We start from the raw sequence: 61,613 nt of genomic DNA, 5'->3' as shown, positions 1-61,613 counted from the left end.
CTTTTTTGTTTTGAAAAAATCAAAAGAAAATGATAAAAACTTCAAAAAATAAAATCCTTCGAGAGGTAGTTATATTACTACATCTACTAGTTAGGAAAATTTAAAAACTTAAATTTGGACATGTTTTGCAAAAAATATAGGGAAAATGTAAAACGGCTATAACTTTTGCATACGATGTCGGGAAAAAACGTATAATATATCAAAATGTTCGGAACGAAAATCCGCATCCGATGGAGACGGCCTATGGCCTGTTTGCAGACGGTCTATGGCCTGTTTGCAAATTTTTAGAATCCTCAAATTCTAAAAGGAAAAAAAGTTATGCTCAAATTTCAGTTTTTTTTAATTTTTGTTAAACTGGTCAAACTATGGTCAAACTACTTATTCAAGAAGTATTAGTGTTACTAAATAACTATTCAAGAATATTAGTGTTACTAAATAATTATTTCAGTTTTTTTGAATTTTGGTCAACTATGGCCAAACTGTGGTCAAACTATGGTCAAACTATGGTCAAACTACTTATTCAAGAAATATTAGTGTTACTAAATAATTATTGATTTTTAGAACAATAGTTTGAAATTCAAACAGTGAAATGTGTGACTTCATGCTCAAGCTAAATTCCTGAGGGTTAATAGGATTGACATCTTACTATTGTTAGGAAAACAACAAGTGCAGACTTGGAAACGACGGAGAATAGAACCTGAAAATTAAGCGTGCTCAGGCTGGAGTAGTGAGAGGATAGATGACCGTTCGGGAAGTTAGATGATTTGGAATGATGAAGGGTGAACCGGGACTAAAAGTGGACCTCCAGGCAGCCTCCATGTGGAGGGCCTTTAGTCCCGGTTCCAGTTAGAACCGGGACTAAAAGGACTAAAGGCCCTTTTTTTACTAGTGTTTGAACTTTTCAGAAAGCTTGCTACTACTCCGAATGGTCCTCGATCGGGCGCCAACCGCATTCATCAGGAGCCCACTCTTCGTTGTTTCTTCCCTAGACATATGTGGCTACCTAGGCTCTGCTAGCCCGGACACCCCGCCTAAACCATGAACGCCCAACGAGAGTGGACTCTGGGCAGGAAGGAATCCAATCACTTATCTTTGCTTGCAGGGTGGAGCAACGAATGTGGAAAAGCGCGCGTCGACGCGGAAAGAACGACGACCTTGTACGTACTCGAACGTTTGCCGTGAGCGCTAAGCAACGTCCGGGCCCGGCACCGGCACCGGCACAGGCACGGCGCCTTTGCTTCCGGTGGCGTAGATGCCGGGAGTAACGAACGGTTCGCTCGAGTTGCTCAGTCCCATGCATGCATGCCTTCCCACAGGAAACCGCATATACAATTGCGGGTGGCTGACCGTCGAGAGATTTGTGTTCTGGCCCGGTGATGACCTCGACTCACCACGCTCCCATGCTAACCTCGTGCAACAGTCTGATACAAATTCACGCCACCACAACACAACACAACACACACGTCTAAGGCTGGATACAAAGACGCTCAAACAGCAACACCACCCCAAGGAACTCCAAGTAAGCATCAGGTGCGCAAGAAGCATTGCTATGAAGTTGTCGAGGCCCTCAACCGTGGACAAGCCACCGCAATGAGAGAAAGTTGAGCATGATGAACCATGGGCTCTAAGGCGGTGCCTTTTAAGAAGGGAACGACGCCGGAACACCGCCACAGCCCAGCCCAAAAATCAGCGTTTCCCTCAGAGCACCACGACGAACAATGAGTAACCACGATGGCGCCTTCAAGAAGGGGACGATGCCAGAATGTCGCCGCTGCCGGCCTGACAAGTCGGAATGGATTTTCTACCCTGCAAGCACTCACCGTCACCAAAATGTGGTACATGCTATAGAACCACCATCACCGAATGTCATACCCCGGCCACAACACTGGCCACAACACCGCCCACACAAACATGGTCACCGCAAGGTGCTGGAGCCACGTGCCCCGCCAACGAGCACCCCGGATAACACCACTAGGGCCACCGCCCCAGCATCTGAGACCTTCCCTTGGCAATTGATACACCATACAAACATGGTCGACCGGAAAGAGGAAGAAGACCCCTCCTACCCAAGCAAACATCTGGGTAGGATCGGTGATCGCTCCAAACAAGGTATGTCGAAAGGGAGCTCTAGCAATCGCAAGATGTAGCCGTTGGACGCACAATATAGTGTCGTCACGGAGGATGAGGTGGCACCCCTGCCTCCCTCCACAAAGAACCCCTTCTGTCTCTGGCCATCCCCTGTTCGGCATGAGCAGAGCCCCCAAATCCACACCAAGCCATTGCCTCTGCCTACCGAAGCCCATACATGTAGCAGCAGAGGAGGGAGAGTGCCCACCCAAGCCAACCGCAAATGACCACCGCAACAAGACACGGTCGACCACCATGGCTGCAGCCACGCCCTTGCAGACCACCACCACGCATCATCCCTGCTAGACTATTGTCACCACACTGCGCCGCCCACAACCACCCGAGGTCAAACTCGAAGGGTCTGGACAGAGATGCTGGAACACGCCGCCGCCTGATCTGCGTCTTTTGCAGCCGCTGCACCGCCAACGCCTCCCATGACGCCAACGCGACGCCACCATGGGCTTCCAGCTTTCCCCTTTCCATTGCTTTACTTCCATAACAGAAATAGTAAAATGTTCGGACATCAAGAGATACAAAGGAGGAAAAGGTAAAAGGGTGAGTTCGATGCATTATCAGGAAATCCGTTGTGCACGCCCGGAAACGGCTCATGCACTACGAAGGTAAATTTCTGATAATACTACACTTAAACTATTGTGCAGGCCAAACTACACAAAACCTAACACTACAACAATTGATGCCTTGATCTTGGGCATCTCTACGTCATTCTTCAGCTCTGACTCCCTTTCTGTTTTTTGAAGACCTGCACAGTAAAAGGACATCGGGAAAGCGGTAAACACAATATCGAAAAGAGATTTGATCAATTTCTTCTCAAAGGTTGGCTTGTTGCGAGCTAGTCAAATGGCCCAACATATAGCAGCCAAGCCCACAATGTAAAGCTTATCACCACCAGGGGAAAAAGCATAACATCAAGCATAAAATTCCAAACATTATTAGGACAACAGTCAATGTCGAAAGTAGATCCCATAGTGCATCAAACCACTCTAGCAACATGACCGATGACAAACAGGTGTTGCACAGTTTTGGGTTGATCACAAGACGAGCACGCAATATTACCAGGCCATGTCTTTCTACTCACCACATCTCTAGTTAACACAACATTTAAAAGAAACTGCCGAAGAAAGATTTGTATCATCAAAGGGACTTTAGCTTTCAAAATCCACTTAAAGTTAGTTCCATGAGCATCATTTTTAGGCCATTGGTACGCACTCCCTCCGTCCGGAAATACTTGTCCTAGGAATGGTTGTATCTAGACTTATTTTAGTTATAGATACATCCATTTTATCCATTTTTAAGACAAGTATTTCCGGACGGAGGAAGTAGATTTGGTAGTCAACCAACCTTTTTTATTCAACAACCAATACACCTAATCAGGTTCATCCTTCCTAGCCAAAGCATCAATCCTATTGACAATCTCATTCATTGAGCAATTAGTGCAAGAGACTGTCTACTTTGAAAGTCAACAACATGGTCTATATTGATGTACTCAACGGTACCGAGTTTCCCACAAATATCGAATAAGTCATGGTAATGTTCACTACTTTTTTTTGTTATCGATATATATCCAGCCAGATTCTAGCTTTATCCCCCATGTCTAAGAATATTTCACGGGCAGTCATATACAACCCCTGAACTTCCATGATGGAATTCCTACCAGGTGAATCTGTGGCTTGAGTTTTGATAGTAAAGCATTTGGCCTTGATAATTTGTTTCCACAACCCCTGTTTATAGGGGAAAGTACTACACAACAACCAAAAATATGCGCACAATTCAATACAAGAACACTATGGAGGTACAAATAACGATTATCTCACCAACAATGCATGCGGCAAAAATTAGAGGAATAAAGAGATGGTGAAGTTTTGCCAATTCCCATAGCTAGGTTATACCTCCCAGACACGAGAATTTGTCCTGGATGATCCGCTAATCTTGTGACAAAATGCACAAAACCTTCAAGGCATCCACGAGCACTGATCTAGATGTATAGCAGCACTGCATGGAATAAGCACGAAGAACTATTGGAAATCTAGAGGAAGAGGTGTAGCGAACCATTCTAGATTGGAGAGAGAGAGAGAGAGGGCGATAGGGGGTTGGTCGGGAGAGGCTTTTTCGGTCCCTCCGGTGCTCCCCCTCGCCCATATATAGGTGGAGGGGCGAGGGGTCAGTCGACCCAAGGAGGTGGAGTCCTACTAGGAGAGTCCTCTGGACCCAGGGATGTGGTGTCATACTAGAAGAGTCCTCTCCCGGGTTGCCTTGCCCGCCAAGGCACCTAGGGACTAGACGGCTTGGGCCATTTGTGGAGCCTTGCTCCCCAAGGCTAGGGAGCCGACCCACTAGAGGCCCTCTAGAATATTCTAAAAGCCTTTGGAACCTTTCGGAAGCTTCCGTGACCTTTCGGTAAGATCCGAGACACTCATAGGTATCAATCGGACACTCTCGGGACCTCCTAAATACTTCTAGGGCCCACCTTCTGATAACACCCCGGACAATCCCGGGCTTCACTTGGACACTCTCAGGACCTCTCGGAGTACTTCTGGGGCCCATACTCTCATTTGTCATTATCTCCGAAATATGGTTCAAATCTTAAAGAAAGTAAAGTGAGGAGATTAAGGTTGTAGGCAATGGGAAAAGATGGACTGGGATCTGCAGGTTCACTAGTGGCTTCTCTTCAAAAGAAATAATAAGGTGTGGTAAATAAATCACAGTTCTGTATCCATCAATTACAGTTTTATGAGTATGATTATATATTGCATAACTAGATATAAACATCACATCTGGACCGTTAATCTAACAACATTAAGACCTCTATCCAGCATGCATCCCAAAGTATTAAGTAAAGAATAGAGTATTTCATTAAGTATGATGACATGATGTTTGATCATGTATAGTCTTCACCTTGTATTTAAAGGACAACTGGGCAATCATCTTTTTATTCTTAGTGACAACAATACAATACAAGCCTTGTCCACCTTTTGTCACCGTGGTAAATTATTTGCAAGATTGAATCCAACCAACATACACAATGTAAGCAAGATAATCCTACCCCCCGGAGACATAATTGCTTTCCCTGGTCCCAAGTTTCTAAATAATTTTTCTTCAATAAAGTCTCAATCTGACACCTTAATGTTGGGGTACGTAGCAGAAATTCAAAATTTTCCTACGTATCACCAAGATCTATCTATGGAGAAACCAGCAACGAGGGGAAGGAGAGTGCATCTACATACCCTTGTAGATCGCTAAGCGGAAGCGTTCAAGTGAACGGGGTTGATGGAGTCGTACTCGTCGTGATTCAAATCACCGATGATCCTAGTGCCGAACGGATGACACCTCCGCGTTCAACACACGTACAGCCCGGTGACGTCTCCCACGCCTTGATCCAGCAAGGAGAGAGGGAGAGGTTGAGGAAGACTCCATCCAACAGCAGCACAACGGCGTGGTGGTGGTGGAGGAGCGTGGCAATCCAGCAGGGCTTCGCCAAGCACCATGGGAGAGGAGGAGTAGGAAGAGAGGTAGGGCTGTGCCAGAACTTCATGTATAGCTCCCATGCGCCTCCCCACTATATATAGGGGTGGAGGGGCTGGTTTCTTGCCCTCCAAGTCCATTGGGGCGTTGGCCAAGGTGGGAGGAAAGAAATCTCATTATTTCCTTCCCCACCGATTGTTATCCCCCCTTTTTAGGGATCTTGATCTTATCCCTTCGGGATATGATCTTATTCCTTCTAAGGGGGGATCTTGGTGCGCCTTGACCAGGGGTGTGGGGCCTTGCCCCCACTACCCACGTCCATGTGGGTCCCCCCATGCAGGTGGGCCCCACTCCGGAACCTTCTAGAACCTTCCCGGTACAATACCGAAAAATCCCGAACATTTTCCGGTGGCCAAAATAGGACTTCCCATATATAAATCTTTACCTCCGGACCATTCCAGAACTCCTCGTGACGTCCGGGATCTCATCCAGGACTCCGAACAACATTCGGTAACCACATACAAACTTCCTTTATAACCCTAGCGTCATCGAACCTTAAGTGTGTAGACCCTACGGGTTCGGGAGACATGTAGACATGACCGAGACGTTCTCCGGTCAATAACCAACAGCGGGATCTGGATACCCATGATGGCTCCCACATGTTCCACGATGATCTCATCGGATGAACCACGATGTCAAGGACTTAATCAATCCCGTATTCAATTCCCTTTGTCTATCGGTATGTTACTTGCCCGAGATTCGATTGTCGGTATCCAATACCTTGTTCAATCTCGTTACCGGCAAGTCACTTTACTCGTTCCGTAACACATCATCCCGTGATCAACTCCTTGGTCACATTGCGCATATGATGATGTCCTACTAAGTGGGCCCAGAGATACCTCTCCGTTTACACGGAGTGACAAATCCCAGTCTCGATCCGCATAAAACAATAGATACTTTCGGAGATACCTGTAGTGCACCTTTATAGTCACCCAGTTACGTTGTGACGTTTGATACACCCAAAGCACTCCTACAGTATCCAGGAGTTACACGCTCTCATGGTCGAAGGAAGAGATACTTGACATTGGCAAAGCTCTAGCAAATGAACTACACGATCTTTTGTGCTAGTCTTAGGATTGGGTCTTGTCCATCACATCATTCTCCTAATGATGTGATCCCGTTATCAACGACATCCAATGTCCATAGCCAGGAAACCATGACTATCTGTTGATCACAACGAGCTAGTCAACTAGAGGCTCACTAGGGACATATTGTGGTCTATGTATTCACACGTGTATTACGATTTCCGGATAATACAGTTATAGCATGAATAAAAGACAATTATCATGAACAAGGAAATATAATAATAATACTTTTATTATTGCCTCTAGGGCATATTTCCAACAGTCTCCCACTTGCACTAGAGTCAATAATCTAGTTCACGTCGCCATGTGATTAACACTCACAGGTCACATCGCCATGTGACTAATACCCAAGAGTTTACTAGAGTCAGTAGTCTAGTTCACATCACTATGTGATTAACACTCAATGAGTTTTATGTTTGATCATGTTGCTTGTGAGAGAGGTTTTAGTCAACGGTTCTGAACCTTTCAGATCCGTGTGTGCTTTACAAATCTCTATGTCATCTCCTAGATGCAGCTACCACGCTCTATTTGGAGCTATTCCAAACAACTGTTCTACTTGGAGCTATTATAAATTATTGCTCCATTATATGTATCCGGTCTCTCTACTCAGAGCTATCCGGATAGGTGTCAAGCTTGCATCGTCGTAACCTTTACGACGAACTCTTTTACCACCTCCATAATCGAGAAAATTCCTTAGTCCACTAGTTACTAAGGATAACTTTGACCGCTGTCCTGTGAGCCATTCTTGGATCACTCTTGTACCCCTTGACTGACTCATGGCAAGGCACACTTCAGGTGCGGTACACAGCATAGCATACTGAAGAGCCTACGTCTTAAGCATAGGGGACGACCTTCGTCCTTTCTCTCTATTCTGCCGTGGTCGAGCTTTAAGTCTTAACTTCGTACCTTACAACTCAGGCAAGAACTCCTTCTTTGACTGGTCCATCTTGAACACCTTCAAGATCATGTCAAGGTATGTGCTCATTTGAAAGTATTATTAAGCATTTTGATCTGTCCTTATAGATCTTGATGCTCAATGTTCAAGTAGCTTAATCCAGGCTTTCCATTGAAAAACACTTTCAAAATAACCCTATATGCTTTCCAGAAATTCTACGTCATTTCTGATCAACAATATGTCAACAACATATACTCATCAGAAATTCTATAGTGCTCCCACTCACTTCTTTGGAAATACAAGTTTCTCATAAACTTTGTACAAACCCAAAAATTTTGATCATCATCAAAGCATACATTCCAACTCCGAGATGCTTACTCCAGTCCTTAGAAGGATTGCTGGAGCTTTGCATACTTATTAGCATCTTTCGGGATTGACAAAACCTTCCGGTTGTATCACATACAACCTTTCCTCATTAAAATCATCGAGGAAACAATGTTTTGACATCCTATCTGCAAGATTTCATAAATAATGCAGTAATCGCTAATATAATTCCAACAGACTCTTAGCATCACTACGAGTGAGAAAATCTCATCGTAGTCAACTCCTTGAACTTGTCGGAAAACATCTTAACGACAAGTCGAGCTTTCTTAGTGGTGACATTTACCATCATTGTCCGTCTTTCTTTTGAAATCCATCTGTACTCATTAGCCTTACGACCATCGAGCCGTTCTGCCAAAGTCTACACTTTGTTTTCATACATGGATCCTCTCTCGGATTTTATGGCCTCAAGCCATTTATCGGAATCCGGGCCCACCATCGCTTCTCCATAGCTCGTAGGTTCATTGTTGTCTAGCAACATGACCTTCAAGACAGGATTACGTACCACTCTAAAGTAGTACGCATCCTTGTCATCCTACGAGGTTTGGGAGTGACTTGATCCGAAGTTTCATGATCAATATCATAAGCTTCCACTTCAATTGGTGTAGGTGCCACAGGAACAACTCCCTGTGCCCTGTCACACACTAGTTGAAAAGACGGTTCAATAACCTCATCAAGTCTCCACCATCCTCCCACTCAATTCTTTCGAGAGAAACTTTTCCTCGAGAAAGGACCCGATTGTAGAAACAATCCATATTGCTTTCGGATCTGAATTAGGAGGTATACCCAACTGTTTTGGGTTTTCTATGAAGATGCATTTTATCCGCTTTGGGTTCGAGCTTATCAACCTGAAACTTTTTCATATAAGCATCGCAGCCCCAAACTTTTAAGAAACGACAACTTAGGTTTCTCTAAACCATAATTCATACGGTGTCATCTCATCGGAATTACGTGGTGCCCTATTTAAAGTGAATGTGGTTGTCTCTAATGCCTAACCCATGAACGATAGTGGTAATTCGATAAGAGACATCATGGTACGCACCATATCCAATAGGGTGCAACTATGATGTTCGGACACACCATCACATTATGGTGTTCCAGGCGGTATTAATTGCAAAACAATTTCCACAATGTCTTAATTGTGTGCCAAAACTCGTAACTCAGATATTCATCTCTATGATCATATCATAGACATTTTATCCTCTTGTCACAATGATCTGCTACTTCACTCTGAAATTACTTGAACCATTCAATAATTCAGACTTGTGTTTCATCAAGTAAATATACTCAACATTTACTCGAATCATCTGTGAAGTAAGAACATAATGATATTCACTGCATGCCTCAGCACTCATTCGACTGCACACATCAAAATGTGTTACTTCCAACAAGTTGCTATCTTGTTCCATCTTACTGAAAATGAGGCTTTTCAGTCATCTTGCCCATGTGGTATGATTTGCATATCTCAAGTGATTCAAAATCAAGTGAGTCCGAACGATTCATTTGCATGGAGTTTCTTCATGCACATACACCAATAGACATGGTTCGCATGTCTCAAACTTTTCAAAAACGAGTGAGTCCAAAGATCCATCAACATGGAGCTTCTTCATGCGTTTTATACCATTATGACTTACATGGCAGTGCCACAAGTAAGTGGTACTATCATTACTATCTTATATCTTTTGGCATGAAAATGTGTATCACTACGACCGAGATTCAATAAACCAATTCCTTTAGGTGCAAGACCATTGAAGGTATTATTCAAAAATAGAGTAACCATTATTCTCCTTAAATGAATAACCGTATTGCGATAGACATAATCCAATCATGTCTATGCTCAACGCAAACACCAATCTCGGTGGTAGAGGGAGCGTGCGATGCTTGATCATATCAACCTTGGAAACACTTCCAACATATATCGTCAGCTCACCTTTAGCTAGTCTCCGTTTATTCTGTAGCTTTTATTTCGAGTTACTAACACTTAGCAACCGAACCGGTATCCAATACCCTGGTGCTACTAGGAGTACTAGTAAAGTACACATTAACATAATGTATATCCAATATACTTCTATCGACCTTGCCAGCCTTCTCATCTACCAAGTATCTAGGGTAATGCTGCTCCAGTGGTTGTTCCCCTTATTACAGAAGCACTTAGTCTCGGGTTTGGGTTCAACCTTGGGTTTCTTCACTAGAGCAGCAGCTGAATTGCCGTTTCATGAAGTATCCCTTTGTTCCCTTGCCCTTCTTGAAACTAGTGGTTTCACCAACCATCAACAATTGATGCTCCTTCTTGATTTCTACTTTCGCGGTGTCAAACATCATGAATATTTCAAGGATCATCATATCTATCCCTGATATGTTATAGTTAATCACGAAGCTCTAGCAGCTTGGTGGCAATGACTTTGGGGAAACATCACTATCTCATCTGGAGGATCAACTCCCACTCGATTCAAGTGATTGTTGTGCTGAGACAATCTGAGCACAAGCTCAACGATTGAGCTTTTCTCCCTTAGTTTGCAGGCTAAGAAAATCGTCGGAGGTCTTATACCTCTTGACGTGGGCACGAGCCTGAAATCCCAATTTCAGCCCTCGAAACATCTCATATGTTCCGCGACGTTTCGAAAACGTCTTTGGTGCCTCTACTTAAACCATTTAATTGAACTATCACGTAGTTATCAAAACGTGTATGTCCGATGTTCGCAACATCGACAAACGACGTTGGGGTTCAGCACACTGAGCGGTGCATTAAGGACATAAGCTTTCTACTGATCGCATAATCGCTACTATCAACTTTCAACTATATTTTCTCTAGGAATATATCTAAACAGTGGAACTAAAGCGCGAGCTTACGACATAATTTGCAAAAGGTCTTTTGACTATGTTTAGGATAATTAAGTTCATCTTATGAACTCCCACTTAGATAGACACCCCTCTGGTCATCTAAGTGATCACATGATCCGAGTCAACTAGGCCGTGTCCGATCATCACGTGAGACGGACTAGTCATCATCGGTGAACATCTTCATGTTGATCGTATCTACCATATGACTCATGCTCGACCTTTCGGTCTCCGTGTTCAGAGGCCATGTCTGCACATGCTAGGCTCGTCAAGTTAACCCTAAGTGTTTTCGCTGTGTAAAACTGTCTTACACCCGTTGTATGTGAACGTAAGAATCCATCACACCCGATCATCACGTGGTGCTTAGAAGCGACGAACTGTAGCAACGGTGCACAGTTAGGGGAGAACACTTCTTGAAATTTTATAAGGGATCATCTTATTTACTACCGTCGTCCTAAGCAAACAAGATGCATAAACATGATAAACATCACATGCAATCAAATAGTGACATGATATGGCCAATATCATTTTGCTCCTTTTGATCTTCATCTTCGGGGCTCCATGATCATCATCGTCACCGGCACGACACCATGATCTCCATCATCGTGTCTTCATGAAGTTGTCACGCCAACGACTACTTCTACTTCTATGACTAACGCGTTTAGCAATAAAGTAAAGTAGTTTACATGGCGTTCTTCAATGACACGCAGGTCATACAATAAATAAAGACAACTCCTATGGCTCCTGCCGGTTGTCATACTCATCGACATGCAAGTCGTGAATCCTATTACAAGAACATGATCAATCTCATACATCACATATCATTCATCACATTCTTCTTGGCCATACATCACATAGCATACCCTGCAAAAACAAGTTAGACGTCCTCTAATTGTTGTTGCATGTTTTACGTGGCTGCTATGGGTTTCTAGCAAGAATGTTTCTTACCTACGCAAGACCACAACGTGATATGCCAATTGCTATTTACCCTTCATAAGGACCCTTTCCATCGAATCCGTTCCGACTGAAGTGGGAGAGACTGGCACCCGCTAGCCACCTTATGCACCAAGTGCATGTCAATCGGTGGAACCTGTCTCACGTAAGAGTACGTGTAAGGTCGGTCCGGGCCGCTTCATCCCACAATACCGTCGAAACAAGATTGGACTAGTAACGGTAAGCATATTGAACAACATCAACGCCCACAACTACTTTGTGTTCTACTCGTGCAAAGAATCTACGCAATAGACCTAGCTCATGATGCCACTGTTGGGGAACGTAGCAGAAATTCAAAATTTTCCTACGTGTCACCAAGATCTATCTATGGAGAGACCAGCAACGAGTAGAAAGAGAGTTAGGGCTGTGCCAGAACTTCGTGTATAGCTCCCATGCACCTCCCCACTATATATAGGGGTGGAGGGGCTGGTTTCTTGCCCTCGAAGTCCATTGGGGCGTTGGCCAAGGTGGGAGGAAAGAAATCTCATTATTTCCTTCCCCACCGATTGTTATCCCCCCTTTTTAGGGATCTTATCTTATCCCTTCGGGATATGATCTTATTCCTTCTAAGGGGGGATCTTGGTGCGCCTTGACCAGGGGTGTGGGGCCTTGCCCCCACTACCCACGTCCATGTGGGTCCCCCCATGCAGGTGGGCCCCACTCCGGAACCTTCTAGAACCTTCCCGGTACAATACCGAAAAATCCCGAACATTTTCCGGTGGCCAAAATAGGACTTCCCATATATAAATCTTTACCTCCGGACCATTCCAGAACTCCTCGTGACGTCCGGGATCTCATCCAGGACTCCGAACAACATTCGGTAACCACATACAAACTTCCTTTATAACCCTAGCGTCATCGAACCTTAAGTGTGTAGACCCTACGGGTTCGGGAGACATGTAGCATGACCGAGACGTTCTCCGGTCAATAACCAACAGCGGGATCTGGATACCCATGATGGCTCCCACATGTTCCACGATGATCTCATCGGATGAACCACGATGTCAAGGACTTAATCAATCCCGTATTCAATTCCCTTTGTCTATCGGTATGTTACTTGCCCGAGATTCGATCATCGGTATCCAATACCTTGTTCAATCTCGTTACCGGCAAGTCACTTTACTCGTTCCGTAACACATCATCCCGTGATCAACTCCTTGGTCACATTGCGCATATGATGATGTCCTATCGAGTGGGCCCAGAGATACCTCTCCGTTTACACGGAGTGACAAATCCCAGTCTCGATCCGCATAAAACAATAGATACTTTTGGAGATACCTGTAGTGCACCTTTATAGTCACCCAGTTACGTTGTGACGTTTGATACACCCAAAGCACTCCTACGGTATCCAGGAGTTACACGCTCTCATGGTCGAAGGAAGAGATACTTGACATTGGCAAAGCTCTAGCAAATGAACTACACGATCTTTTGTGCTAGTCTTAGGATTGGGTCTTGTCCATCACATCATTCTCCTAATGATGTGATCCCGTTATCAACGACATCCAATGTCCATAGCCAGGAAACCATGACTATCTGTTGATCACAACGAGCTAGTCAACTAGAGGCTCACTAGGGACATATTGTGTTCTATGTATTCACACGTGTATTACGATTTCCGGATAATACAGTTATAGCATGAATAAAAGACAATTATCATGAACAAGGAAATATAATAATAATACTTTTATTATTGCCTCTAGGGCATATTTCCAACACTTAATACCAACATAAATGGTAGATGTACCCAAGTATTTCACAGGAAATGTCCCTATAGTTGGCAACTAAAGATATCAACATGCGTTTTGCATTGTCATCATGTCCTCCCATGCACATGATTTCCTTTAAGGAACTATATGTTAAGGCCGGACATCAACTCAAACAAGTGCATGCCAAGTTTTATATCCACAACCTTATCTAGATCATAGGACAAACAAAGAACAGTGGCATCTGCATATTGCAGTATTGCCACACCATTAGGAATTAAATAATCAGAATGACGAGTAATAAGCCCATTTCCAAAGCTCTAAGCACCATCCTAATCAAACAATCAGCTTCAAGATCATAAAGGAAGGATCCCCTTATCTAACTCCTTTTGCACTTTGGAAATATGGTCATGTTTCGTTATATTAAGTTTCACAATGACAGTCCCATCAAAAAACACTTGTTTAACCCATCTCACCATCTATCATCAAAGCCTCTCATCGTATGGAAATCAATCTGGAACTTCCAGACAACTTTGTTGTACGCCTTTTGGAAATCTACTTTTAAAATAATGCACGTCTGTTTCTTAACATGAGCATGATGCATCGCCTCATGAAGTATCATGATCCCAACCATAATATTTCTTTTCTTTATAAAAACTATTTGATGAATGCTAATGAGTTTCCTACTAACAAATTATGGACAACCCTCGGGTCACGAATGTTGTACTACAATCACAAACACATCTATGTTGCTTTACAAAGTTGAACTTCAATCAAAGTTTAAAGCTTCAAATTTTTAATCTGAATTTTGACTATATGAACGACCAATTCGGTCTGAATTCCAACAATCTACTCAAGTAATTGTGTGAAGTTGATTTGATTTTGGCTGTATTAGATTATAATCGCTAATCTGTACTCAGAACATTCGCAACAGTTATGTGTAACGACTTCGAGAGTCCTGACAAGTTTTCAATAAATACAAAGCAAGTAGTGATTATGAGCAATCCTATGCTTAGTTTTCACGATCTGATGTAACCTACTCTTTTTAGACTTGTCAAACAAGCTATGGGCAATGTTCTGGTTACAGTAAACGTATACTATGACCACAAATACATTCAGTATTTTCTAGAAACAGATACGCTCTGAATCTTCAAACTTGAAAACTGAATGTTGACAAAATGGTTTGTCACTTTGGTCTAAATTTTCCATAGCCAACTCAAGAAACTATGTACAATTTTCTTGTTTTTCTCTCAATTTTTTTTTATTTTGTGATACGTACTCCCTCTATTTTTATTTACTATGGATATTACCTTTGTCATAAGTAAAATTTCATAAGTTTGATAAAGTTTATAGAAAACAAGATAAACATTTACAATAACAATGTATATGGTGTGAAAATATATTTAATGATGGATCCAATAGTATTTATATATTTCTTCTCTATAAACTCAATCAAAGTTTACAAATTTTGACTTAAGACAAAGCTAATAAGAGGAGTAAATAAAAATGAAAACAATACAATGCTTCTCAAATTGTGACCATTTTTTAATAAATATTAAGTAAGTGGTGATTATGAGCAATAATCCCGAGTTTAGTTATCGTGGGCTTAGGTAGTATGCTCTTTTTGACTAGTCAAACAAGTTGTGGGCAATGTTCAGGTCACCAAATTTGTATACTACGACTAGAGACACATTTAAGGTTTTTCTATAAAGAAACTCTCAACCAAAGTTTGAAGCTTCTCGCTTAACTTACAAATTTTGACTAATGATTGGTCCATTTGGTTTGCATTTTTAATACCCACTCAAGTAACCGCATAATGTGACTTTCTTGATTTTTTTAGTTATACACGCTTATTCATACTCGGAGCACCCCAATCGAGTTATGTGCAACAATTGCCCGTTTCGTGATCGTTATTAGTAAATATTAAGCAAGTAGTGGTTATGAGCAATATTACGCTTAGTTTTCACGGGTTTGAGCAATCTACTCATTCCAGTCATGTCAAACAAGTTATGGGCAACAGGTCACCAAAATTGTATACTATGACCACAAACGTTTAAGTTATTTCTGGGAAGTTGAACTTCCAGCCAAAGTTTGAAGCTTCAAACTTGAAAACTGAATATTGACTAAATGGTTGGTCAATTTGGTCTGGATTTCCAAAAGTCCACTCAATCATGGCGTTTTTAAGCAACTACTCCCTCTGTCCCATAATGTAAGAACGTTAGTGTAGTGCCAAAAACGTTCTTATATTATGCGACGGAGGGAGTAGTACTACAAATGAACAATCCTACACTTTAGTTTTCATGTGTCCATGCAATGGAGTACTCTTTTTCACACTGGTCAAATAAGTTATGGGCAGCATTTAGGCTGTCAAAATTGTATGGTATGACCACACAAGGTACCGACCAACCTGCAACAAATGATCAACCACTTGCCACACCACCACAAAGTTGTCCCCTTCAACAGCCGCCCCTTGACCCTGACCACTCTCTATATGGTGTCCAACACGTCCACTTCATTTTCCAGTGCCACCAGAGTACATTTCCTCTACTTATTTTGTCCACCTTTGATTAATTGCCCTTGTTTTTCTTCCAGTTTCATTCCGTTAGCATCGCTAACCCGTACACGGAGCATCCACTTTCATTTATGTGCAACGACTCCTCTCATCCTGGCAGTTTTTCAGTAAATATTAAGCAGGTGGTGATTATGAACAATCCTTTGCTTAGTTTCCGCGGGCTTCTGCAGTCTACTTTTTTTAGACTTGCCAAACAAGCTCTGGGCAATGTCCTGGTAACAAAAAATGTATATTGTGACCACAAATACATTTAAGTTATTTTTTAGAAGCCGAACTTTCTGCCAAAGTTGGACGGTTCAAACTTGAAACTGAATTTTGACTAAATGGTTGGTCAATTTGGTATGAACTTTCTAGAGTCCAGGCAAGAAAATATGTACAATTTCCTTGTTTTCCTCTTTGTTTTATTTTGTTAATTTCTGATATGTACTCCCTCGTTTTTTACAGTGCATATCACCTTTGGTGTGAGGCAAAATTTATGAAGTGTGATCAAGTTTATGTAAAAATATATTCAATGATGAATCCAATATTATTGATTTGGTATTTTAGGTATTAATATTTTTTTCTCAATAAACTCAGTCAAAGTTTATGAAAATTGACTAAAGACAAAACTAATATGCGGAGCAAATAAAAACAAAGGGAGTACCATGCTTCCTCGAATCGTGACCATTTTTCAGTAAATATTGAACAAGTGCTAATTACAAGCAATCCTGGGTTTAATTCTCATGGGCTCATGCAATCTGCACTTTTTGACTAGTCAAACAATTTATGTGAAATGTTCATGTCATCAAAGTTTTTTTTTTGCGACGACTAGCACATTTGAGGTTTTTCTAGAAAGGAACTCTCAAATCTGACTAAATGGTTGGTCAAATTGGTCTCAATTTTCAACAGTCCAACTCAACTATACGACGGTTTTCATAAATGTTAAGCAAGTACAGTACTCTGATTATGAGCAATCTTACACTTTACTCTAGTTTTCATGGATCCGTGCAATGGAGTGCTCTTTTCCACACTAGTCAAACAAGTTATGGGCAACATTTGAGGCCACCAAAACTGCATGGCACGACCACAGACGCACTGACCATGCACGCAAGCTGCTTATCCACCACTTGCCCCACCACCAGCCGTCCCCCTCACCGGCCGCCCCTCGACTCCGACCACTCCCTATCCAGCCCACTCAATTTTCCGGCCCGGCGCCACCCCATTACATTTCCTCCACTGGTTTCTGTCCGCCTTTTATTTTATTATTATTAATAATAATCGCCGCTGCATGCGGTGACGGAGACGGAGACGACGACGACGACGACGGTGACGGGCGCACGGGAAAGTTCAGCGTGGGGGAGACAGCGACGCGAGTGAGATAGGCGAATCCAGCCCGCACTGACTGCGCGCATCGGAGTCAAAACCGCACAGACCACAGAGTGGCAGAGTGCCCGTCCCTTTCCTCCCTCCGCCCCTCTGACTTTCCCCCGCCCCACCTCGCCTTCTTCACGTGTCCTCCCACCCCTCCGACCCCTCGCCCTCGCCCTCTTTCCGCCGCTCTCACGGAAATCTCGCGATTTGTTTCCGCGCGAGGTGGACTGGACGGGACAGATCTCCGCCGCCCGCCGCCCTTGCTTCCGCCACCAAGCTCTGCTCGTCGGGATTCGCTTGAGTTCCCCCCTTTCTCTGGTTGCTGAGGAGTGTTTGCCATCTGTGCGTCCTTCCCGCTTGGATTCCTCCGGCCGGCGGCGGTGCAAGGTGGCGGTGTGGGGTTTGGGCGGAGAATTGCTCGCCGTGGGCTAGCGGATTTTCATGCTCTTCAGGAAAGGAGCCGCCTTTCGCAGTCCCGCCGCCGCCGCCGCTCGCCGGTGATGGGGGCCCGCTGCGGCCTGCTCGGCTTCCTGCTCGTCGCCGCCGTCCTGCTCCGTTTCCGCGGCGCCCACGCCCTGAACCAGACGTGCGATGCGGATGACCTGGAGGCGCTCCGGGCCTTTTCCGACGGCCTGGACGGGAAGGGCGCCGGCGCCGGGCTGCTCGGTTGGGGCGACGGCGATGGCGGGTCGTGCTGCTCCTGGGCGGGCGTGTCCTGCGACCTCGGGAGGGTGGTTGGGCTGGATCTCTCCAACCGCAGCCTCCGCGGCGTCATCTCCCCCTCCGTCGCCTCCCTCAGCCGCCTCGCCGCGCTGAACCTCTCCCGGAACTCGTTCCGCGGCCAGGCGCCGGCGGGGCTCGGCCTGCTCCCCGGGCTGCGGGTGCTCGACCTCAGCGCCAACGCCCTCTCCGGCACGTTCCCGCCGAGCGGCGGCGCCGCCGGCGGGTTCCCGGCGATTGAGGCGGTGAACGTCTCCTTCAACGAGTTCGCCGGGCCGCACCCTGCGTTCCCCGGCGCGGCGAACCTGACGGTGCTCGACATCTCCGGCAACCGCTTCTCCGGCAGCATCAACACCACCGCGCTCTGTGGCGCCACGCAGAACCTGACGGTCCTGCGGTTCTCGGGGAACGCGTTCTCTGGCGATGTCCCGGCTGGCTTCGGCCGGTGCGAGGCGCTCGCCGAGCTCTCTCTCGACGGCAATGGCCTCGCGGGGAGCCTCCCGGGTGACCTGTACACGGTGCCTGCGTTGCAGAGGCTGAGCTTACAGGACAACAACCTCTCCGGTGACCTTGACAACCTCGGTAACCTGTCGCAGCTTGTGCAGATTGACTTGTCATATAACAAATTCACCGGCTTCATCCCTGATGTGTTTGGGAGGCTGAGGAGGCTCGAGACCTTAAACTTGGCAACCAATGGCTTCAATGGCACATTGCCCAGTTCACTGTCAAGCTGTCGGATGCTGACAGTGGTCAGCGTAAGGAACAATTCGCTCTCCGGTGAGATCACACTCAACTTCAGCTTGCTGCCAAGGCTGAACACTTTCGATGCTGGGTCAAACAAGCTGAGTGGTAACATACCTGCTAGCCTCGCCCGGTGCGCCGAGCTGAAGACGCTGAACCTGGCAAGGAACAAGCTTGATGGGCAGATACCGGAGAGCTTCAAGAATTTGAGTTCACTATTGTACCTGTCGCTGACAGGCAACGGCTTCACGAACCTGTCATCGGCATTGCAGGTCTTGCAGGACCTGCCCAAACTGACCAGCTTGGTGCTCACCAACAATTTCCATGGGGGGGAGACGATGCCAATGGATGGCATCAAAGGGTTCAAGAGCATGGAGGTGCTTGTCCTGGCGAACTGCGCGCTCACCGGCACAATTCCGCCTTGGCTGCAGACCTTGGAGAGCCTCAGTGTGCTGGACATTTCTTGGAACAAGCTGAATGGTAACATCCCCCGATGGTTAGGCAGCCTGAACAATCTCTTCTACATTGATCTGTCAAACAATTCGTTCACCGGGGAACTCCCTGAGAGCTTTACCCGGATGAAGGGTCTGATTTCAAGTGATGGCTCAAGTGAGCGGGCTTCGACCGAGTACGTCCCATTATTTATAAAGAAGAATTCAACCGGCAAAGGCCTGCAGTACAACCAAGTCAGCAGCTTCCCGGCGTCACTGATCCTCTCCAACAACTTGCTTGCTGGGCCGGTATTGCCAGGCTTTGGTCATCTTGTGAAGCTTCATGTACTGGACCTCAGCTGGAACAACTTCTCGGGGCGAATTCCCGATGAGTTGTCAGACATGTCGAGCTTGGAAAAGTTGAAGTTGGCTCACAATGATCTCAGTGGGAGCATACCGTCATCTCTGACAAAGCTCAATTTCCTCTCCGACTTTGATGTGTCATACAATAATTTGACTGGAGATATCCCAACCGGGGGCCAGTTTCTGACATTCGCGAATGAAGGCTTTCTGGGCAATCCTGCACTCTGCCTCCTTCGGAATGCGTCCTGCTCCGAGAAGGCTCGAATTGTGGAAGCAGCACACCGTAAGAAAAGCAAAGCCAGCCTTGCTGCAGTTGGAGTAGGAACTGCAGTTGGGGTTATCTTTGTCTTGTGGATTACTTATGTGATTTTGGCAAGGGTTGTCCGTTCAAGAATGCACGAGCGCAATCCAAAGGCGGTTGCTAATGCTGAAGACTCCTCAGGTTCTGCTAACTCAAGCTTGGTGCTGCTTTTCCAGAACAATAAAGATCTCAGCATTGAGGACATCTTGAAGTCCACGAACCACTTTGATCAAGCATACATAGTTGGATGTGGTGGTTTTGGCCTCGTCTACAAATCAACGCTGCCGGATGGGCGGAGGGTTGCGATCAAGCGCCTTTCAGGCGACTACTCTCAGATCGAGAGGGAGTTTCAGGCTGAGGTGGAGACACTTTCAAGGGCCCAGCATGAGAACCTTGTGTTGCTGCAGGGCTATTGCAAGATCGGCAACGACAGGCTGCTGATCTACTCATACATGGAGAATGGCAGCTTGGATTACTGGCTTCACGAGAGGACGGATAGCGGCGCGCTGCTGGATTGGCAGAAGCGGCTGCGGATAGCTCAAGGTTCAGCAAGGGGGTTGGCATACCTGCACATGTCATGTGAGCCACACATACTGCACCGAGACATCAAGTCAAGCAACATCCTCCTGGATGAGAACTTTGAAGCTCATCTGGCCGATTTCGGACTGGCGAGGCTTGTCTGCGCGTATGACACCCACGTCACCACAGATGTCGTTGGGACCCTGGGCTACATTCCTCCAGAGTATGCGCAGTCGCCCATCGCGACTTACAAGGGCGACATCTACAGCTTCGGCATCGTGCTGCTGGAGCTGCTCACCGGCCGGAGGCCTGTGGACATGTGCAGGCCCAAGGGGAGCAGGGACGTCGTGTCGTGGGTGCTTCAGATGAGGAAAGAGGATAGGGAGACCGAGGTTTTCCACCCGAATGTGCATGACAAGGCAAACGAAGGCGAGCTGCTGAGGGTGCTCGAGATTGCATGCCTCTGCGTAACCGCTGCCCCCAAGTCAAGGCCAACATCGCAGCAGCTTGTCACCTGGCTCGACGACATTGCGGAAAACCGTAGCTTAATAATCCAGTGATGCATCACTTCAGATATATAGTTCTGGTTTTGCTTGAGCAGAGCATCAGTTTGGTGGTAGCGCCGTGAAATGGTTATTTAGTGGTGTACATAAATATAATAGTAGTGTTTACATAGCGAGAAATACTGAGAAGTTTCTTTGTTTGCTACATATGCCCGCCTAAGTTTGGGCCTGAGCTTCCTCTTTTCCATAAAGATGATCACAGGAATGTCACAAAAAACTTTGTAGTTCTAAACCATCTGGATAATAATCAAGCGGTCTTATCTGAAGGCATCTGTTTTGTAACTTCAGTTACTTATGTCTGGATTTCTATAGTTTTATGTTTGTGGGTGAATTTAAATACTTTAGAGTTTGACATCAAGAGCCAAAGGATGATATGTTGTCTGCATGACCTTTGGCCTGCTATTTCCCAGTTTTCCCTGGGCATATCTGTGTATCCTGTGATAATTTTTTGTAAATATATTTTGTGACTTGACTAGTGGTTGGAACTGTAGCTACAATGTTGTTCTAAATGAGTTTGACATAATGACATTTCACTCTGCAAGGCACTCACTAAACTTGAAGGATCAAAAACTTCCATCCTCTGGTGGTTCTGTTGTCTGCACGACCTTGTCCTTGGCCTGCTGCCCTGCTATTTTTTGGTTTGGTTTTTTCTGCACATATGTGTGCTGTTATCTGACTACTAGTTGGAACCGAAGATACAGAGTTGTTCCAGATAAATTGGCAGATCAGGTATTAAAACGCGGACGTGCCTGCTCAAATGCTTGCCAATTGAAGTTAGTAACGAGGAATTCTTGTTTCTTTCCTCGAGTTCAACGTAGGAAGCGATTGTTGCACTTGCCATCAAGCATAGGCCTGGTGCCGCTGAAGGTCTCTGATTCGGTATAACACCCATATTTTAACAAAATTTCCAACATGTTTCAACTTGGTGAGTTAGAGGTTTCAATCAAAGAACTCCAAGATTTCAACTTAATTCAAACACACTTTTGGATCCATAAATTCCAACCAAAGAACTCCAAGATTTCAACTAACTTTTAACAGTATTCAGCTTGCAAAGCCATGACTTCAACGACAAAATAATAATCTCAGGTCTCAAATTTATTCTTGGATCGAAGTTTTGACTTCATGCACACTCAAGTTTGATTTACCAAGACAATAAATTGTATCACAAAAATGAGGGGAAAACACTAATTTCCAACCCCAACTCGACCTCCCTCTTGCGACATTGATAGCACTTCAACATCTCGAGAGGAATCACCGCAGCGACACAAGGGGCTAGGACAACAACATCCCACATAAGAAGGCATCATGGCAACACATAGTGGAGGCACTGCAACAGCTCTCATGTAGGGTTTATGTAGGCGCTCGAGGACAAACGGTGAATGTAACAACATCTTGCTTGTTGGTGGAGGTGGCGTTAGGGGGGGGGGGTGAGGGCAGAATGGCCAGTGCAAGAGTGAGGGCGAGTGCACAATGAACAACAGTGCTAGCAGGTCATGGAGATGACAGAGGAAGAAATGGTGAGCAAACCTGGAGAGATCGAGAAATTCGGGAAGGTCCAAGAAGATAAAAGGAAAAAACATGGGACCCACACCCCCAACACACAGTCGAAATTGTCCATCCCAACAAGCATCTTTGTAGCATCTGCAATGTAGCAAAGTCGACAATCTAATTTAAATTCAATATGTTTATTTGTACGGATAATTTAGAGTGAGCACAAATATTTATTTGTTATCATTTTTTTTGAAAAAGAGGATGCACACAACCATTTGTTAAAAAGGATCGAGTCTCAAAGTACGAGTAATATCTCAAGTAGCCAAACAAAAACTAGAAATCAAACAAATAGCCACAACCGGCAAAAATAGTGAAGGAAATATGCCCTAGAGGCAATAATAAAGTTGTTATTTATATTTTCTTATATCATGATAAATGTTTATTATTCATGCTAGAATTGTATTAACCGGAAACTTAGTACATGTGTGAATACATAGACAAACAGAGTGTCCCTAATATGCCTCTACTTGACTAGCTCGTTAATCAAAGATGGTTAAGTTTCCTGACCATAGACATGTGTTGTCATTTGATGAACGGGATCACATCATTAGGGAATAATGTGATGGACAAGACCCATCCGTTAGCTTAACATAATGATCGTTTAGTTTTATTGCTATTGCTTTCTTCATGACTTATACATGTTCCTCTGACTATGAGATTATGCAACTCCCGAATATCGGAGGAACACCTTGTGTGCTATCAAACGTCACAACGTAACTGGATGATTATAAAGATGCTCTGCAGGTGTCTCCGATAGTGTTTGTTGAGTTGGCATAGATCGAGATTAGGATTTGTCACTCCATGTATCGGAGAGGTATCTTTGGGCCCTCTTGGTAATGCTCATCACTATAAGACTTGCAAGCAATGTGACTAATGAGTTAGTTGCGGGCTGATGCATTACGGAACGAGTAAAGAGACTTGCCGGTAACGAGATTAAACTAGGTATGATGATACCGACGATCGAATCTCGGGAAAGTTGCATACCGATGACAAAGGGAACAACGTATGTTGTTATGCGGTTTGACCAATAAAGATCTTCGTAAAATATGTAGGAGCCAATATGAGCATCCAGGTTCCGCTATTGGTTATTGACCGGAGGTGTGTCTCGATCATGTCTACATAGTTATCGAACCCGTAGGGTCCGCAAGATTAACGTTCGATGATGATTTGTATTATGAGTTATGTGATTTGATGACCGAAGTTTGTTCGGAATCGCGGATGAGATCACAGACTTGACGAGGAGTATCAAAATGGCCGAGAGGTAAAGATCGATATATTGGAAGGTTATATTCGGACACCGGAATGGTTCCGAAGTGTTTCGGGTATTTTCCGGAGTACCGGGGGATTACTGGAACCCCCCAGGAGAGTAATGGGCCTGAATGGGCTTTAGGGGAAAGGAGAGAAGCCTCAAGGGGTGGCTGTGCCCCCCCCCCCATGGGCTGGTCCGAATTGGACTAGGAGGGGGCGGCGCCCCCCTCCTTCCTTCTCCCCTCTTCCTCCTTCCCTCCTTCTCCTAGTTGGAATAGGAAGGGGGGGCGAATCCTACTTGGATCGGGAGTCCAAGTAGGACTCCCCCCTATGGCGCGCCCCCCTTGGGCCGGCCTCCTCTTCCCCCTCCTTTATATACATGGGAGGGGGGCACACCAAGTCTTCTCTTAGCCGTGTTCGGTGCCCCCTCCACAGTTACACACCTCGGTCATATCGTCGTAGTGCTTAGGTGAAGCCCCGCGCCGGTAACTTCATCATCATCGTCGCCACACCGTCGTGCTGACGAAACTCTTCCTCGGCCTCAACTGGATCAAGAGCTCGAGGTACGTCATCGAGCTAAGCGTGTGCTGAACACGGAGGTGCCGTACGTTCGGTGCTTGGATCGGTTGAATCACGAAGACGTTCGACTACATCAACCGTGTTACTAAACGCTTCCGCTTTCGGTCTACGAGGTACGTGAACATACTCTCCCCGCTCGTTGCTATGCTTCTCCTAGATAGATCTTGCGTGATCGTAGGAATTTTTTTTGAAATACTACGGTCCCCAACAAATAGGACATTGTGCTTGAAAACCTATCATATTATTGGACCGCGCCATCCAAACCGGTGTATGTAGCCTGTGCTACCGTTCCCATCGGTTGCACCCAAAGGCCATGAGCTCCCTCACTTCTGCATGGTGCAGTAATGACCACATGTGGATCTGGCTAGACGTCCTATTGATAACCTACAAAAAGATTGTAATATTTGTTCGGTTTAAAACCTAATCATCTGTTACCATTTGGAATCTTATATATAATTTCCAAGGTAACAGCCACCATATAGACAAGCCACATAGGTTTTTAGTTGGTGTCATCAAACATATTAACACAACCTCTCCAAGATAATATAACCACAACCCAAACAAAAACACGATGGTTCTCACTTTATCATCTATCATGTCATACATCCGCTCCAAGAAAACAAGTACAATCTAGACAAAGCAGAGCAATTATCATTTGCTATCTTGTTTTATCTAATGCAACATCTCCAAGAAAATACCCTTCCAGAATTTTTTCGTTAGGGATAATCGTTAAGCCTCCCTTCTTAGGAACACAATAAACTGGACTAACTCATATACTATCAGAGATAGGAAAAATTATACTCCCTCCGTTCCAAATTACTCATCATGGTTTTAGTTCAAATTTGAACTAAAACCACGACGAGTAATTTGGAACGAAGGGAGTACATGTTTCCAGAAGTTTCACTACCTATGTTCTTACCACTTCAATCATCTTTGGGGTGAGGCGGCGTTGATGATCAATAATGGGCTTAACACCGGCCTCCAAAAAATCGATGGAGGTTGGGAGGTTGGAGGAAGGTGTGACGGGGAGAAAAGTGAAAGATGGAACCATAGCTTCTTTTTAAGTAGTAGAGATATAGATGAAAATCAGGAAAAATCAATGGAGGGGGAGGCTAGATGAAGAGGTGGTGTTGTGGTGGGGAGAAAATGTCAAAGATTGAACAATATGTTCTTTTTAAGTAATAGAGATAGAGATAAAAAGCAGAAGGGGATGGAAAACCAGAAAAAAAATCAATGGAGGGTGAAAGGTTGTACAAAGGGTGGTGAGGAGAAAAAGTGAAAGATGGAACTGTAGGTTCTTTTTATTAAGTAGTGGTGATAGAGATATGTGTCTATCTGTTTTTAGTTCCAATTGTTCTTTCTTTTTTCTTCTATTAAAATTCATGACTTTCTTTTAGAGATGAAAGAATATTTTAAAAGCAATTAATGCACATTAGAAAAGCATGAACGTATTTTTAAATAGTTCATGAACATTAACAAAATCCCCATTTTTCAGAAATTCATGTTTATTTAAACGCAATTTACATTCAGTTAAAAAACATGCACATATTTTGAAAATCGCTAGTCATTTTAAATTAACCAAATAATAACCGGAAAAATAAAAGAAAAGGACCTCGCACAGTGCCAGCCCAAACCCTTACCTGTTTGCTCGCTATCCCGGGTGGGGAACAGGAGGGGGACCTCCTATATGCCGCTCGCTGCGGCAAGAAGTCGGCGTTTCTCACAAGGACGACTAGCCTGGGCCGGCCCATTTGTAGTGGCAGTAGGAGGAATCGTGTTCGTGAGTTGAAAAAAAGGACCGTGCTTGTTCTGTCACTCGATACCACGACCTCGTAGCAACTAGCAAGTCGCGTGCAAGCCCTTAAAAAAGCAAGTCGCGTGCAGTGCTAGCCGGTGCACCTGACAAACACTAATGAAATATTTGCAGCACCATACATAAAGAAACCAAAGACAGTGGCAAAACTTAAACAACAGTTCCCTATAAATCCCCAAAACAAAAGTTTGTGAGAGGACTAGAACCAAAGATCTACTACAAAATGGCAGTCCGTTCTATATGATGTTTTTTTGAAATTTTGAAAGTGATTTTCATTTTTATATTTTGAACACATTTTAAAAACTCTAACATTTGGTGAAAACACAAATATTTTTGGGAATCACAAACGTTTCTTCAAAAAAGGAACAAATTTGAAAACACGATTGTTTTTGGAATTACGAATTTTTTGAAAAACTCGAACAAAAAATGGAAACACTAATTGTTACGAATTTACAAACAATATTTTCAAAATGTGACATTATTTGAATTAGCAAACAATTTTTGTTGATCATTTATTGAATTTGTGAACAAATTTGGAAAGCAAGAATGTTTTTTTGAAATTCATGAACTTACTTTGAATTATGAACGTTTATTGAATTTGTGAACAAATTAGCAAATAATATTTTTTGAAATTACCTAAAACATTTCCAAATCCTGAAAACATGAAATGTTTCTGAATTTGTGAACAAATTTTAAAAGTGGATCATTTTATTGAAGTTGCCGAACTTTTTTGAATTTCTGAACAAATTTTGAAAGATTTTTTGAATTTGTGAACAAATATTAAACGTGGGAACTTTTTACGAAATTCCCAAAAATAGTTTTTTCCCTGAATTTTCTAAATGTTTTTGAAAAGATGAAGATTTTGGACGTTAACTTTGTGGGGTTAGTATTTTCTTTTTCTAGTAAAACATTAATATTCATTTTTTGTGGGGTTAGTATTTTCTTTTTCTTGTAAAACATGAATATTAATTTCTGTTTCTTAATATTATTTTTCAAAATTTTAATTCTAAAATATGTCATTTTTGTTTCTTAATATTCATGTTTTACTAAAAAACTAAAATACTAACCCCACTTGATAGTTTTGTGGGGTTAGTATTTTATTTTTCTAGCAAACCATGAATATTAGGAAACAACAATTTAGTATTTTAGAATTGAATTTTGAAGATGTTTGGAACAATTAAAAATATTCGCAAAAAATGAAAAAGTTTCACATATTTAAAAAAAGTTCGTATTTGTTAAAAGATATTCATGGATTTAGAAAATGTAATCATTTATAAATAAACTTAACTGTTTTGGAAATATTTGTGGATTTTTCAACTATTTATGTATTTTGGAAAATGTTTGTGGAATTTAAAAAATATTCGTGTATTATAGATTTATGGTTTTTGAATGGTGATAAACTAAAAAAAAATAAAAAGGAAGAAACTGATGGAAAGACTTACAAAGAAACAACAAGAAAAGAAAAGGGGAAAACAAAATACCCGAGTAAACTGCTCTAGAACTCGGCCCGCAATAAAAAGTCCGAGACAAAAAAGAAAACCCCTGCAGCGCTTTAGGGCCGACTCTGGATCTCACCTAGCCTAGGAAGAGGGATGACAAAAGTATCCATTATTGTCTAATGGTAACTCAAAAATAAGCATTGCGTGTATGATATTTTTTATTATCGAGAAGGTAATATAAAGATAAGATTGTTTATCTGATTAGTTGACTAAGAGTCATGTCGCGTGATTCAAACTAGCGCCCCAAAGAATGCTACTGTTAATTGAACTGTCATTTTTCTCGTCGTCAAACTTATTCTCTACCTGGCCAACATAACTAATGATAGTCACTGCTTCCTTCACAGAGAAGCACGTCGACTTTTTTCTCTCATTTCAACGCAGGGGCATGTTTGCTAGTTGTGGTTAGCCCTAGCAACATATGTCAACTTCATGTTGGGATTCTCTCTCCCTCGTGCCATGCATCAAGGGTCTAGCCTGCATCTTCCTCATTGTCGGCTTCTTCACCGGACAAAACCTATTCCATGCATATGGCAGCGAATAGATGGCACACTCGCTCCCACGTGTCGTTAGTTAGGTTGGCCCAATGCGGGGTAGAGCGCCATTTACCCCTTTTTATCTTCCTTTTAGTTTACTAGGCATGTGCTCGTGCGTTGCCACATGGCCAAAAATTATAACACAATAAGAGGACCATACGAGACGAATCTTATGCAAAGCAAATAGATAAAATAATATTATGTTTTTGGTATAAAGTATAGATTTTCCAACTATTTCTTGAGCTTATAATAGCTATGTACCCATGATTAATCTGCTATATTGAGTTACCAAATACAAGATATTGCCATGAATTTATTGCTCTTTATTGGGTTATCAAAGATGTCTGACAGGTCTGATAGGTACCAGATTTTACCAAGAGAAATAATGTATTTATGAACCATGAATTTATTGCAATACCCTAGATCGACCTGCTTTATTAGGTTAAGAAATATTGGTTTTATGAAAACCAGAATGGGATGAAAAACCACGAAAAAAGGTGGAGGATGGGATGTTGGATGTGTTGGGGAACGTTGCAGAAAACAAAAAAAATTCCTACATTTTCACCAAGATCCATCTATGAGTTTATCTAGCAACGAGTGATTGGATGCATCTACATACCTTTGTAGATCGCGAGCGGAAGCGTTCAAAGAACGGGGATGAGGGAGTCGTACTCGTCATGATCCAAATCACCGGAGATCCTAGCGCCGAACGGACGGCACCTCCGCGTTGAACACACGTACGGTCAGCGTGATGTCTCCTCCTTCTTGATCCAGCAAGGGGGAAGGAGAGGTTGATGAAGATCCAGCAACACGACGGCATGGTGGTGGATGCAGCAGTCACCGCAGCAGGGCTTCACCGAGCTTCTGCGAGAGCGAGAGGTGTAGCAGGGGAGAGGGAGGCGCCAAGGCTTCAGGGTGCGGCTGCCCTCCCTCCCCCCTTTATATAGGCCCCCCTAGGGGGTGCGCCGGCCCTAGGAGATGGGATCTCCTAGGGGGCGGCGGCCAAGGGGGTGGAGTGCCCCCCAAGGCAAGTGGAGGCGCCCCCTCTCCCCTAGGGTTCCCAACCCTAGGCGCATGGGGGGCCCAAGGGGGGGCGCACCAGCCCACTATGGGCTGGTTCCCTCCCCACTTCAGCCCATGGGGCCCTCCGGGATGGGTGGCCCCACCTGGTGGACCCCCGGGACCCTTCCAGTGGTCCCGGTACAATACCATTGACCCCCGAAACTCTCCCGATGGCCGAAACTGCACTTCCTATATATAATTCTTCACCTCCGGACCATTCCGGAACTCCTCGTGACGTCCAGGATCTCATCCGGGACTCCGAACAACTTTCGGGTTACTGCATACTCATATCTCTACAACCCTAGCGTCACCGAACCTTAAGTGTGTAGACCCTACGGGTTCGGGAGACATGTAGACATGACCGAGATGACTCTCTGGTCAATAACCAACAGCAGGATCTGGATACCCATGTTGGCTCCCACATACTCCTCGATGATCTCATCGGATGAACCATGATGTCGAGGATTCAAGCAACCCCGTATACAATTCCCTTTGTCAATCGGTACGTTACTTGCCCGAGATTCGATCCTCGGTATCCCAATACCTCGTTCAATATCATTACCGGCAAGTCACTTTACTCGTACCCTAATGCATGATCCCGTGACCAGACACTTGGTCACTTTGAGCTCATTATGATGATGCATTACCGAGTGGGCCCAGAGATACCTCTCCGTCATATGGAGTGACAAATCCCAGTCTTGATCCGTGTCAACCCAACAGACACTTTCGGAGATACCCGTAGTATACCTTTATAGTCACCCAGTTACATTGTGACGTTTGGTACACCCAAAGCACTCCTACGGTATCCGGGAGTTACACGATCTCATGGTCTAAGGAAAAGATACTTGACATTGGAAAAACTCTAGCAAACGAACTATACGATCTTGTGCTATGTTTAGGATTGGGTCTTGTCCATCACATCATTCTCCTAATGATGTGATCTCGTTATCAATGACATCCAATGTCCATAGTCAGGAAACCATGACTATCTGTTGATCAACGAGCTAGTCAACTAGAGGCTTACTAGGGACATGTTGGTGTCTATGTATTCACACATGTATTACGATTTCCGGATAACACAATTATAGCATGAATAAAAGACAATTATCATGAACAAGGAAATATAATAATAATCCTTTTATTATTGCCTCTAGGGCATATTTCCAACAGTCTCCCACTTGCACTAGAGTCAATAATCTAGTTACATTGTGATGAATCGAACATCCATAGAGTTCTGGTGTTGATCATGTTTTGCCCTAGGGAGAGGTTTAGTCAACGGATCTGCGACATTCAGATCTGTATGTACTTTACAAATATCTATGTCTCCATCTTGAACATTCTCACGAATGGAGTTGAAGCGACGCTTGATGTGCCTGGTCTTCTTGTGAAACCTGGGCTCCTTGGCAAGTGCAATAGCTCCAGTGTTGTCACGGAAGAGTTTGATCGGCCCCGACGCATTGGGTATGACTCCTAGGTCGGTGGTGAACTCCTTCACCCAAATTGCTTCATGCGCTGCCTCCGAGGCTGCCATGTACTCCGCTTCACATGTAGATCCCGCCACGACGCTCTGCTTGCAGCTGCACCAGCTTACTGCTCCACCATTCAACATATACACGTATCCGGTTTGTGACTTAGAGTCATCCAGATCTGTGTCGAAGCTAGCATCGACGTAACCCTTTACGACGAGCTCTTCGTCACCTCCATAAACGAGAAACATGTCCTTAGTCCTTTTCAGGTACTTCAGGATATTCTTGACCGCTGTCCAGTGTTCCTTGCCGGGATTACTTTGGTACCTTCGTACCAAACTTACGGCAAGGTTTACATCAGGTCTGGTACACAGCATGGCATACATAATAGACCCTATGGCTGAGGCATAGGGGATGACACTCATCTCTTCTATATCTTCTGCCGTGGTCGGACATTGAGCTGAGCTCAATTTCACACCTTGCAACACAGGCAAGAACCCCTTCTTAACTGATCCATATTGAACTTCTTCAATATCTTATCAAGGTATGTGCTTTGTGAAAGACCTATGAGGCGTCTTGATCTATCTCTATAGATCTTGATGCCTAATATATAAGCAGCTTCTCCAAGGTCCTTCATTGAAAAACTCTTATTCAAGTAGGCCTTAATGTTGTCCAAAAGTTCTATATCATTTCCCATCAAAAGTATGTCATCTACATATAATATGAGAAATGCTACAAAGCTCCCACTCACTTTCTTGTAAACGCAGGCTTCTCCATAAGTCTGCATAAACCCAAACGCTTTGATCATCTCATCAAAGCGAATGTTCCAACTCCGAGATGCTTGCACCAGCCCATAAATCGAGCGTTGGAGCTTGCACACCTTGTCAGCATTCTTAGGATCGACAAAACCTTCCGACTGCATCATATACAATTCTTCCTTAAGGAAACCATTAAGGAATGCCGTTTTGACGTCCATTTGCCATATTTCATAATCACAGAATGCGGCAATTGCTAACATGATTCAGACGGACTTTAGCTTCGCTACGGGTGAGAAAGTCTCATCGAAGTCAACCCCTTGAACTTGTCGATAACCCTTAGCGACAAGCCTAGATTTATAGATGGTCACATTATCATCCGCGTCTGTCTTCTTCTTAAAGATCCATTTATATTCTATGGCTCGCCGATCATCGGGCAAGTCAGTCAAAGTCCATACTTCGTTTTCATACATGGATCCTATCTCGGATTTCATGGCTTCTAGCCATTTATCGGAGTCTGGGCCCGCCATCGCTTCTTCATAGTTCGAAGGTTCACCGTTGTCTAACAACATGATTTCCAAGACAGGGTTGCTGTACCACTCTGGTGCGGAACGTGTCCTTGTGGACCTACGAAGTTCAGTAGCAACTTGATCTGAAGTTTCATGATCATCATCATTAACTTCCTCTCTAGTCGGTGCAGACACCTCAGGAACATTTTCTTGAGTTGCGCCACTTTCCGGTTCAAGAGGTAATACTTCATCAAGTTCTACTTTCCTCCCACTTACTTCTTTCGAGAGAAACTCTTTCTCTAGAAAGGATCCATTCTTGGCAACAAAGATCTTGCCTTCGGATCTGAGGTAGAAGGTATACCCAATAGTTTCTTTAGGGTATCCTATGAAGACGCATTTTTCCGACTTCGGTTTGAGCTTTTCAGGTTGAAGTTTCTTGACATAAGCATCGCATCCCCAAACTTTTAGAAATGACAGCTTAGGTTTCTTCCCAAACCATAATTCATACGGTGTCGTCTCAACGGATTTCGACGGAGCCCTATTTAAAGTGAATGCGGTAGTCTCTAAAGCATAGCCTCAAAATGATAGCGGTAAATCGGTAAGAGACATCATAGATCGCACCATATCTAATAGAGTGCGATTACGACGTTCGGACACACCATTATGCTGAGGTGTTCCAGGCGACGTGAGTTGTGAAACTATTCCACATTTTCTTAAGTGTGTGCTAAATTCGTGACTCAAATATTCTCCCCCATGATCTGATCGCAAGAACTTGATTTTCCTGTCACGTTGATTCTCAACCTCACTCTGAAATCCCTTGAACTTTTCAAAGGTCTCAGACTTGTGTTTCATTAAATAGACATACCCATATCTACTCAAGTCATCAGTGAGGGTGAGAACATAACGATAGCCACCGCGAGCCTCAACACTCATTGGACCGCACACATCAGTATGTATGATTTCCAATAAGTTGGTTGCTCGCTCCATTGTTCCTGAGAACGGAGTCTTGGTCATTTTACCCATGAGGCATGGTTCGCACGTGTCAAATGATTCGTAATCAAGAGTCTCTAAAAGTCCATCTGCATGGAGCTTCTTCATGCGTTTGACACCTATGTGACCAAGGCGGTAGTGCCACAAGTATGTGGGACTATCATTATCAACCCTACATCTTTTGGTATTCACACTATGAATATGTGTAGCATTACACTCGAGATTCATTAAGAATAAACCATTCACCATCGGAGCATGACCATAAAACATATCTCTCATATAAATAGAACAACCATTATTCTCAGATTTAAATGAGTAGCCATCTCGTATTAAACGAGATCCTGATACAATGTTCATGCTCAAAGCTGGCACTAAATAACAATTATTGAGGTTTAAAACTAATCCCGTAGGTAAATGTAGAGGTAGCGTGCCGACGGCGATCACATCGACCTTGGAACCATTCCCGACGCGCATCGTCACCTTGTCCTTCGCCAGTCTCCGCTTATTCCGCAGCTCCTGCTTTGAGTTACAAATGTGAGCAACCGCACCGGTATCAAATACCCAGGAGCTACTACGAGTACTGGTAAGGTACACATCAATTACATGTATATCACATATACCTTTCGTGATGCCGGCCTTCTTGTCCGCTAAGTATTTGGGGAAGTTCCGCTTCCAGTGACCACTTCCCTTGCAATAAAAACACTCAGTCTCGGGCTTGGGTCCATTCTTTGGCTTCTTCCCGGCAGCTTGCTTACCGGGCGCGACAACTCCCTTGCCGTCCTTCTTGAAGTTCTTCTTACCCTTGCCTTTCTTGAACTTAGTGGTTTTATTCACCATCAACACTTGATGTTCCTTTTTGACTTCTACCTCTGCTGATTTCAGCATTGCAAATACTTCAGGAATGGTCTTTTCCATCCCCTGCATATTGAAGTTCATCACAAAGCTCTTGTAGCTCGGTGGAAGCGACTGAAGGATTCTGTCAATGACCGCGTCATCCGGGAGATTAACTTCCAGCTGAGTCAAGCGGTTATGTAACCCAGACATAGTGAGTATGTGCTCACTGACAGATCTGTTTTCCTCCATCTTACAGCTGAAGAACTTGTCGGAGACTTCATATCTCTCGACCCGGGCATGAGCTTGAAAAACCATTTTCAGCTCTTCGAACATCTCATATGCTCCATGTCTCTCAAAACGCTTTTGGAGCCCCGGTTCTAAGCTGTAAAGCATGCCGCACTGAACGAGGGAGTAATCATCGGCACGTGTCTGCCAAGCGTTCATAACGTCTTGTTCTGCAGGGAGAGCAGGTGCTTCACCTAGCGGTGCTTGTAGGACATAATCTTTCTTGGCAGCTATGAGGATGATCCTCAGGTTCCGGACCCAGTCCGTATAGTTGCTGCCATCGTCTTTCAGCTTGGTTTTCTCTAGGAACGCGTTGAAGTTGAGGACAACGTTGGCCATTTGATCTACAATACATGTTGTAAAGATTTTAGACTAAGTTCATGATAATTAAGTTCATCTAATCAAATTATTCAATGAACTCCCTCTCAGATAGACATCCCTCCAGTCATCTAAGTATAACATGATCCGAGTTAACTAGGCCGTGTCCGATCATCACGTGAGACGGACTAGTCAACATCGGTGAACATCTTCATGTTGATCGTATCTTCTATACGACTCATGCTCGACCTTTCAGTCTTCTGTGTTCCGAGGCCATGTCTGTACATGCTAGGCTCGTCAAGTCAACCTAAGTGTTTGCATGTGTAAATCTGTCTTACACCCGTTGTATGTGAACGTTGGAATCTATCACACCCGATCATCACGTGGTGCTTCGAAACAACGAACTGTCGCAACGGCGCACAGTTAGGGGAAACACTTTCTTGAAATTGTTATGAGGGATCATCTTATTTACTACCGTCGTTCTATGTAAACAAGATGCAAAAACATGATAAACATCTCATGCAATCGAATAATAGTGACATGATATGGCCAATATCATATAGCTCCTGTGATCTCCATCTTGGGGCTCCATGATCATCTTGTCACCGGCATGACACCATGATCTCCATCATCGTGTCTCCATGAAGTTGCTCGCCAACTATTACTTCTACTACTATGGCTAACACGTTTAGCAATAAAGTAAAGTAATTTACATGGCGTTTCTCAATGACACGCAGGTCATACAAAAAATAAAGACAACTCCTATGGCTCCTGCCGGTTGTCATACTCATCGACATGCAAGTCGTGATTCCTATTACAAGAACATGATCTCGTACATCACATATATCATTCATCATTCATCACAACTTTGGCCATATCACATCACAAAACACTTGCTGCAAAAACAAGTTAGACGTCCTCTAATTGTTGTTGCAAGTTTTACGTGGCTACAAGAGGGTTCTAGCAAGAACGTCTTCTTACCTACGTTAAAGCCACAACGTGATTTGTCAACTTATATTTACCCTTCATAAGGACCCTTTTCATCGAATCCGCTCCAACTAAAGTGGGAGAGACAGACACCCGCCAGCCACCTTATGCAACTAGTGCATGTCAGTCGGTGGAACCGGTCTCACGTAAGCGTACGTGTAAGGTTGGTCCGGGCCGCTTCATCCCACAATACCGCTGAAGCAAAATAAGACTAGTAGCGGCAAGAAAGTTGACAACATCTATGCCCACAAAAAATTGTGTTCTACTTGTGCAATGAGAACTACGCATAGACCTAGCTCATGATGCCACTGTTGGGGAACATTGCAGAAAACAAAAAAAATTCCTACGTTTTCACCAAGATCCATCTATGAGTTCATCTAGAAACGAGTGATCGGATGCATCTATATACCTTTGTAGATCGCGAGCGGAAGCATTCAAAGAACGGGGATGAGGGAGTCGTACTCGTCGTGATCCAAATCACCGGAGATCCTAGCGCCGAACGGACGGCACCTCCGCGTTCAACACATGTACGGTCAGCGTGACGTCTCCTCCTTCTTGATCCAGCAAGGGGGAAGGAGAGGTTGATGAAGATCCAGCAGCACGACGGCGTGGTGGTGGATGCAGCAGTCACCGCAGCAGGGCTTCGCCGAGCTTCTGCGAGAGGGAGAGGTGTAGTAGGGGAGAGGGAGGCACCAAGGCTTCAGGGTGTGGCTGCCCTCCCTCCCCCCCTTTATATAGCCCCCCCTAGGGGGTGCGCCGGCCCTAGGAGATGGGATCTCCTAGGGGGGCGGCGGCCAAGGGGGTGGAGTGCCCCCCAAGGCAAGTGGAGGCGCCCCCTCTCCCCTAGGGTTCCCAACCCTAGGCGCATGGGGGGCCCAAGGGAGGGCGCACCAGCCCACTATGGGCTGGTTCCCTCCCCACTTCAGCCCATGGGGCCCTCCGGGATGGGTGGCCCCACCCGGTGGACCCCCGGGACCCTTCCGGTGGTCCCGGTATAATACCGTTGACCCCCGAAACTCTCCCGATGGCCGAAACTGCACTTCCTATATATAATTCTTCACCTCCGGACCATTCCGGAACTCCTCGTGACGTCCGAGATCTCATCCGAGACTCCGAACAACTTTCGGGTTACTGCATACTCATATCTCTACAACCCTAGCGTCATCGAACCTTAAGTGTGTAGACCCTACGGGTTCGGGAGACATGTAGACATGACCGAGATGACTCTCCGGTCAATAACCAACAGCGGGATCTGGATACCCATGTTGGCTCCCACATGCTCCTCGATGATCTCATCGGATGAACCACGATGTCGAGGATTCAAGCAACCCCGTATACAATTCCCTTTGTCAATCGGTACGTTACTTGCCCGAGATTAGATCGTCGGTATCCCAATACCTCGTTCAATCTCGTTACCGGCAAGTCACTTTACTCGTACTGTAATGCATGATCCCGTGACCAGACAGTTGGTCACTTTGAGCTCATTATGATGATGCATTACCGAGTGGGCCCAGAGATACCTCTCCGTCATATGGAGTGACAAATCCCAGTCTTGATCCGTGTCAACCCAACAGACACTTTCGGAGATACCCGTAGTATACCTTTATAGTCACCCAGTTACGTTGTGACATTTGGTACATCCAAAGCACTCCTACGGTATCCGAGAGTTACACGATCTCATGGTCTAAGGAAAAGATACTTGACATTGGAAAAACTCTAGCAAATGAACTATACGATCTTGTGCTATGTTTAGGATTGGGTCTTGTCCATCACATCATTCTCCTAATGATGTGATCTCGTTATCAATGACATCCAATGTCCATAGTCAGGAAACCATGACTATCTGTTGATCAAGGAGCTAGTCAACTAGAGGCTTACTAGGGACATGTTGGTGTCTATGTATTCACACATGTATTACGATTTCCGGATAACACAATTATAGCCTGAATAAAAGACAATTATCATGAACAAGGAAATATAATAATAATCCTTTTATTATTGCCTCTAGGGCATATTTCCAACATGATGAAGGGGTGGTGAAAAAGTGAAAGATGCAACCATATGTTCTTTTTAAGTAGTAGTATATAGAGATATAGATGAAAACTAGGAAAAATCAGTGGCGGGTGAGAGGTTGGACAAAGGGGTGGTCAGGAGAAAAAGTGAAAGATGAAACCATAAGTTCTTTTTAAGTAGTATATAGAGATATAGATAAAAACCAGGAAAAATAGGTGAAGGGTGATGTAAGGGCATTTCCCTACTTTTTGTTTTGGATAATGATGACAACCCTTTGTTGGTCTAACCGTGTCCTAAGTGCTTCAGGTTCTCCGTGATTAGGCTTACAACGGTTAGTCATTCTCTTCGGAAGGAAAAGATCGAAGACAAGGTTTCTACGCTTTTATCCTTTTGGTCGTAGGAAACCCACACTATCAAGTGGGAATCCACATTGGAAGGAGTTGGGGAATCTTTTCACGTACACTTGCCTCACCCCTCTCTTGCCTTCATTAGTTTTGAGAGAGAGTGCTTGCCTTCTTATCTTACTGCTTGCTGTGGTTTCCCAGCGGTTGTACCGCTCGCTGGAGCAGTTGTACTGCTGGCTCTTGGCGCTTACCCAGTCTTGATCGAGCGGTTGTACCGCTGCTCCCGGGCGGTGGTACCGCCATCATGCTCAACAAAGACTACGGCGGTTGCTCCGCCGAGCACCACCCAACTACCGGTCAAACTTCTATTTTGATGCGGTACTCGGGCGGTGGTGGCCTGGTTGGTCCGGCCGTTCCACGCTTACCGGTACCACAGGTGCCCTGAGCGGTTCTACCGCTCAGGAAAGCGCCCAAGGCCAAGTGGTTGCACTGGTCATGTACCGATCGACTACCGCACTTAGGGGTGACTCCCTACTGTTTCAATGTGGTGGTTGAGCCGTGGCTCACATGAACGGGTACTACCTCCTGGTCGCCCGGTTGTACCGCCTGGTAGGGTTCTGCAGGTAAAACCGTGAGTTCCGGTTGTATCTGAAGGAAATATGCCCTAGAGGCAATAATAAAGCTATTATTTATTTCCTTATATCATGATAAATGTTTATTATTCATGCTAGAATTGTATTAACCGGAAACATAATACATGTGTGAATACATAGACAAACAGAGTGTCACTAGTATGCCTCTACTTGACTAGCTCGTTGATCAAAGATGGTTATGTTTCCTAACCATACACATGAGTTGTCATTTGATTAACGGGATCACATCATTAGGAGAATGATGTGATTGACTTGACCCATTCCATTAGCTTAGCACTTGATCGTTTAGTTTGTTGCTATTGCTTTCTTCATAACTTATACATGTTCCTATGACTATGAGATTATGCAACTCTCGTTTACCAGAGGAACACTTTGTGTGCTACCAAACGTCACAACGTAACTGGGTGATTATAAAGGTGCTCTACAGGTGTCGCCGAAGGTACTTGTTGGGTTGGCGTATTTCGAGATTAGGATTTGTCACTCCGATTGTCGGAGAGGTATATCTGGGCCCTCTCGGTAATACACATCACCTAAAGCCTTGCAAGCATTGCAACTAATGAGTTAGTTGCGAGATAATGTATTACGGAACGAGTAAAGAGACTTGCCGGTAACGAGATTGAACTAGGTATTGAGATACCGACGATCGAATCTCGGGCAAGTAACATACCGATGACAAAGGGAACAACGTATGTTGTTATGCGGTCTGACCGATAAAGATCTTCGTAGAATATGCGGGAGCCAATATGAGCATCCAGGTTCCGCTATTGGTTATTGACCGGAGACGTGTCTCGGTCATGTCTACATTGTTCTCGAACCCGTAGGGTCCGCACGCTTAAGGTTTCGATGATAGTTATATTATGAGTTTATGAGTTTTGATGTACCGAAGGAGTTCGGAGTCCCGGATGAGATCGGGGACATGACGAGGAGTCTCGAAATGGTCGAGACGTAAAGATTGATATATTGGACGACTATATTCGGACATCGGAAAGGTTCCGAGTGATTCGGGTATTTTTCGAAGTACTGGAGAGTTACGAAATTCGTCGGGGAGTATATGGGCCTTATTGGGCTTTAGGGGAAAGAGAGAGGAGAGGTTGGGCGGCCCCCCAAGGCCTAGTCCGAATTGGACTAGGGGGAGGGGCTGCGCCCCCTCCTTCCTTCTCTTCTCTCTTCCCTTGCCTTGACTCCTACTCCTACTACTTGGAAAGGGGGGAATCCTACTCCCGGTGGGAGTAGGACTCCTCCAGGGCGCGCCATAGGGGCTGGCCCTATCCCCCCTCCTCCACTCCTTTATATACGTGGCCAGGGGGCACCCCATAGACACAACAATTGATCCTTGAGATCTATTAGCCGTGTGCGGTGCCCTCCTCCACCATAATCCTCGATAATATTGTAGCGGTGCTTAGGCGAAGCCCTGCGACGGTAGAACATCAAGATCGTCACCACGGCGTCGTGCTGACGGAACTCTTCCCCGACATTCTCCTGGACCGGAGTCCGGGGATCGTCATCGAGCTGAACGTGTGCTAGAACTCGGAGGTGCCGTAGTTTCGGTGCTTGATCGGTCGGGCCGTGAAGACGTACGACTACATCAACCGCGTTGTCATAACGCTTCCGCTTTCGGTCTACGAGGGTACATGGACAACACTCTCCCCTCTCGTTGCTATGCATCACCATGATCTTGCGTGTGCGTAGGAAAATTTTGAAATTACTATGTTCCCCAACAGTGGCATCCGAGCCTAGGTTTTATGCATTGATGTTGTGCACGAGTAGAACACAAGTGAGTTGTGGGCGATATAAGTCATACTGCTTACCAGCATGTCACACTTTGGTTCAGTGGTATTGTTGGATGAAGCGGCCCGGACCGACATTACGCGTACGCTTACGCGGGACCGGTTTTACCGCCGTGCTATGCACACAGGTGACTAGCGGGTGTCAGTTTCTCCAACTTTAGTTGAACCAAGTGTGGCTACGCCCGGTCCTTGAGAAGGTTAAAACAACACCAACTTGACAAACTATCGTTGTGGTTTTTGATGCGTAGGTAAGAACGGTTCTTGCTAAGCCCGTAGCAGCCACGTAAAACTTGCAACAACAAAGTAGAGGACGTCTAACTTGTTTTTGCAGGGCATGTTGTGATGTGATATGGTCAAGACGTGATGAGATATAAGTTTTTGTATGAGATGATCATGTTTTGTTTAAGTTATCGGCAACTGGCAAAAGCCTTATGATTATCTCTCTATTGCATAAGATGCAAGAGCCAAATAATTGCTTTACTTTATCGCTATACGATAGCAATAGTTGCAAAAGCAATAGTTGGCGAGACGACCATGTGACGACACATTGATATAGATCAAGATGATGGAGATCATGGTGTCATGCCGGTGACGATGGAGATCATGATGATGCTTTGGAGATGGAGATCAAAGGCACAAGATGATGATGGCCATATCATGTCACATATTTTGATTGCATGTGATGTTTATCTTTTATACATCTTATTTTGCTTAGTTCGACGGTAGCTTTATAAGATGATCTCTCACTAATTATCAAGGTACAAGTGTTCTCCCCGAATATGCACCGTTGCGAAAGTTCTTCGTGCTGAGACACCACGTGATGATCGGGTGTGATAGGCTCTACGTTCAAATACAACGGGTGCAAAACAGTTGCACACGCGGTGTTTGACACGAGAAAAATATCTAAGACTCCGCGAGAAGGGAAGGGGAGCGTATTTCTCTCTTGCATCAGGGAAAAGATGAAAAGAAAATTTGCGGGCGTGCCATTGTACTGTAGTACACAAAGAAATGGATACGGGAAACGAGTATTTCATTAATCTCATTGGAGAAACGAAATTACAAGATCTCGTAAACAAAAAAGTGCACTTCGTGGCCTACTAGCGCGGCTAGCCTGATTGTGGCGACTGCGGTCTCCTGATTCTCGGGGCCTCGAAAGGCTCCCGTTTAATTACACCCGCGGGTTGCTCCGCGGGATACCTCCGATTAAGCCGTGTGGTCATCTTCGTCGTCTTCGCTTCGCGTCCTCCATGCATGATGATGGTGATGTGTGTGTGGGCAGTGGCAAAGCCCGTGTCCTTGTCGGTACACGCGCCGCAAGTGGCGTGGCATTAGCGGTGGCCGCGCCCGCCCTCGCCGTCGTGCCTCGTCGGTCTTGGCGGTGTTGGAGTAGTTGGTGTTGGGGTAGCATGGGTCGCACTCGGCTTATACTTCTTGACGACCTGTTGCTTCATCGGGGTGTTCAAGGGGCTACGCCTTGCGGGTGTAACGGTTTGGGGAGACCGGCGTCAGTGTAAAAACTAACGCGCGCTCACATGGGCGTGCCCGGGGTGGTTGGCACCTCATCTCGGCTAGACGCCGAGTATTCGGCGATCCGCTAAGACAAAGGGGGGCCACCTCACGAGGCTGTGGAAAGGTAGTGTTGTATAGGCCACGTCACGCTGGGCTGGTGCTACGCCAAGGGGTGACCTGTACGCTGGTGACGCCGTGGACCTGTACATCGCAGCTCTGTCCGCCACAGTGGGTGCACTCCCGTAGGAGGGACCGGCCTTGGACAGTGCTGTTGCAAATTCCAGCTCGATGAAGGATCTGTACGCCATTGACCTGTTCGTCGGGGACGTATGCCTCGTAAAGGAAGAGCCGGTCTTAGACCCGTCCTCGCGGACATTGGTTCCACCAAGGACCTGTACGCCGTGAAGGGAAAGGCGAGTTTCAGGCTGCGTCATCAGCGATCTCCGGTTCCGCCACTTCGTCTCCTCCAAGAGCGTGATGCAAAACCTGTACGGCGGTGTACCCTTTGCCATGAACCTATTCACCGTGGCCATGTTAGTCGCCATCTGTGCGTCGCGACCTATACGCCATGAGGTGTTCACCGAGCGCCATGAAGGCCGCCATGGTAGGGCGCCGAGGCTAGCGGTTGGGCTGCGTTGTTGGAGAGCTCCGGTGCTCCCGAGTAATCTCCAGCCACGTGACACCTGAAAGTGAAGGGCCTGGCGTAGACAAACCCCAACGATGTCGATGCAGTTTTCTGGTCTGGTGCAGTCGTCCTTGGCGGCGGCGACGACGCGATCACACAAGCATCGCCTCCGGTGTCCGGCACATACTCTACGTGTAGTGCATGTATGCTGGATGGCAGAGAGAGATGCAAGAGAAACAGTAATTAGACGATCATCTCACTATCAGGAAAAATGAGCTTGGTCTTCATGTCATCGAAGTCCTTGCCGCCCTTGCACGGATGGCCAGCGGTCTCCGTTGCGGCTGCGGTTCCTGCAAGATGTGTTCTGCCTTTGGTGTTTTGTGAATGGGTTTGCCATGTGTTGGATGGATGGGCGTGATGGCTGGCTGGTGAGTTGGATGGATGTAGCGCCGGCGACGAATGGATGTGGCGCTGGCGAGTCTTCTCTTAGGACGTGCGTGGTGAATGGATGGATCTCCTGATGGATGGACGTGTGTGTTGTGAAGGGCGGCGGCCTTGTGGTGTCTGCGCGTGCATGCCCCCTGGTGCGACGAAGTAGAGGACGGGGCTGCGTGATATTGAGCTCCGTGATGTCATCCTTCATGGCGCCTACTTGATGAAATTAATGAACGGTGTGTGATGGCGGGCTCCGGGTTGCCATCTTGAACGGCATCCCTGTGTGACGAAGTAGACGATGGGCTGCATGATGTCGAGCTCTGTGTCGTGTCGGTGTCGTTGCCGACGCTTGCTTGACGAAGTCGTCGGCGGGCGGCGTCCAGGCAGGCTCCGCTGCTTCGTCCTCGATGTCTCGATGAAGCGGGCGAAGGGCGTGATGGCGAACCATAGGTCTCCATCTCAAACGGCATCTCTTCGGTGTGACAAGGTAGACGACGGGCTGCACGATGTTGAGCTCCGTGTCGCCATCCTCCATGGCGCCGGCTTGACGACATCAATGGTGGGCGGCATCGTGGCGTGCTTCATGTCGTCGTCTTCGGCGGCACCATCTTTGATGAAGTGGACGTAAACGGCGTTGGCGACCTCGGTGCCGTCGACCTCCATGGCGTCGGCTCGACGACATCAACGGTGGGCGATGGTGTGGCGTCGCTCCATGTCGTCTTCTACAGCGCCGCGGTAACGAAGTGGACGCGAGGGGTGATGGAGACCTTGGTGCCGTCGACCTTCATGTCATCGTCCTCCACGGCCACCGGTGGCTCCATCTCCGGCACGCCCTCCGATCTCCTCGTCGCTGCCACCAGGGGCGCGTCTCCGCCTTGTCTTCTCTGCTGATGTTTGTGCGTGCCGGACTCCTCCGCCTTCCAGCTGTTCTTCTTGTGTAGCATCTGATAGATGAAAGGCATAGTAACAAATAGAATTAGTCAGCAAGGCTTGGTCTTCTCCCGTCTGTTCATCTCCTCAGGCACCTGCTGTGGGTAGATCGCCACCGTGGCCGGCATCTCTTCCTCCTCAGCTTGCAATCGCTGCCACAATTTCTGGGGCGTTCCTTTTGGATCCCTCCCAGTGCCTCCTGGTGCGAGGCCTGATGGATGGATGTATGCCACCATCTTCAAGTCCTCTCGAGGGTGCCTCCTTGGGTTCCTGCTTGCTACCCAGACGAGCCACGCAGGAGGAGCTGCTGCAAACCTGCTGCTCCTGGACCCTTGTACGTGTATGTGTTTCTTCACCTGATACACAAGCGAGATGAATATATTTATTGTTAGTTAACCTGAGAGATGGTACTCCATGTTGTATCTTGACACACGCTCATCCGCAGGACGGTCGCCACCAGCGTGTTCTGCTTGCTGCCCGTCCTCCTTGTCACCGGCGCAGCCACCGGCCGGACAGGCAAGGGTACGTGTGTGTGTGTGCGAGGGCGCCGACGGTAACCACGGCCTCGCGTCTTGACGTGTGTTGCCACCATAGCAGCGAGCGCATCACTCCTTTGGCCTTCGTGATCTCCTTGCCGCACGTGCTGCCGCTGGAAAGGACCAGGTCGCGTGGGCTGCCCGACAAGCGTGCTGCATCGTGGTTTCCCTTCGACCCCTCGAGGCACATCGCTCATCTGCATGTCGACGCTGCCGCCATCGGGCACGTCTTCTCTTCGTGCGTACCTCCTTCACGCTATTGCATCCTGCGTACGTGAGCTCCGCCCCTCCCTGAACCCTGAAAAAACAATGACAAAGAAAACACATGTACTAGGAGGAAGAGGGTGATGAGGGCGTCGTGGCCACTGCCGACGCGCCGGCCAAAATTGGGCAGTTTCCGAGTCGTCATTCCTGGCGCTGCCGCTTCTCCTCGTCTGATCGGCCTCGGCGCTGCCACATCACCTGTACATCTCCTCCGGCAAGATGCCAACTCTCATCAACGCTGCCACAGGGGCGCGTCTCCTGGGTGTCTCTCCATCCTCCCTCTCTGGCCGTCGTCCTCTCCCCGTGCGTGAACCCCTCTCTGGACGTGCGTGAGTCCTCTGATGGGTACTCCGTGCCTGATGGATGGATCTCCTAGTGGCTTCTTCTGCATGTGTGAGGGATGGATGTGTGCGTTCCTGGTGGGTGCTTTGTCCGTCCCATGGCCGGCGAGCCCGCCAGCATGCCCTCCAGATCTCCTGGGCGCTGCCACCAGGGAGTGCGTCTCCCTTGGGCGCCTCAATGTACGGTACCTCTTGTAGGCACGAACGAACCATATCTTGGACGTGACATGGAACGGCCGAACGACCATGTGCATGGTGCACGTCGCCGCGTCTTCAAGATCGGACGCGGTCAGCGCCGGCTCGCCCTCTGTGCCGTCGTCTCCTTTGATAGAGCGGCGCTCTGCCGCGGCCGTCAGTGTCGAGCTCCGGCCAGTTCACACGGCCGCAGCTGCTGGACGTGAACAAGACACATACGGGCGCCACGCCGGCGCGTCCTCCACACGCGGCCGTGTCATGGTTGCCCTTGAGATGTGATGTCCTCGACGCAGCCGCGACAGCTGCCGCGGGCGCGCCTCCTCTTGGCTCCGTCCTTTGGACGCTGCCGCGACGGCGCGTCCCCTCGCCCCCCTGTGATGTGATCTGGTGCCCCTATATTTATAGGCAAGAAGTCCAGCCCTTGCGCGGCCGCGTGATGGGTCGAAGAGGTTCCGATCTTTCAGCTGGAGTTTGTTTGCATGTCGAGTCGATACTTATCTCCTCTTCTTCTTGACGTGCACGCCCATGGGTGTATTCTTAATATAAATAATAAAAATACGTACGTACATACCGGCCGGCTCGTGGCCACTGCGTCCAACCAACCTGATGGTATTGATGTACTTGTACAAAGCCGTCCAGGGCACCGGTATACAGGTATTTGAACTGACGCGCGGGCGTTCGGGTGTATGTACGATTCAGCGAGGTGTCGACGGGAGCTGCACCGAGCCTCTACATCTGCATAGTTAGCTAGATACCTGATCAAATACGTGAGTGATGTAGCTCATACCATGCATGTAATCCAGAAGTATACGATGGTTGGTACGTGGGCAAAATCAATGTGGATGCATGCACGTGGAGCCCAACCAAGGATTAGCTGGTGCATGCCCGTATGTGTACATCCAAATATCAAACATGGACGTGTAATTTGCACTTAAAGAAAAAACATTTGAATTTAAACTTAGAAATTCTGAAAGCAAGAAATACAAAAACACATCAAACACGCGGAATACTCAGGTTAAACTTGACGAGCCTAGCATATAACAGATATGGCCTTAGAACACGGAGACCGAAAGGCGTGAATCATATAGTAGATATGATCAACATAGTGATGTTCACCATTGAAACTACTCCATCTCACGTGATGATCGGACATGGTTTAGTTGATTTGGATCACGTGATCACTTAGAGGATTAGAGGGATGTCCATCTAAGTGTGAGTTCTTAAGTAATATGATTAATTGAACTTTAATTTATCATGAACTTAGTCCTGGTAGTATTAGCATATCCATGTTGTAGATTAATAGCTCGCGTTAAGCTCCCCTGTTTTATTTTTGATATGTTCCTAGAGAAAACTAAGTTGAAAGATGTTAGTAGCAATGATGCGGATTAGATCCGTGATCTGAGGTTTATCCTCATTGCTGCACAGAAGAATTATGTCTTTGATGCACCGCTAGGTGACAAACCTATTGCAGGAGCAGATGCAGATGTTATGAACATTTGGCTAGCTCAATATGATGACTACTTGATAGTTTAGTGCACCATGCTTAAACGGCTTAGAATCGGGACTTCAAAGACGTTTTGAACGTCATGGACCATATGAGATGTTCCAGGAGTTGAAGTTAATATTTCAAGCAAATACCCGAGTTGAGAGATATGAAGTCTCCAACAAGTTCTATAACTAAAAGATGGAGGAGAATAGCTCAAGCAGTGAGCATGTGCTCAGATTGTCTGGGTACTACAATCGCTTGAATCAAGTGGGAGTTAATCTTCCAGATAAAATAGTGATTGACAGAATTCTGTAGTCACCATCACCAAGTTAATAGAACTTCATGATGAACTATAATATGCAAGGGATAATGGAAACGATTCCCAAGCTCTTCGTGATGCTGAAATCGACGAAGGTAGAAATCAAAAAAAGCATCAAGTGTTGATGGTAAACAAAACCACTAGTTTCAAGTAAAGGGACAAAGGGAAGAAAGGGGAACTTCAAGAAGAACGACAAGCAAGTTGCTGCTCAAGTGAAAAACCCAAGTCTGGACCTAAGCCTGAAACTGAGTGCTTCTACTGCAAAGGGACTGGTCACTGGAAGCGGAACTACCCCAAGTAATTGGCGGATAAGAAGGATGGCAAAGTGAACATAGGTATATTTGATATACATGTTATTGATGTGTACTTTACTAATGTTTATATCAACCCCTTAGTATTTGATACTAGTTCAGTTGCTAAGAATAGTAACTCGAAACGGGAGTTGCAGAATGAATAGAGACTAGTTAAGAGGGAAGTGACGATGTGTAATGGAAATGGTTCCAAGATTGATATGATCATCATCGCACACTCCCTATACTTTTGGGATTAGTGTTGAACCTAAATATGTGTTATTTGGTGTGTGCGTTGAGCATGAATATGATTTGATCATGTTTATTGCAATACGGTTATTCATTTAAGTAAGAGAATAAATTGTTGTTCTGTTTACATGAATAAAACCTTATATGGTTACACACCCAATGAAAATGATTCGTTGGATCTCGATCGTAGTGATACACATATTCATAATATTGATACCAAAAGATGCAAAGTTGATAATGATAGTGCAACTTATTTGTGGCACTGCCGTTTAGGTCATATTGGTGTAAAGCGCATGAAGAAACTCTATGCTGATGGGATTTTGGAATCACTTGATGCTTGCGAACCATGCCTCATGGGAAAGATGACTAAGACTCCGTTCTCCGGAACAATGGAGTGAGCAACAGATTTGTTGGAAATCATATATACTGATGTATGTGGTCCGTTGAATATTGAGGCTCGCGGTAGGTATCATTATTTTCTGATCTTCACAGATGATTTGAGCAGATATGAGTATATCTACTTGATGAAACACAAGTCTGAAACATTTGAAAAGTTCAAAGAATTTCAGAGTGAAGTGGAGAATCATCGTAACAAAAATAAAAGTTTCTACGATATGATCGCAGAAGTAAAATATTTTAGTTACGAGTTTGGCCTTCAGTTAAAAACAATGTGAAATAGTTTCACTACTCACGCCACCTGGAACACCACAGTGTAATGGTGTGTCCAAACGTCATAACCGTACTTTAGATATGGTGCGATCTATGATGTCTCTTACTGATCTGCCACTATCCTTTTGGGGTTATGCATTAGAGACAGCTACATTCACGTTAAATAGGGCACCATCTAAATCCGTTGAGACGACACCGTATGAACTATGGTTTGGCAAGAAACCTAAGCTATCGTTTCTTAAAGTTTGAGGTTGCAATGCTTATGTGAAAAAGTTTCAACCTGATAAGCTCAAACCCAAATCGGAGAAGTGCGTCTTCATAGGATACCCAAAATAAAAATGTTGGGTACACCTTCTATCACAGATCCGAAGGCAAGTTATTCGTTGCTTTGAATGGATCCTTTCTAAAGAAGGAGTTTCTCTCAAAAGAAGTGAGTGGGAGGAAAGTAGAACTTGATGAGGTAACTGTACCTGCTCCCTTATTGGAAAGTAGTTCATCATAAAAATTTGTTCCTGTGACTACTACACCAATTAGTGAGGAAGCTAATGATGATGATCATGTAACTTCAGATCAAGTTACTACCGAACCTCGTAGGTAAACCAGAGTGAGATCCACACCAGAGTGGTACGATAATCCTGTTCTGGAGGTCATGTTACTTGAGCATAACGAGCCTACGAACTATGAGGAAGCGATGATGAGGCCAGATTCTGTGAAATGGCTTGAGGCCATGAAATCTGATATGAGATCCATGTATGAGAACAAAGTATGGACTTTGATTGACTTGCCCAAAGATCGGCGAGCCATTGAGATTAAATGGATCTTCAAGAGGAAGACGGACGTTGATAGTAGTGTTACTATTTACAAAGCTAGAATTGTCGCAAAAGTTTTTCGACAAGTTCAAGGTGTTGACTACGATGAGAGTTTCTCACTCGTATCTATGCTTAAGTCTGTCCGAATCATGTTAGCAATTGCCACATTTTATGAAATCTGGCAAATGGATAAACAAAACTGCATTCCTTAATGGATTTATTAAAGAAGAGTTGTATATGATGCAACCATAAGGTTTTGTCAATCCTAAAGGTGCTAACAAAATATGCAAGCTCTAGCGATCCATCTATGGACTGGTGCAAGCATCTCGGAGTTGGAATATACGCTTTGATAAGTTGATCAAAGCATATAGTTTTATACAGACTTGCCGTGAAGCCTGTATTTATAAGAAAGTGAGTGGGAGCACTACATCATTTCTGATAAGTATATGTGAATGACATATTGTTGATCAGAGATAATGTAGAATTATTCTGCAAAGCATAAAGGAGTTTTTCAAAGAAAGACCTCGGTGAAGCTGCTTACATATTGAGCATCAAGATCTATAGAGATAGATCAAGACGCTTGATAAGTTTTTCAATGAGTACATATCTTGACGAGATTTTGAAGTAGTTCAAAATGGAACAGTCAAAGAAAGAGTTCTTGCCTGTGTTACAAGGTGTGAAACGGAGTAAGACTCAAAGCCCTACCACGGCAGAAGATAGAAAGAGAATGAAAGTCATTCCCTATGCCTTGGCCATAGGTTCTATAAAATATGCCATGCTGTGTACCAGATCTATTGTATACCCTACACTGTTTTTGCCAAGGGGTACAATAGTGATCTAGGTGTAGATCACTGGACAACGGTCAAAATTATCCTTAGTGGAATAAGGATATGTTTCTCGATTATGGAGGTGACAAAAAGGTTCATCGTAAAGGGTTACGTCGATGCAAATTTTGACACTGATCCAGATGACTCTAAATCTCAATTTGGATACATATTGAAAGTGGGAGCAATTAGCTAGAGTAGCTCCGTGCAGAGCATTGTTGACATAGAAATTTGCAAAATACTTACATATCTGAATGTGGCAGACCCATTGACTAAACTTCTCACACAAGCAAAACATGATCACACCTTGGTACTCTTTGGGTGTTAATCACAAAGCGATGTGAACTAGATTATTGACTCTAGTAAACCCTTTGGGTGTTGGTCACATGTCGATGTGAACTATGGGTGTTAATCACATGGTGATCTGAACTATTGATGTTAAATCACATGGCGATGTGAACTAGATTATTGACTCTAGTGCAAGTGGGAGACTGAAGGAAATATGCCCTAGAGGCAATAATAAAGCTATTATTTATTTCCTTATATCATGACAAATGTTTATTATTCATGCTAGAATTGTATTAACCGGAAACATAATACATGTGTGAATACATAGACAAACAGAGTGTCACTAGTATGCCTCTACTTGACTAGCTCGTTGATCAAAGATGGTTATGTTTCCTAACCATACACATGAGTTGTCATTTGATTAACGGGATCACATCATTAGGAGAATGATGTGATTGACTTGACCCATTCCATTAGCTTAGCACTTGATCGTTTAGTTTGTTGCTATTGCTTTCTTCATAACTTATACATGTTCCTATGACTATGAGATTATGCAACTCCCGTTTACCGGAGGAACACTTTGTGTGCTACCAAATGTCACAACGTAACTGGGTGATTATAAAGGTGCTCTACAGGTGTCTCTGAAGGTACTTGTTGGGTTGGCGTATTTCGAGATTAGGATTTGTCACTCCGATTGTCGGAGAGGTATATCTGGGCCCTCTCGATAATGCACATCACCTAAAGCCTTGCAAGCATTGCAACTAATGAGTTAGTTGCGAGATGATGTATTACGGAATGAGTAAAGAGACTTGCCGGTAACGAGATTGAACTAGGTATTGAGATACCGACGATCGAATCTCGGGCAAGTAACATACCGATGATAAAGGGAACAACATATGTTGTTATGCGGTCTGACCGATAAAGATCTTCGTAGAATATGTGGGAGCCAATATGAGCATCCAGGTTCCGCTATTGGTTATTTACCGGAGACGTGTCTCGGTCATGTCTACATTGTTCTCGGACCCGTAGGGTCTGCACGCTTAATGTTTCGATGACAGTTATATTATGAGTTTATGAGTTTTGATGTACCGAAGGAGTTCGGAGTCCCGTAAAGATCGATATATTGGACGACTATATTCGGACATCGGAAAGGTTCCGAGTGATTCGGGTATTTTTCGGAGTACCGGAGAGTTACGGGAATTCGCCGGGGAGTATATGGGCCTTATTGGGCTTTAGGGGAAAGAGAGAGGAGAGGTTGGGCGCCCCCCAAGGCCTAGTCCGAATTGGACTAGGGGGAGGGGCTGTGCCCCCTCCTTCCTTCTCTTCTCTCTTCCCTTGCCTTGACTCCTACTCCTACTACTTGGAAAGGGGGAATCCTACTCCCGGTGGGAGTAGGACTCCTCCAGGGCGCGCCATAGGGGCCGGCCCTATCCCCCCTCCTCCACTCCTTTATATACGTGGCCAGGGGGCACCCCATAGACACAACAATTGATCCTTGAGATCTATTAGCCGTGTGCGGTGCCCTCCTCCACCATAATCCTCGATAATATTGTAGCAGTGCTTAGGCGAAGCCCTGCGACGGTAGAACATCAAGATCGTTACCACGCCGTCGTGCTGACGGAACTCTTCCCCGACATTCTGTTGGATCAGAGTCCGGGGATCGTCATCGAGCTGAACGTGTGCTAGAACTCGGAGGTGCCGTAGTTTCGGTGCTTGATCGGTCGGGCCGTGAAGACGTACAAATACATCAACCGCATTGTCATAACGCTTCCTCTTTCGGTCTACGAGGGTACGTGGACAACACTCTCCCCTCTCGTTGCTATGCATCACCATGATCTTGCATGTGCGTAGGAAAATTTTGAAATTACTACGTTCCCCAACAGTACCGGGGCAAGGGGCGGTTGTACCACTGTAGTACAGAAAACACAGTAACGGTTGGATTTTTAGGGTTGCTATATAAGGGTGGTTCTTCCACCTGCCACATTCACCTCTTACCTCTCTCACTCCACCATTAATGCCACTCAAGCTCTCTAGCCCGATCTCTCTCTCTCTAGCCACTCAAACTTGTTGATTTGCTAGGGATTGAAGGAGGAGACCTAGATCTATACTCCCACCAAAGGAAATTTGATTCCCCCATACTTTCTTGTGTGGATTTTGTTACTCTTGGGTGTTTGAGCACCCTAGACGGTTGAGGTCACCTCGGAGCCACATTCCATTGTGGTGAAGCTCCATGGTTTCGTTGGGAGCCTCCAATTCAGTTGTGGAGAGAGCCCCAACCTTGTTTGTAAAGGTCTGGTTGCCGCCTCCAAGGGCACCAATAGTGGAATCACGGCATCTCGCATTGTGTGAGGACGTGAGGAGAATACGGTGGCCCTAGTGGCTTTTTGGGGAGCATTGTGCCTCCACACTGCTCCAATGGAGACGTACTTCCCCTCAAAAGGAAGGAACTTCGATAACGCATCCTCGTCTTCACCGGCTCCACTCTGGGTTATCTCGTGCCTTTGCTTGTGCAAGCTTATTTGTGTTATATCCATTGCTTGCTTGTGTGCTTGTTGTTGTTGCATCATATAGGTTGCTCACCTAGTTGCACATCTAGACAACCTACTTTGATGCAAAGTTTAAATTGGTAAAGAAAAACTAAAAAAATGTTAGTTGCCTATTCACCCCCTCTAGTCAACTATATCGATCCTTTCAGTTGGTATCAGAGCCCCATCTCTTTATTAAGGACTTTGTCGTCCGAAGAGTATGGTTGACACCGTAGACGGTGTGGAGGAACACTCCGGTGTGAATCCAATCTCGTCTACGGCCGATGGGGGAACCACGGTCTCTCGTGAGGAATTCAATGTGGCTTTGGACACATTGAAAACCTCCATGACGACCGAGGTGGAAAGCATGTTTAACAAATTCATAGAAGGGCTTAAATTATCCATTGCGCCGATGAAAGTGGGTGATCCCACTAACAAGGTGACGGATGCTAACTCCGACAAGGGGGAAGCTACTAGTGAAAAGGCTCCTTCTTCTAGTGGTAAAATTGGCAACGACATCTTTGCCCATGTGGAGCCTCCGCTTACTTATGGTGGACCGATTCCCTCCACTCATTTGAATCATGCCGGTCCTCCCCCTAAGATTGTGAAAATGAGGACTTTGATTCTTGGGTTTATCGCTTTAAGCGTCATTTAAATCATGTGAATACTAATCTTTGGAGAATCATTGAAGAAGGTTTCTATCCGCATGACCGAAGCAACTTCACCCCTAGAGAAGCCGCGGATAATCAATTCAATGAGAATGCTCTCTTCATCATCCAAGATGCAATTCCACCCGAAGATATTGCTCATCTCCGGCCCTTCACCATGGCCAAGGATGCATGGCACCATGTTGTTTCCCTCTACAGGGGAAGCGCTAGCATTCAACGCTCCAACTATGAAGTGGTGCAAGATGAAGCCGATGAGTTTGCAATGAAAGAAGATGAAGAACCTCGTGAGCTTTATCGGAGATTAACCAAACTCGCGGTCTCACTCTGAGATCATGGGAGCAAGGATACGGATGACAATTGGATCAAGCGCAAATTCCTCAAGGCCATGATGCCTTATCACAAGGCAATGTCCTCCGTCATTCGTCAAAGGCCGAACTTCCACGCCTTGTCCTCAGGTGAAGTGTTGGATGAGTTTGTGGCTATGAGCATCTTGGACAAGACCGTCGACAATGCGGTGTTACGTTCTCAAAGAGCAAAGAAGCCCAACTTTGCATTGAAGGCCAAGGTTAGTGTGGAAGAAGAGGACGAGGAGGAAGAATAGGAGAGCAACCCAGAAGATACAAAGTATGCCTATCATGAACACATGGCTCTTGCTTCAAGGCAATTTTGGAGCAAGAAGAACACAAGGCCCAACTTCAACAAAAACAACTCAAGTGGCGTGAAGGTCAAGCAACAAGTGAGGACGTGCTATAATTGTGGCAATGTGAGTCACTTTTTTGCGTAATGTCCTTATGAGAAGAGGGAAGACAATGGTGGCAAGCTCATCCGAAAGGACAAGGCCAAGTCTTTCCCCAACAAGAGCAACTTCACCAAGAAGACTCCTCCCAAGGGGTTGGTGGCACAATAAGAGTATAATGAGGATGATGATGATGATGATGAAGACGGTGAGCCGGTTGCCATGGCCTCCGTTGCCATTGCGACAACTCCACGGGTGTCTCTCTTTGACTCACCCAATGAGAACATCACCGCCAAGTGCCTCATGGCTAAAGCCACCAATAAGGTAACCCCCAACATCAAAACTACCATCATTAATAATCCTTCTTTGACGGATTGCATTGATGAACATGAGGGGTCTAATGTGGAGGAAAATGAGTTTGAGTATTTTATGAGTAAGCTTAAGGGTAAATCCAAGAAGCACTTCGTTGCTCTCTTGGAACAACTTGGTGAAGCCAATGACATGATCGAGGCTCACGAAGACACCATCTCTAAGATGGAGGGGCATAGTCCTGACTATGCCGATGAGATATTGGATCTCTCTAATGCTCTTGAGGAAGAGCGTGGTCATCGCTTGGCTCTTGAGGAGTCACACAACGATGACCATGCTAAACTAAAGAAAGATCTTGATCATGCTCGTGTGTCTCGTGTGCTAAATTCCGAGAAGGCCAAACTTGGTGTTGATCTTGCTAGACTCAAGGAGGAGTTTGATATCCTTGACAAGGCTCACAAGGCCTTGAAGAGTACTCACGCTAATCTTAAAGAGTCTCATGCTCAACTCCAAGTGAATCTAACCAAGGAGAAAGCCACGTTTCCTCACATGGTTTAATTGATAATGCAAATACTACTAACCCATGTTGTGAGCATGTGCATCTTGTTGAGGATAATGAAAAGTTGAAGAAGCAACTTGAGAAATGCCTTGTGTCATGCATACAAGGTGAGAAGAACCTCAACAACCTTTTGAGCAATCAAAAGGAAGTTGTGGCCAAAGAAGGGATTGGGTTCGCACCCGTGTCTAAGAACAAGAAGAAGAATTACAGACCAAACGACCTCCTCCTCTCAAGCAAACTTTTGTGAAGGAGGGAGAGGGTTCTTCCAAGGAGAAGAAGAACAATGTGAAGGGTGGTGGTGTCAAGAAGGACAATGCCACCCCTTCCAACAAAGCCGGCGACTTTAACCTTCTTATGTGTTGTGATGTGCTAGTGATGGGCATGTTTATGCCAAATTTGTTGGTTCTCCTTATGAGTACATTGAATGGTCTATTTGGGTTCCTAAGACCCTTGTCACTAACATCAAAGGACCCATTACAAAATGGGTACCTAAAACCAAGCATTGATCTCTTGTAGGTGTTTCCTTCCGGTGGGGGATCGTGATTGCTCGATAGTGGAGCTACTAATCATATGACCGGAAGCAAGGACTTGGTGGTGGACGTGCAAAAGATTCCCATCTATGCCCACCAACGTCGAGACGTCTCGTCCTGTAAGGTATTGGGACTTGGCAAGGTAGTCATTTCTCATGATCTCACGATCGAGAAGAGGTCATGCTTGTTGAGTCCCTTGCATACAATTTACTTTCCGTTCGTCAACTTGCACTCATGGGCTTTGCCACTTTCTTTGATGTTGATACCGTGGCCCTCTTGTGGAGCGAGACTCTTAAAGTATCCTTTGTTGGGCATGTCGAAAACGGTCTCTATGTGATTAACTTTTCGGAGCGACTCACTAAGACCGCGACGTGCCTAATGTCTAAAGTTGACGAGGGATGGCTTTGGCATCGCCGTTTAGCCCATGTCAATATGAGATCTTTGCAAAGTCTTCTCAAGGGGGACCATGTCCATGGACTAACAAATGTTAGTTTTGCTAAAGATCGTGCTTGCAGTGCTTGTATCGAAGGAAAGCTTCATGAAAAGGCTCACCCTCCCACGACTATATCATCTACTCGAAGAGGCCTTTGGAGCTCCTTCACTTGGATCTCTTTGGGCCTCCATCCTTTGATAGTCTTGGGGGTAGAAAGTATCGCTTGGTGATTGTTGATGATTATTCAAGATACACTTGGGTATACTTCTTCAAGAGGATGAGCGAGACCCAACAAACCGTCATTGACTTTGCAAATGAAGCTCAACGCCAACACAATGCAAAGATCTTGACGATAAGAAGTGACAACGGCATCGAGTTCAAGAACTACACCTTGGATGAGTTTCTTAGTGATGAGGGGATCAAGCATCAATATTCCGCACCATACACCCCTCAACAAAATGGTGTAGCGGAGAGGAAGAACCGGACATTGATGGATGCGGCAAGGACCATGATGGCGGAGTTCAAGTCTCCGTACAACTTTTGGGCCGAAGCCATCAACACCGTGTGTGATGCATCCAATCGGCTCTACCTCCGCAAGGGTTTGAACAAGACTCCATATGAGATACTCACCGCTAACAAGCCCAACCTTAAGTACTTCCGGGTGTTCGGGTGTAAGTGTTTCATTCTCAAGAAAGGTGTTCGTTTGTCTAAATTCGAGACTAGAGCTCAAGAGGGAATTTTTTTGGTTATGCTACAAACTCCTATGCTTACCGTGTCCTCAATAAGTCCACGTGACTTATTGAGGAGACATGTAACGTGGAGTTTGATGAGAATAACGGCTCCCAAGTGGAGCAAAGTGGCTCTTGTGATGTAGGTGATGAAATTACTCCTCAAGCCATAAGAAGAATGGGAGTTGGTTTTATCCTACCCATTGAGGAACCCCTTGTGGCGAAGGAGAAGGACAATGCTCCACTCATGTGGAGCCATCACCAACCCAAGGCCCACACGCTTCCGAAGAACAAAGTGAAGGCCCTCAACCTCATGAACAAGATCAAGGGCAAGATCTACCTCAAGATGGTGTTGAATCACCAAGTGATGCCCAAGGTCAAGTTCTCTCATCCGAGCAAGTTCAAGGTCAAGAGCAAGCTCAAGATCAAGAAAAATCTCAAGATGACGCTCAAGATGATCAAGTGACCACTCCTCAACTCACTCCGGAGGAGGAATTAGAGCGTCGTGCCGCCAAGATTGCATCCAAGCTATCCACCAAAGATCATCTCATGACAAATGTGCTTGGAAGCTTAAGAAAAGGGGTAAGCACTCGTAGACAGTTGGCAAACTATTATGAACATGACACGTTTGTCTCTTGTGTTGAACCCCAAAAGGTCTATGAGGCGCTCGAGGATCCGGATTGGCTTAATGCCATGCATGAAGAACTCAACAACTTCAAGCACAACAAGGTGTGGAGATTGCTGACAAGACCAACAGGGAACCATAATGTCATTGGAACCAAGTGGATATTCAAGAACAAGCAAGATGCTCATGGAATTATCATTCGCAACAAGGCTCGTTTGGTAGCACAAGGCTACTCCCAAGTCGAGGGAATCGACTACGGTGAAACCTTTGCTCCCGTTGATCGCCTTGAATCCATTCGCATGTTGATTGCTTATGCTTCTCATCATAACTTTAAGTTACAAAAAATGGATGTGAACAGTGCTGTAACGCCCCGAGACCGATGCGCCAGGTGTCTTCCGGTTATTCGCTGTTGTTGCCTTACCTTTCACTTGTGTGTTGCATCTTGCCATGTCATCATCCGCATTGCATCTGCATATTTTAAAAAAACTTGCATCTGTCCCGGTCCCCTCGTTCTCTTCGTTGTCCGTTCTGAGCCCAGACACACTTGCACGCGCCCGCGGCATGTCCGAAATAGTATTTTATAAGTGGCGGGAAAATGTTCTCGGAATGGGATGAGAGTTGGCATGCAGTGTTGTTATAGTGTTAGTAGGTCGCCTGCCAAGTTTCATCGCATTCGGAGTTCGTTTGATAGCCTAACCATTAAACTATAGCGGCAATATAGCCGGTCTTTTCGTCGGATGTTTTGGGTCTCCGAAAGCCGCTACCGGGCCTCTCTCTCTCCTCCCTTCTCAGCCCATCTCTCTCTAGCACAGCCCACAAACCCCACCTAGTTCCCCTCTGTCCGGAGCCGTCCGATCATGATCCGAGGGTCCGAAAAACGGACTAAAACCCCCCTCCCCTTGCCCATTCCTATAAATGGATACCCCCTCCTCCAATTTTGGAAACCCTAGTCATGACCCCTTGTTTTTCGCACCCCTCCACAGTGCCACCGCCACTTGGCGCCTCCTCCTCCACCTCCAAGCCGCCGCGGCCCTGCAGGCCCACCGCGAGCCCGTCCGGCCCCGAAGCGCCGCTGCTCCTCCCGCAGTGCCCGATCCAGTCTGGATCGAGGCAACTGCCACCGCCCCCGTTAGCTCGTCGTACGGTCGCCGGAGACCTCGTCGCCGGCAAGCCTCGCCGGAGGACCTCCCAGGCCGGATCCCGCCGCCCTGCTCCTCTTTGTCTGGCCATCTCCTTCTCCTCCTTCCTCTAACCTCTCTCTATCTCCAGCCTTGTACAGGGACCCCCATGGCCGCCGGATCTAGGTGCCCCGCCGTCGTCCTGCCCGTTTTCGGCCTCCCCTGCCGCTGCCTAGCCCGGATCAGGCGGATCCGACGAGCTGTTCGCCGCTGCCGTCCGCATCGGTTGCCTGCTCGATCCTCGCTTCAGGGACGAGCCAAGCGCTGCCCCGTTGACCGCCCTTTTCCTTCGCCTACGTGAACTGCTCCACCACGTCGGCCCAGCGTCTCCAGCGAGGCCCAACTGCGCGCCTAAGCCGGCCTGCCCGTGAGGCCGCCGCCAACCTCCCTCACTAACTGGGCTTGGCCCATGGTGAGCGCCCAGTCCGCCCAGTTTCAGCCTGCTGTGTTTTTTTTTCAGATCTGGGAATTTAGCTATTATCCCAGAGAGTGCAGTTTTATAGAAAAGTCCTTCATCATCATGCATTTAATATCTCACAAACTGTGCATCGGATGATAACAAACTTTATATGTAAAATGCTTAGTTTTTCGTCTAGTTTCATAATATTTTTTTTCATCCATGTTTGAAATTTTTAAAATGCTGTTTTGTGTAATTTCGCTCCTATGCCATGCTAAAATGATTTAATTCATAACTAATTAACCGTAGCTCCAAATTTCATAAACTTTATATGTAAATGGGGTAGAATTTTGCCTAGTTTAACATGGTGGCATCATCTTGCATGTTTAATAACTATAAAATATGGTTTAGGGCAGAACAGTACCATAACCAAAATATGCACATGAGGAGTTTCCGGACTTGTTGTTTTGTTGTTCCGACATCATTTAAACTTGCCTAGTTAGATAGTTTCATCATGCTTCACCTCTTGCCATGTTAACCAACATTTAATATTGTTGAGTACTTAAACGGGAGGGAACTAAATAATTGTTGTGGTGTTTCGTCATTATGCAACGGAGTTGCATATTGAGCTCCACTTAATTTGTAGGGTTGTTTGTGCATTTTGCCATGCCATGCCTCATTAAACCGGACATGCATCATACTTGTTTGCGCATCGTGCCATGCTTATGTGTTGGTTGTTTACTATGTTGTGTGCTTCTTTCCGGTGTTGCTTTCTTCGGGTTGGTTCCGATAACGTCGCGTTTGTGAGGACCCGTTCGACTACGTCTGTTTGTCTTCTTCATGGACTCGTCCTTCTTCCTTGCGGAATTTCAGGCAAGATGACCATACCCTCGAAATTACTTCTATCTTTGCTCGCTAGTTGCTCGCTCTTTTGCTATGCCTATGCTACGATACCTACCACTTGCTTATCATGCCTCCCATATTGTTGAACCAAGCCTCTAACCCACCTTGTCCTAGCAAACTGTTGTTTGGCTATGTTACCGCTTTGCTCAGCCCCTCTTATAGCGTTGTTAGTTGCAGGTGAAGATTGAAGTTTGTTCCTTGTTGGAACATGGCTATGTTGTTCCTTGTTGGAACATGTATATATGTTGGGATATCACATTATATTTTATTTAATTAATGCATATATATACTTGGTAAAGGGTGGAAGGCTCGGCCTTATGCCTGGTGTTTTGTTCCACTCTTGCTGCCCTAGTTTCCGTCATATCGGTGTTATGTTCCCGGATTTTGCGTTCCTTACGCGGTTGGGTTATAATGGGAACCCCTTGACAGTTCGCCTTGAATAAAACTCCTCCAGCAAGGCCCAACATTGGTTTTACCATTTGCCACCTAGCCTTTTCTTTCCCTTGGGTCGGCCGGCTCAAGGGTCATCTTATTTTAACCCCCCGGGCCAGTGCTTCTCTAAGTGTTGGTCCAAACTGAGCGATGTCCGAGGCTGCCAGGGGCAACTCTGGGCTGGCTTACCCGACATCTGGCTCATCCGGTGTGCCCTGAGAATGAGATATGTGCAGCTCCTATCGGGATTTGTTGGCACATCTGGGTGGCTTTGCTGGTCTTGTTTTACCATTGTCGAAATGTCTTGTAACCGGGATTCCGAGCCTGATCGGGTCTTCCCGCTAGAAGGAATATCCTTCGTTGACCGTGAGAGCTTGTGATGGGCTAAGTTGGGACACGCCTGCAGGGTTTTGAACTTTCGAAAGCTGTGCCCATGGTTATGGGCAGATGGGAATTTATTAATGTCCGGTTGTAGAAAACCTGAAACTTATCTTAACTAAAATACATCAACCGCGTGTGTAACCGTGATGGTCTCTTCTCGGTGGAGTCCGGGAAGTGAACACGGTGTTGGAGTTATGCTTGACGTAGGTTGTTCTAGGATCACTTCTTGATCATAGTTGTTCGACCATGCTTTTGCCTTCCTTCTCTCTCTCTTTTGCGAATAGGTTAGCCACCATATATGCTAGTCGCTTGCTGCAGCTTCACATCATACCTACCTTACCCATGAGCTTAAATAGTCTTGATCGCGAGGGTGTGAGATTGCTGAGTCCCCGTGACTCACATATACTTCCAAAACCAGTTTGCAGGTCCCGATGATACCGTGCAGATGACGCAACCAAGCTTAAGGAGGAGCTCGATGGAGATCGTGACCTTTGTGTTGTTTCGTTCTAGTTGATCAGTAGTGGAGCCCAGTTGGGGTTGATCGGGGATCTGTGTAGCATTTGGGGTAGTCTTCTTTTATTTTGGTTCCGTAGTCAGACCTTGATTGTATCTGATTGATGTAATGCTTTATTCATGTAATTGTGTGAAGTGGCGATTGTAAGCCAACTATGTATCTCTTTCCCTTATGTATTACATGGGTTGTGTGAAGATTACCTCACTTACGACATTGCTTTCAATGCGGTTATGCCTCTAAGTCATGCTTCGACACGTGGGAGATATAGCCGCATCGAGGGCGTTTCAAGTGATTTTCTTAATGGTCCTATTAATGAGTTGGTATATGTCAAGCAACCCCCCGGGTTCGAGGATCCCTATTTTCCTGATCATGTGTATCAACTCGATAAGGCACTCTATGGCCTTAAGCAAGCCCCACGTGCATGGTATGACCACCTTACTGAGTTGTTGCAAGATCATGGTTCTGAAATTGGGAAAATTGATCCCACTCTTTTTACTAAGAAGGTCAAAGGGGAGTTATTGTGTGCCAACTATATGTTGATGATATTATCTTTGGTTCCCCTAACAAAGCTTTCAATG

At 45.6% G+C, this 61,613-nt stretch overlaps 1 protein-coding gene across 1 annotated transcript; it reads left to right on the top strand.

The window, feature by feature from the left end:
* Positions 1-17,581: 17,581 nt before the first annotated feature.
* LOC119357056 (phytosulfokine receptor 1-like) lies at positions 17,582-21,417 on the top strand. The gene has a single exon (XM_037624037.1). It carries the CDS (start codon positions 17,985-17,987, stop codon positions 21,117-21,119), a length of 3,135 nt encoding a protein of 1,044 aa, XP_037479934.1. The 5' UTR covers positions 17,582-17,984; the 3' UTR covers positions 21,120-21,417.
* Positions 21,418-61,613: the final 40,196 nt, after the last annotated feature.

The sequence above is a fragment of the Triticum dicoccoides genome, chromosome 2A (assembly GCF_002162155.2).
Source record: "Triticum dicoccoides isolate Atlit2015 ecotype Zavitan chromosome 2A, WEW_v2.0, whole genome shotgun sequence".
Lineage (NCBI taxonomy): Eukaryota > Viridiplantae > Streptophyta > Magnoliopsida > Poales > Poaceae > Triticum > Triticum dicoccoides.
Note: the sequence above shows the minus strand (reverse complement) of the source record. Positions and strands in the feature narration are given on the sequence as shown.

Coding starts and splice junctions, on each gene's coding strand:
- LOC119357056 (XM_037624037.1), top strand. CDS start 17,985: ATGGGGGCCCGCTGCGGCCTGCTCGGCTTCCTGCTCGTCGCCGCCGTC.